Source organism: Pyrus communis, chromosome 1 (assembly GCF_041283825.1).
Source record: "Pyrus communis isolate YQ-2024b chromosome 1, ASM4128382v1, whole genome shotgun sequence".
Classification (NCBI taxonomy): Eukaryota; Viridiplantae; Streptophyta; class Magnoliopsida; order Rosales; family Rosaceae; genus Pyrus; species Pyrus communis.
The window spans coordinates 9,588,023-9,660,111 of NC_142565.1; the positions used below are offsets into that span (position 1 = coordinate 9,588,023).

The window sequence follows — 72,089 nt, forward strand, 5'->3', positions numbered from 1 at the left end:
ATTTATAGTGAATAAAATCATAACCTCAGTCTACGATTTTATTCAAGCTCAAAATAAATAATTCAACGAATTAATTATTATGATTTTCACACATATACTCAGATTTCCAACCACATTAATTGGTAGAATAAATATCAGAAATTCTAGCCATACACATTGGTAAAATAAATATCAAACATCAAGTCGCAATGCTTGTTGGCTAAATAAATACCAAATTATCCAACCATATCTACCATTTAGATAAATGCTAGCATAAGAACCACAATCATGGGTAAAACTACTTACCATGTCACATCTCGGCTCGGGCCCCCACCACATCCCAGGCTCGACTCCACTGTAGCACGATATTGTCCACTTTGGGCCCTGACCACGCCCTCACGGTTTTATTTTTGGGAACTCACATGAGAACTTCCCAGTGGGTCACCCATCTTGAGATTGCTCTCGCGTGCTACTCGCTTAACTTCGGAGTTCCAATGGAACCTGAGGCCAATGAGCTCCCAAAAGGCCTTGTGCTAGGTAGATATGGGAAATATGGGATGTTACAATCCACCTCCCTTAGGAGCCCGACGTCCTTGTCGGCACACATCCGACCAGGGATTGACTCTAATACCAAATTGTCACATCCCAGCTTGGGCCCTCACCGTATCCCGGGCTCGACTCCACCGTAGCACGATATTGTCCGTTTTTTGCCCCGACCACACCTTCATGGTTTTGTTCTGAGAACTCACACAAGAACTTCCCAGTGGGTCACCCATCCTAGGGTTGCTTTCGCGCGCTACTAGCTTAACTTCGGAGTTCCAATGGAACCCGAAGCCAGTGAGCTCCCAAAAGGCCTCATGCTAGGTAAAGATAAGAATATACATATAAGGCTTACAGGATCCACTCCCTTGGGCAATGTGGGATGTTACATACCATCATTGGCTACACATAGCCGTTACCTTGATTCTTTCTCAAAATTTCTGATCACGATCACTAGTGATACTAGACATCAGAAAATTTTTACCATATTTTTTTTTTCTCAAAACAATTATCATATATTCCATCGTAGCCATCATCGGCCAAATAAATATCAAAATTTCAAGCCATAATCATCAGTGCCTAAGTAAATATTACAATTTCAAGTCAAACCAACATAATTGGCAACCCAAATGTCAGAAATTCCAACGAAAATCATTGGAACTTCTAATCATAATCACTATATAAAAATGAACTTAAAACCAACCTGCAATTTCCATTTCTATTAAACGAACTCAAAATCTCATTCTATTATTCATGTCCACCAATAATTCAATAAATGAAGAAATCTCCCTGGTTTTCCCCCCATTCCAATTATAATGAACAATTCATAACTTCAATTTATGATTTCTTTCCCGTTCGATAAAATTCATCTTGATTTTTGTAAATATTAAAATTTTTAGCCATAAATATCGTTGGCAAAACAACGATTTCATCACCTTTTTCTTTTACCCTAAAAGGTGACTAGCAACTGGAAAAGATCGTAATATACTTGGTCGTTACACATCACATTGATAACTCGTTCTCACAACCCACACATGGAGCTTTGCTCCCGGAAACACTGGGTCTTTGTGCCCATTCAATTATTTCTCCACATTTCACAGGTCATTTCGCCCAAAATCAACATTCACTGGCCACTTTGCCCAATCAAACATCCACGGGCCAATTTGCCCAAACAAATATCCACGGGCCGTTTTGCCCAAACAAACATTCCTCCCATTCGACGGGCCATCATGACCAAATCAACATCCACGGGCCTTTTTGCCCAAATCAACATCCATGGGCCTTTTCTGCCCAACTCAACATCCACGGCCTTTTTCGCCCAATTTAACATTTCTCAATTGCACAAGTATAATGCAGCTTTCCCAACTACTTGTCACAATTAAACAATCCTCTTAACGTTAAACATTTTCATAATGCATAACATAATATCAACCAAATTCAAGATTAATCCGAAACTTTAAATCAAACGCTCATCTTCAAAGCTATAACATGAATACGATATTTTAAAATTTTCCTACTCCCATTCAATTCAATTCAATTCGTGATGATTCACAATATATGCATTCCACATAAATTCCTTCATAATCATAGAACCTATAAAATAATGCAATATGAATGCAATTCATAATTTACATCCACAACTCAATAATATCGCATATTGTAAGGTAAGATCATTTGCTTTGATACCATTTTTAACGCCCCACCAATTTATTTTGGAATTTACATTTAGTGGTAGGCCAAAAATGTCCTAGTTATCCTTTATGTTAACAACCTTTCTAACATTTCTTTCTTTGACGATTTCCCACTAAAATTTAGTCTCGTTTATTTTATGGCTACATCTAACTTCTCGTTAGACTACCTACGTACCTTTTGGAGGGATCAAGCCAATCGTAGTTCACAATCTATTTCTAATCCATTATCTAAATCATTCAAGCAACTGACAATCACAAAACTAGGTTCAAACAAATGAATCACACATGACCAGTTGAATGACCTTAGGATTCGTGACGCCGATGAACTTGTCATCGGCCATGGCAGTCCAGTCCTGGATCGTGGCAATGAGGTCGTCGATTGAGTCAAGGGGGACGTGAAACCGGCTGAGTCAGACCAGATTGGGTGGTCAGCAACTGAGTTAAGCCCATCGTCTTCTCTGATGGTGAGGTAATTTTGTGAGTCTTGACTCGTTTGGTGGGCCCGGTGGTTGCTGTGATGTCGACTCAGTCGAGGGGTGGAAGGGAAAAAAGAACGAGAACGGTGAAAGAAAGTTGGGTAATTTGGGAGTAGGGGAAGTGGACTGAAAAAGTAAAGAAATTGTTATGATAAAACGGGTCGTTTCGAGGCCCTAGGATTCTTAAATTATGAAATTGCCCCGCCCCTGTAAATACCCTCTCCCCACCCTGTTTTGTCTCTACCAAATTTGGCCCCGCCCCAAACCCACCTCAAATCGACAATACCCGCCCCGACCCGCGGGTCCTATACCCATTTGCCCAGCCCTAGTAATATGGTGGCAAGCAAAAATATGACACTCGAGAAAATAATGATGACTCAACAAGCACTCGAGATGGAATTGAGGTGTTCTTTGAGGTGGGCTCAAGTTACAAGTGGGTCTCGAGCTCATGAGCAATGTGAATTAGACAAATAATTTGTTGTAGTTACGCCAACATCATTAGGAATTAAACATAACGTTAAGATAATTATGTAACTTTGGAGTGTAACTTTGAATGACTAGGGTGTAATAACCTTATCTTAGAACTCACCACTTTTCACAATGAAGGTGCCGATGAACGTTTTTGTCGCTTAAATTGTTAGGTGACGAAAATTCTTTGTCGCTACAATGGTTCTTTTTTGTAGTGCCTTGTATGGTGATGTCATGTTGTAATATGATGAAGTACAAAAACTTACCTTTATAATGTATTAGAACCTCCACAATGTAACTACCAACATTGTTATAGTAATAATCACGTCATTCTTTGTGATTAACTTGAACCTTATCATAATTATGTAACTTTGGAGTGTAATTTTGAACCATCATAGTACATGTCAAATGATACCAACACCTTATTGTTTTTTTAAAGGTACCGTATAATCTCCGACATATTCAGTTTGGAATTCTGCTTTATGTTTTCTTTGGTATGTGGAAGGAAATACAAGTTGGCCAGCTAACAGTATATTTCTTGGGACAAATCAGACATTCAAAATTGGAATGTTCTATGGGATTGAAAAGCTTAGCTAGAAGAGGCTTCCCAGAAGGGTCTGGCCAAAGGGAAACAAAGACATAGAATTATATGAGTTCTGTTTATATTCTTAATTGGCCATTTTACAAATTGTTTGCTTGTTCCGAAGGCTAGCTAGCTAGAAGCCTAAAACAAATTTCGGATGCTTGCTAATTAAGAGAAAGAATAGGCTTTCTTAGTCGCTGAGTGCTCCTTGAAGCTGAATAATGCCTCGGATTCTTCTTAAAGCAACCTAACTCATTGGAGAAAATTTTACGTATAGTTTGGAGGGTGCGGAACAATTTGTACAACACTTGTCACGTAATACTTATCTAATCATTATGGTACAAGTGAGATTTACTGCAATGTAGACATCCAATTAAGTGAATGATATGCTTTATTTAACAACTCATAAATGTGATGGTTGGGGGATTTCGAAGACCAATGATGATTAATTTAGCACCCAAGATTCTTCACGTCACATTGGTTAAATTGTACAACCATGCAAATCCATGTATGAGTGGCCAAACCACCCACTATTTAACTATTTAACTTTTATTGGGACAACATATGAGCATCCCTTTTTTGGCACACTACCTCTTAATTACAAAGTCCTTTTCTGATCACTAAAACAATTAAAGTTGAAATTAAAGTTTTGAAAAAAAAAATGAGAGCTTACTTAATACTTTTTAAGAAAAAATTGAGAGGCAAGCAATATTTCCATGGTGCTATAAAAAAAGTTATCATTTCCACGATTAAATTTAAGTTGAACTATGAATGGTAAAATATATTTGTAGATCATATTGTTCATTATTGGAGTTTAGGGTTTTGGGTGGGGGTTACTTCTCAACCCTATCCCTTCTTTTTTCTGTTTTCCATGGATTTTTGCTTTACCAAAAATGGAAATGGCAAAATCGTTTGAGCACTACCAAAGATTGTGATAAGCTAACTAGGACCATATGATGCATCATACTGTCAAGCAGTGCCACATGCAAGTATGCAAAGACTTTACGCAGCACACAGACCCACTGCAAACATGCCATATCATGAGCAATAAATACATGAATGTATAAAGGAGCTAGTATATAACATGTTTTGACCTATTTCTATTGGATTACTTATGCCTGGAGAATTTAGTGGGATCCATGCAAGTCAATAAACGGAAAGAAAACAATGAGATATTTTTGGGAACAATGTTCTGTACAATTATACCTTATACATCTATGTGGTGCTTTGGTGGTCACTATCTACTCCCATTTTTAATGATAAAGAAATTTAAAAAGTATCTACCTATTCTGGAATTTCAGACTTCTCTTGAATGGAGACAGACATAAATGTACGGCCCAAAATCTTAACCCAGATTCAGATATTACTCAAATACAAGCACACCAAGACATGCCCAAAATGAAGTCGAACTGTTTTGCTAACTAGCTAGGCTGTGCAATGCCCAATTTCAGCTAAACCCTAATGACGTAGGGTTAAGTTCTTTGTTTACGGCCTTGGCTTCACATGCACCCCAAAAAACGACGCTTTTTGAATCCCAATTCACTAGCCCAGATGTTCAAGCCCAATTCACATTTTGTTTGAACCTTTTTTTGTCTTACAAGTTTAATCCAATCTAAATTAATAATTCAATCAAATCATATACGTCAAAGTTACTTAGTATTATGATTTAGTGATATTCATTATCACTTATAAATGAGAGGTCTTAAGTTCAATTCTTGACAAAAAGGAATTTGAGCTACTTATGACTAGCTCATTATGAGGTTAAGCCTACTCCCCCACCCCCTTCGTTTATATTATATTTTTTGTTTAAAAAAAAAAAAAAAAAAAAAAACAATCATATACCTCAAAATGAGGCTTATTTCCAAATGGTTTATAAGTTTAGTAAAGTATTACTTTTCTTTTCAATTCAATGTTAGAAAATTTTTAGTTCAAAATCTGCATCACCCGTTTATCAATAAGGTAAGGAAAAAAAAATTATTAACGTCATTGACACTGTAGCTCAATTAAAAGGAAAGTTTTATGTAATCTATCTTGCATGTACTGTAAGCATAAGAAAATTACAAGCCATCCATTTCATACTGCAAGAAGCTAAATGAGAAATAATAAACCCTAATGCGAGCTGTACTATCTTAAGGTAATGTTGTTTACATGATCGAAAAGGATAATAAATTTGTGTCTGGTAGCAAATACAATTTGTCCTCCTTTTTTTCTTTCAAGAAAATCTCTCTAATTCAACATCGAAGATCAAATAAATTACCTATGTCTATGTGCATGTCACCCGGTGCATGCGCATCCTTATATGGGTGATGAGGTTTTGTCTTTGTTTAAAAAATTTAACTATTATAATTAAATTATTTATTTGAATGAAAATGCACCACCAGAAAAATGTTAACATAGACAGAGGAAGAACGAATGAAAGAATAAGAATTCAAGAACTAGAGAGAGAGAGAAAGGTTTAGAGAGAGAAGCTGTAAAGACTTATTGTATTCATCTTTTCTTAACTTTTAAGTCATTACAATGATCTATTTATATAGAAGACTACCTTTCTAACTGACTAACTAAACATTCAGTTTCTCGTTTTAACACATGGCATAATCCTAGCCACTATCTATATCCTTACATGCCCCCTCAAACTCATGCCTTGGAGGAACCAAGCATGAGGTTGAAGCAATGAGATCGAAATAGAGAAGCACTGAGGCCTTTAGTAAGGATATCGGCAAATTGTTCCCGAGAAGAAACAAATTGAACCAGGAGTGTCTTCTTAGCAACACGTTCACTGACAAAGTGCACATCAATCTCAATATGCTTGGTCCTTTGATGCTGAACGGGATTGAAAGACAATGCAATGGCAGAAAGATTATCACAGAAGAGCACAGGAGCAGCACAGATTTGAATATGCAGAAAGTGGAACAGTTGCTGAATCCAGTCAAGCTCAGCAGTTGTAGTGGACATAGCCCTGTACTCAGCCTCTGTAGAGGACCTGGAAACCGTGTGTTGCTTCTTGGAGGACCATGAAATAGGATTATTGCCCAAAAAGACAACCATGCCAGTAGTTGACCGGCGATCATTAGGGCCCCCTGCCCAGTCCGCATCACTAAAAGCCTTTAATGACAAATCACCCCGAGTATAAGAGAGACCAACCAATAAAGTACCCTTGAGATAGTGCAGAATACGTTTCACAGCAGTGAAATGGGACATCATTGGAGACTGCATAAATTGGCAGACTTGATGAACTGAGAAGGTAATGTCAGGCCGAGTAAAAGTGAGATACTGTAACGCGCCAACAATGCTCCTATATGCAGTTGGATTGTTGTATGGAAGGCCATCATCCTTTAAGAGTCGATTAGAAGGAAGACAAGGAGTGTCACAGGCTTTGCAATCTAGCATGTCAACCTTGGTCAATAAATCTTGGATATACTTGGATTGTGACAAAAATAAGCCGTGAGCAGTTTTGGTAACCTGAATCCCCAGAAAGTAATGCAACTCTCCCAAGTCCTTGATATCGAATTCAGTGGTCAAGGATTGAATAACCTGCTGAATAACAAAAGAAGAACTCCCAGAGATAATAATGTCATCCACATAAAGTAAGAGGAGGACAATATCACTGCCAACAAATTTAACAAACAAGGAAAAATCAGAATATGTAGACTGAAATCCCAAAGATGGAAGAAACTCTGTGAACCTCTCATTCCAGGCTCGAGGAGCCTGTTTTAATCCATATAGGGACTTATGAAGTCTGCACACGAGCTCAGGATGAGAATGATCTTCAAAACCAGGAGGTTGAGCCATGTAGACCTCTTCATTCAACACTCCATGGAGGAAGGCATTTTTCACGTCCAACTGCCGCAGGGTCCAATTAAATTGGGCAGCCAAAGCTAGAACAAGACGCACGGTGGTTGGCTTGACCACTGGACTGAAGGTCTCCCCATAATCTAAGCCAGGTTCCTGATTAAACCCCTTGGCAACCAAGCGGGCCTTATGGCGAGCAATAGAACCATCAGAGTTCGTTTTGAGCTTAAACACCCATTTGCAACCCACCAGGTTCTTGTTAGGTGGCAAAGGAACTAGACTCCATGTGTTTTGATTGTGAAGTGCAGCTAGCTCTTCTGTCATAGCATTCAACCAAACAGGGGTTTTCAAAGCAGACTTATACGTAGCAAGTTCCACCTGAGCTAAATCAACCGGACTAGAATCATGGAACTGACTGAGCAACACTTTCTTTTTTACTATACCATCCTTACTTCGTGTTTGCATAGGATGTAGATTAAGCGGTGCTATAGGTAAGACCACTTGAAGGTGATCAGAATTGAACATAGGATCCACAGAGGGTAATGGGGAAGAACAGGCAGGTGCAGTAATGGACGGAGAAGCAACATTCTCTGAGGATGACAGTGTGATAGGGGATGAGACTGATACAGAAGGAGAAGTATTGGGGAAAGAAGACATGGGAACGGAGGATGAAGATACAACATCATTCAAGGACAGAGATGGTGAGGATGAGGATGTAATTGGAGGCTGAACTAAGGTGTTATTCAGATCCAGAACAGGATGTACAGGGAAAGATTGAGGGAGAGGTACTTGGACAGAGGTAGATAGAGGTTTCATAGTCAAATGAGAATATGGGAATCTAGACTCATTGAAGACAACATGGCGAGAGATATAAACTCTACCTGTTAAGACATCACAACGTAGAAAACCCTTGTACTTGGAGGCATACCCAAGGAAAACACATTATGTGGTTTTAGGTTGTAACTTGGTTGTATTGTAAGATCTCAATAGAGGAAAGCAAGAACAACCAAAGACACGAAGATGAGTTAAGAGAGGAGGGGTGCCAAAGAGAGCGTCAAAAGGTGAACAATGCTTCAAGATAGGAGTAGGCGTACGATTTATAAGATACACAGCAACATGACAGGCAAAGGACCAGAAATGAGAAGGCAATTTTGCAGATTGTAGGAGTGTGACAGTGGTCTCAATAATGTGCCTGTGTTTCCTCTCAGCCAAACTGTTTTGTTCCGGAGTATATGGGCACGACTTATGGTGTGTAATACCTTTACTATGAAGGAAAGATTGAAGTTTAACACTGGAATATTCTCCACCACCATCAGTTTGTAAAGTTTTGATAGATGCTGAGAATTGTGTTTGTACAAAAGAATAAAACCCAACAAATGTGTCAAAAAAATCGGATTTGTAGACAAGGGGAAACAACCAACAATAACGAGTGCACTCATCAATAAAAGTCACATAGTATTTATAGCCATCAATGGAAGTACATGGAGAAGGACCCCAAAGGTCACTGTGTACAGTTTCAAAAGGAATGACAGACTTATGATCACTAGACTGAAAAGGCAGTTTAGTAAACTTCCCTTCTAAGCAACCATGACACATCAATGGGACATCATCCTTTGTACAAGAAATGGAAGACTTATGAAGCATTATTTGGGCTATGTTATTAGTAGGATGACCTAACCGACTATGCCAGAGATGAGAACTGACAAGCTGACCAAGAAATGCAGAAGCTGGAGAAGAACCTGGACGATGGTATGTGTGAGGACGGAGGGGTGAAAAAATGGGATAGAGTCCATTACTGCATGGGCCTTTGTATAAGATCCGCCCTGTGACCTTGTCCTGAATCCAGAAATAATAAGCATCAAATATTAACCAACAATTGTTATCAAGACAAATTTTGTGAACGGATAACAAGTTGCTGGAAAGTCTAGGCACATAGAGAACAGAATTGAGTTTGAGGGGATGCATAAGTGTTTGAATAATGGAGCTACCAATATGAGAGATGTGCAAACCTTCACCATTTGCAGTTTGGACAGTCTCATTTGTGGGATAAGGAGAAGCCAATGACAAGTTACTGAGGTCAGCGGTCATATGATTTGTAGCACCAGAATCAGTGATCCACATCTGTGGTTGATGAGAGGATGTGGAAGCTGGAGATGATGTAGAAGTAACTGTGTGCATAGCTTGCATCTGAGACTGAGGTGAGAAAGGTGGAGCACAAAAGTTAGGAGCAGAAGAAGGATGCGCAGTCATAGGTGCTGTATAATGATGGGGACCACCAAAGTTAGGACCTTTGTCATTGAAGAAGCAATACCAGGTAGTGTGATTTGCTTTACCACAGATGTTACAACCTTGCCTATCCGTTGGTTTGGAGTTACAGAATGAAGCTGTGTGACCAAATGTATTGCACAGTTGACAAGGAACTTGTGATGGGGTATGAGAACCAAAATACTGTGGGGAAGGGCCAAGAACACCAAGAGTCGAATTAGGAAAATTAGTGTGAAACTGTTGTCGAGAATTAGGATGAGGATACCTATTCCCTTGATAAAATTTTCCTTTTCCCTTCTTGTTGATAAAAGATCGATAGCCCCCTGAAGAACCAGAATAACCACTATTAAACCCATTATTTGGGCCCGAGAAACCAAGACCTGAACCCCCAGATCAAGGAGAAATGGTAGAGGACTGAGAACCAGAATTATTAGCCATCATGGCAGTGAGAATCGAAGAGTTCACATTGCTGTCCACAATCAGCTCCTCAGCAAGCAATTGTACCCTAAACTCCTTGAGAGAAATAACATTCTCACGACCCCGAATAACACTGCGAAAGATATTATACTCAGGAGGTAAGCCATTAAGAGCAAGTATAACAATATCCTCATCGGCAAAAGTAACCCCAGCGGCTGACAAATAATCCCGAGCTTCTTTAATACGCTGCAGATATTGAGACACCGAATCTGAACCCTTTCGAATAGTCTGAAGATTCGACTTAAGTTGAAATATACTAGTACGAGATACCATCAAAAATTGTTCCTTCAACCGAGTCCACAAATCACAAGCACTGGTACTACCAATAGCACATGAAATCGCTACAGGAGACAAGGTAGTAGTGATCAACTGCATAAGAGCACGGTCGTGCATCTTCCAAACAATATAGTCTTCATTCTCGGTTAGAGCAGAGCTATCACCGAAACCATCAAAATTAGCAGAACCAGTAACATACCGAGGGGGACACACATGTGAACCATCAACGAAAGCCAAGATACCATGACCTTCAAGCAACAATTGCATTTGAAATTGTCAATTCAAGTAATTCGACTCATCAAGCTTCACATTTACAGACGTAGAGATCGTAGAGATAAGAGCAGTGATCGGAGACTGTAAAATTTGTAATTGTGATGCATTCACCATAGTTGCAAGAGTAAAAGAACACAATTTATAGTAGAGGAAAAATGACAAACACCTGGTGTGCTCAAGAAAACCAACAGGAACAGAAACCCTAGAATTTGCAGACAAAGAATACCAGATTTGCAGATGAAGAATACCAGATTTGCAGATGAAGAATACCAGATTTACAGACAAAAAAAAAATGAGCGGAAGCAGCCAGAGGATCGAAGATTACAGCGCGAGCATCATTGGCTCTTGATACCATGTTAACATAGACAGAGGAAGAACGAATGAAAGAATAAGAATTCAAGAACTAGAGAGAGAGAGAAAGGTTTAGAGAGAGAAGCTGTAAAGACTTATTGTATTTATCTTTTCTTAACCTTTAAGTCATTACAATGATCTATTTATATAGAAGACTACCTTTCTAACTGACTAACTAAACATTCAGTTTCTCGTTTTAACACATGGCATAATCCTAGCCACTATCTATATCCTTACAAAAAATACCATTTGCCTGATAAATCACATTTTGTCGGATCAAGTGATTTTACCCAACAAAAAAAAGACATTTGTCGGGCAAATTTGATTATGGTTCACGTAATGAAGCATCCATCATATGAGGCAAATGTTGTTGGGCCGGTGCATAATCATTGAATGTATCCAATTGAGAGGTAATATTGTCAATACATTTTTTAATATTCTTTATCCAGTGATTGAAATTAAAATTTCTCCTAATGTTAATATTTTTCAAGCTACTGGACGATTACAAGCGGTTCGTCCGCAATAGGGTGCAACCCTAAGGATCCATAACAGAGGCGATTGATGCGAGAATTATACGCGCATAAATTAAACCCTCTTTTCGTCAAATTGTAGTATATGTATAAGTAGGGCTGGAAAAAAATCCCAAAAATCCCAAACCAAACCGAAAAAATCCCGATCCCAAACCAAAAAAATCCCAAACCAAAATTCCCGAAATTTTCGGTATGTCATCCGGACCAAACCGAAATTTTCGGTATGGGATTCGGTATTGCATCTCCATTTTTTCGGTATTCCCATACCGAATAGAATTAAATATTATATATATATATATATTATTTTTTAATATATCAAGGAAACAAGGAAACAAAGGAGCAAAGACCATTATGCATGCATGAACATATCAGTATACATATTATATATATATACACGGACAAGGTGGGTACAGGGCATGCAATTAGTTGAGCTCAAATTTTTTTCTTTTGTTTTCGAGTACACAATATGGTTGTTCTTTCAGACATGGGCGCCGCCAAAATTTTCATTTAATTACAACTATGCGGAGGAGGAATCAAAGTTGGAATGTGGGGTGAGATGGCATTAGATTTTTTGATATGATATGCTCGTTCTGTCAAATTATTGGCATTAATCAGTATATATTATCATAATTATTGGATATGATTTGTTTGTTCAACTGACATGGCTTTTGGCATTTTTCCAGTCATTCATCTCTTAGTAAAACTGTATACGTGTTTCGTTTTCTGCATAATATGTCAAATTTTAGCCCAAAAACATAATATGTCAAATTTTAGTCCAAAAGCCCAAAAACATTTCGGGATTCCCGATTTGTCCCGAAATCCCGAAATTATTTCGGGATTCCCGAAAATTGGGATTCCCGAAAATTTGGTTTGGGATTGGTATTGAATTTGGGATTCCCAAAAATTTCGGTTTGGGAATCGGGACAAGGGTTTCGGTATGGGATCCCATACCGAACCACCCCTATGTATAAGTAGGGATCGTTCTGGACCGGGGATTAGGAGGGATTGTTAATCACTTGGATTTGACTCAAAAACGTAAAATAACAATATGAAACACTATACTAGACTCAAAGAATGCAAAACTAAACTTTAAAACACTAAAACAAACCAAAAGACTCAAACATCACCCAAAACACTCAAAACTGCCTTAAAATCACTTTCTGGGCAGTTTTGAGCACTTCGGTGAATTTGGACGAAATTGGGAAATAAAATGAATCAAGAACGTAAAAACACAATATAAATCACTAAACTAACTCAAAGAATGTAAAACTAAACACTTAAAACATTAAAACAAACCAAAAGACTCAAACATCACCCAAAACACTCAAAACTGCCTTAAAATCACTTTCTGGGCAGTTTTGAGCACTTTGGTGAATTTGGACGAAATTGGGAAATAAAATGAATCAAAACACTCATAAACACAAACTAAGATACTTTCTAACTAAATTGGACAATAAAGTAAAGGGGGATTTAGATTTTTACGAAAATTGAAATAATGAAACAAATTAATAAACTAGACAGAATGTAAATATGAAATTGAAATAGAATGAATGGAATTGAAATGAATGAATGCTAGCTAAGGGGTTCATCTTCACATATGTTACACTTGCATAATAAAATGATTTCCAATTGCATTTCAATAAACCATGAAACTCAACACCCCGGGTTAACCGTGATGCACTAATTAACCTTCAAATCTTCCTAACGTTATTGAATTGGATGGGTTAGCGCATACGACAATTCAAAACATTCCTCACAAGTCCTCAACATGAATGCATAGAAGAGGTACAAGCAAGAATCATTACGCTCTATGAAAATTATAAGTGTTGACGAGGCATTCGTTACTATGGATTGCATGAAACTTATGCCAAGAATTCGTTTAACGCGATTGTTTATAAGCAACCTCCACTACTTGTGAATATAAGTTCGTAACTATTAGGTGAAACTTACTTATATTCTAGCGTCATATTCATGCATGAAAATTAAGTGTGCACTCTCAATAAACATACATAAATAAGTTATCAATCAAACAGTTAAACGAATTGAATCCACAACTTATGAAACGCAATTAGAAGTATTCAAATCAAAATGCAAGCATAAACATATATTCGAATCACCCCCTAACCAAGGGGGATTTAGTTCCTCATGGTACAAAACAAAGAGAATCAAAGAAACACCTAAACATTCCAACAACTCAAACTTGAATTGTATGAACGTTTAGGCCCTCTTATCTTCCATTCCTCATTCGTACAAAACAAAGAGTATTGACATTAAACCTTGAAATCAAAGAAACACCTAAACATTCCAACAACTCAAACTTGAATTGTATGAACGTTTAGGCACTCTTCTCTTCCTCTTCGTTGTAGCACAAGGTCTAGGGATAGTTTGATGGTGTGAATGGTTTGGGGAGTGGTGGAAATGGATGGATGGTGTTTGGATTGTAAGGGAGAGCACGGCACAAGGGAGTTTGATGGTCTACATTTCTGCAAAATGGATGAATTTGTGACTGAAATGTGTATGAATGAGAATGAATGAATGTTGTGTGAAGTGTGTATGGTTTTTATAGGGAGATGAATGGATGGGAGAGGGAACATGACAGCTAGGTTAAGTGAATGCATGTGCAAAACAGCTAGGATGGTTGAAATTGTAAGAGGAATGCATGTGCAATGTTGGAAATCTGATGGGAGAAAGGTGGATGCATGTGTTGGCTGATTTAAAGAATGTGAGGGAATGATGAAAGGGGAAACATGACAGCTAGGATGAATGCATGTGGAGTGCATGTGCAATGTTTTAAAGGATGAAATGCATGTGAATATGCTAGAAATCTGATGGGAATGAATGATTAAATGTGAATGGCTGATTAGAATCTAGGGTGCATGTGGGTTAGAAATGCATGTGGGTGAATGTTTGAATGATTAAAGGGGAAACATGACAGCTAGGTTGGTTGGTGGCTGCCATGGAGGTGTGGAATGATGGAATTGCACAAGGGGAATGCATGTGCACGGTTTTGGTGTGGAGAAATGATTATGGATGCATGTGTTGAATGATTTCTTGGTGAGGGATGTGGAGTGGCTGGAATGATGAAAGAATAAAGGGTGCATGTGGGTTAATTAATTAAAGGGAGTGCATGTGCAATGTTGTTGTTGGTGCAATGATGGAGGAACAAGTGCATGTGGCTGAAATGTGGAAGGTGTGTGGCTACTTCAAGTAGGAATCCTTGTGACATCAACTCTTCAATTTCGTCCATTCCTTTTGCTCCAAGTATAAGTTATCCCTTCCAAGTCCAATTTTGCTCCAAAATGCTCCAAAATGCATCTTTTTGCTTCCTTAGCCACATGAACCTAAAAACACACGAAAATGGCTTAAACGCCAAAAACAACTATGAATTAACAATATAAATGCACGAAAACAAGCTAAGTAAGTCGCCTAAATATGCTCCTATCAGCGATCGGTTACAAGAATCGTTTACTTTCTATCCAAGGTACCTCCAGAATGTTGAAACTTTCTTCAACAAGCGCATGCAAAATTTTTAGGGGGTGAGCGGGTCAAAAAACTATACGTCTTTGATCAACTTGCATGTTCATTCATTGAAGGGTCTTTGTCTGAACCATTCAAAGAAGACGACTTGGAGGTGACTTATTGGTCCATATTAAACAACTATGATGAAAGTAACCATTCCACGAACAAGAAAAGGCATTGATAAAGATCCAATATGCTTCAAATTGGGTTGAAATGGACAGACAATTATTTCCGCATTGGTTTGCCCATCATGTTTTTTTTTTTTAAATTAATTTGATTTTGTCTATTGAAAAAACTTACATATACAGTGGTATTTGGAAATTACTAGATGTGACAGTTAAGAGAAGACAAATCGTGCTCCTTGGTTGAAGAAGAATTACTGCAAATGGCATGTTGTCCAGTTATAGCCGAAATGAACTCTAGTTGTCAAGTGAACTGAGTTAAAATCTTGATAGCTTAATGAGACTATAAATTGTGCACTCAAAATAGTGGTGTTTCCCAAGGGTAAATGCAAATAGTTTTTTCTTCAACAAACTTGTAAGTGTGGTTCAATTGTTATACATAAACTGCAAGGAAGTGTCATTGGTATGATACGAACTCAGGCAGCATGCAGTGTCATTTAAGATATGTACTTGTTATCTGTCAACACAAACACCCATTGTTTTGAGGATGATCCTTAAGTCATGGCCAATATTGTGAAACAAGTATTCTACCTCGATGATCCAAAGGCGAGGGGTAGTTTGAAAGTAGTTCAATTTATACAACATAAAAATAGTTGGGACTTGCCAAACCCATAGTAGGATAACGATGACCAAAATTTTTATCAAGAAAATTCAAGATGTCAATTGTTCCCCATTTGAAATATATGCAATATATATTGACCTCGGGCCCCTACCACCAATTCAGCTGAATTCCTTGCTTGATGACAGCACTGATGACTCAAATTATGAAAGCAATATCAAAGAGGATAGGAAAAGGAAGAGTATACCAATAGTGATTGAAGGTTCACTGTTATAACATTATGTGCAATCCATTGTGATGAAAATCGTGTGTTGAATAAAGGATTCTAATAATTTTATTTAAGTTCACAATGGTTCATTCATCTTCATGTTTTAAAATGAAAATTTTAAATGTTTCGTTTCACAGAACAGTGACAGTTTCGTTAGGTTAATCCTCATTGTCTGATGGATCTGTGCGAAGTATTCATCGAGCAAATCTTTATTTTATTATTTGAAGTTTAAGGTTTAGGGTTTGTCCGGCAAAGTTTATAAATTTGTCAGGCAAGGGTTTAGGACATGTTCACATATCCAATTCCTTCAAGAATTTTTGCAACCGGCGAAATTAATTTGAACAATCTAACCATCAACGTAATGCGTATATACTACGAGATTGCGTACACTAAAAATCGACAAAACAAACTTTCATATCTTTGGACTGTTAAAATAGTATAATCACAATTTAACAATTATTTTAGCTTTGATTTGATTATTTTTTACAACTACACTCCTTAACTCTAGAAGAATACAATGAATGGACCCGATCATCAATTTACAATATTTACAATTGTGGTTACCACAAAATGATACATTATACTTAATACAAGTATAAAATAAACTCCAAATGTTTGTTAAATCTATTGTTTCGACGGGATACGCAGTTTACGAAACTAAGTTCCACAATCCAGCGGTCAAACTTATTTGAATATAGAACGACATCGCATACGCCAAAAACCACCAAAAGCAAACTTTGAGGGATTAGGGAACCCTATTTTCATTTGTAGGATTTTTTTAATCAAAGACTTACCTGACTAACGGGTTCATCGGCCAAACCTTTACTATTAACATGTATAAATTAAAAGCCCTTGTCTGATGTCCAAATTCGTCAAATCCTAGAGGTAGTAAAAAATGTCTTTAATACTATTCCTGTGTTTGCATGTAGGCACCTTGCTATATCTAGCTAAAAGATTAACAGCAAATGAGATGCCTGGTGTAATGCATTGGGCCAAGTACAATAAAGCACCAATTGCTCTTAGGTATGGAAGTTTAGGCTCCAAAATCTCTTCCTCATCCTCCTGGGGACGAAAGGGATCTCGTTTAGCATCTATAGTCTAAACAACCATAAGAGTACTCGAAGGCTTCGCATTATCCTCATTAAAACGTTGCAACACCTTTTGGGTGTAGTTCAATTGATGTACTAAGATTCCATCCAAACAATGCTTAATCTCCAGGCCGAGACAATATCAAGTTTTCCTAAGATCCTTCATTTGATATTCCAATTTCAAGTGAACGACAATTTCCTCAAGCTCTAAGGCAGTTCCAATGAGGTTCATGTCGTCGACATAAACTGCAACGATCGCAAATCTGGAATGTGACTTCTTAATGAACACGCATTGGCATAGTTTGTTGTTCACGTAACCGTGACTTGTCAAATATTCACTCAAACGGTTATACCACACCCGCTCTGATTGTTTCAATCCATAGAGTGATATCCTCAATCTAATAGATAGAGTGTTCCGTGGTCTAGAACTATTTAAACCAGTCAATGGAAGTCCTTCTGAAACTTTCTTGTAGATTTCCATAACTATATCCCTATAAAGACACATAGTTACCACGTCCATAAGCTGCATATTTAGTTTTTCGGAAACTACCAAACTGATAGGGTAGAAGAACGTTATGACGTCCATTACGGGGGAATACATCTCCTCGTAATCAATCCCAAGACGTTACGAGGCATGCTTTGTATTGCACTATTTCATTCTTCCCATTACGCTTCCACACGAAAACTCACTTATAGCCTACGATATTGACATGTGATGGAGTAGGAGTTACAGGCCCAAACACCTTACATTTCGTAAGTGAATCGAGTTCGACCTGGATTGCTTGTTTCTAGTTTGATCAAACTGTTGTACATTGACATTCATCAATGAAACATGGTTTAATGTCATCGTTAAGCATGATGTTGGAAGCAACTGTATACACGAATGCATAATCGATAATCATCTCATTCTGATTCCAAACCTCATCTAATATTGCTTAATGGATCGAAATCTGACGATTCTCGGAAGGCCGGTATATCTCATCAAAGACATCAACGTAATCTATAATAACCTCATGCATTGGAACAGATGAGTAAGCAACGGTTAAATTTAGCTAGTTTGTGCAGTTTTTCGCTTCAGGGTAGAAGCAGATGATTGGATATCCGCCAGTGTACCGAGCCGCGTGGGAGGTGTTACCGCCTCACCTTCGGGGACAGTTTGGCCTTCTCTCTACAGCGTACATTGAGTACATTTATCCCTTGCAGATAGGTTTGCAGCGGGTATATGTGATCTCATCACCTTTGCTATATCAGTAAAAGCATCAAGCATGCTTTGAGCAATGCTCTGAATATCTAGAATACATCACACTTCAGTTTCAGACTGAGGGGTGCGGAATGAAACATAGTGAAGTAATCCACGATAATTCGCGACGTTCTACATGAACGTTAGTGATCTTATCTCCTCCTAACGACGGGAAGACTATCTCAGCAAAGTGACAATCCACAAAATGTGCTGTAAAGAGATCTCCTGTCAAGGGCTCTAAGTAGTGAAAAATGGATGGCGAATCATAACAGACATAGATTCCCATTTTTTTCTGAGGATCCATTTTGGTACATAATGGCGGCGCTATTGGCACAAAGACTGCGTACCCAAACACACATAAATGCGAGACATCAGGCTCGTATCTAGTAACCAACTGTAACAATGAATGAGGTTAGGTAGCGGTAGGCCTCAGGCGAACCAACATAGCTACGTGCAATATTGCATAACCTTAAGCAGGTACCGGCAAGTTGGTTCGCATAATCAAAGTTAGAGCTATCATTCGAAGGCTCTTTATGAAATCTTCTACCAGGCCATTTTGGGTGTGAACATGGGGTACATGATGTTCAACTTCAATCCTAACAGACATGCAATAATCGTAAAAGGTTTGTGACATAAATTCTCCAACATTATCCAGTCGAATCAATTTGATCGGATAATTAAGTGGTGAGGCCTAAGCTTAATAATTTATGCTAGGAGTTTTGCAAATGCATCATTGTGTGTAGATAATAAGCAAACATGTGACCATCGTATCAATGCACCAACCAACACCATGAAGTATCTAAATGGTCTGCATGTTGGTTGGATAGGTTCACAAATATTCCCTTGAATCCTCTGAAGAAACTTAGGAGGGTCGTGAATAATCTTTGTAAGGGAGGGTTGAATGTTCAACTTCCCCAGAGAGCATGCCTTGCAAAGCGAATGGCCGAGATAAGATTTTAAGCGAAGCCCATATGATACTTTGAGGATACAACGCATCATATCTCATTTGAGGTGTCCCAATCAATCATGCCAAAACAGATGAGTGCTCTGGAACCCAACCATAGGACTGGTCACATGATGGGTCTCCACAAATCGAATGGTTGTTATGTACAACCCACTCAAGAGACATTCCAGCTTCTCGTGAATACACTTCTGGCCATATTCGTAAAAAGTGATACAAAGAAATTTAAAACCATTCTCTTCAGTGGTTTCAACATGATATTGATTATCTTGACTATCTTTAAAACTCAACAACGTTCTGCCGAAACGTGGAGAATAGAGTGCCTCTTTAATGGTTAATTCAGTACCATTGGAAAACGTTATACGGGCCTTTCCGTATCCTTCTATCAGGTTGGATAGGCCTGAGAGCAATTCCACCCTTAAAAAATGCACTAACACCCAGCCCATTTAATCCACTCAAATAAATAGTAACTGACCCCAATGAACAGTAATTGGCCAAATACATCTCCACCCCTTAAAAATGCATTGGTCCAAAGTCTAGTCAATTCGTATTAAAATATTATTAAATAGTAATTGTTCAAGTGCATCTCTATCCCTAAACTGAATAGTCTATTTGTATTAAAAGATTATTATTATTTTTAAAGAATAAAAAAATTATTTTAAATTTCAGAGAGCCTTGAAGTTGTTGTAAAGACTGAGCTTTCCTCTCAGCAAATCTTCTTTTCATTCTCATCTGAAACAATGGCGGCCTCTCGATCTAGCTCCTCCTACCACCGCCACAAAACCCCACCGCAAACCCATAAGCATGCACCCCCACACCCAGCATAATTAGTTTATAAACCCAACACATTTTGTCTTACAGTGCTCTCTCTGAACTCTCTCATGGCAACGACCACTTTCTTCTTCCTTTTCCTCATAACAATTGTTATTCCAACAGTCGAGTCTAGAAACGACGCTCTCCGAGATCCAAGTGTTAACGGCGCTTAAGCGTAACCTTCACAACCTTATTGTTGCTCTCAACAGCTGGGATTCGTCCATGTTGTCATCTCCATGTGACTGGCACGGCATCGTCTATTACAAAAACCAAGTTCAAGAGCTCCATCTGCATCATCTTCACCTCGACGAAAGAATCACTTACCACTTCGCCAGCCTCTACAAGCTCAGCCTCTGCGTGCTGTAAAAAAACGTGCATGTTTCTTACACGCCAGCCGAAAAAAAAATTATATCACATGCCTGACGTCATGTTGACATCAGCCTGACGTCATGTAGGCCAATTTCTAGGTCAATCCATTTTAGGCTAAGCTCTAAGTTGGCCTCCACTTTGGGCCAGCTAATTGGATAAGGTGGAGTGGGTTTTTGGGAGGCTAGGTTGAGAAATGGGTTGTTACCCACCTCATATGTGCATTTTTAGATACGAAGTTAGTAAAATAGTGTTTCTCATGCAATATGGTGTGTATGATGGCATTATCAGTCAGACAACTAACTTCCCCACTAGTCATACCTAGAAATAAATTAATTGAATCAGTCACATGCATAAATATAATTATATTCATTCAATTAATCAATTTGAGAAATAATATCCATAAATAATAATCCATAATTCAAAACAAACCAAAACCAAACAAATAATTCCAAAAACTTAGAAAAATTGTCCAAAAATTAAACCATAAACCGAAAATTTAGGGGAGGGGTTCGGCCACTCCTAGTGGGTTCAGCCACTAGGCGTGTAAAATGCCTTAACATGCCTTAGAAAAATAAAAATTTATTCTTCCATGGGAACGGATGTCTCCTGAAAATCTAAAACCTCCAGAGTTGTAGTAGTATGTTCGGGATATTGTACCTGGGCAAAATTAGACCCACAACGGGAATGATACTTGGCAATAACCTCGGGGATAGCTCGGTATACGTGTGACCAATGATCCTTTGATCCACAATGATAGCACATGTCCAGTTCAGTGGAAGCCAATTAAACGGTAGTTTTTCCATTGTTCTTGAAGTTTAGGGCCTTACGGGCAAAAGGTTGGCACTTCTAGGTCAAATTTCCTCCTTTAGGTGGGCCTCTATTTTGTTGACCTTGGACCTAAAGTGGGGCTTGCTGCCCATTTCCACGGCCACGATGAGGTTTCCGTCGTTTATAGCTACTAGAATTAGTCACATGCACTTCAAGCGGAGCATTCGAGCCAGTGGGTAGAGCTTGATAATTCCTCATCAAAAGCTGGTTCTACTTTTCAGCAATAAGTAAAACAAATATCAAATCCAAAAATTTGGTGAACTTCTGTGCCCTATATTGTTGCTACAGGACAATATTGGTGGCATTGAAGGTCGAATAGGTTTTCTCCAAGAGATCTTGTTCGGTTGAGTCCTCTTTATAAAACTCAAGTAGTGGTCAAATTCTACAAACTTTAGAGTTGTATTCATATAAAGACTTAAAGTCTTAAAAGCGTAAATGCTGTCAGTCGTGTTTTACTTTAGGCAAGTAAATGTCTTTCTGGTGATTAAAGCGGTCGGCTAGAGTGAGCTAGAGGGTGCGTGGATCCTCCTCTAAGAGGTACTCGGTTTGCAGTGCATCATGGATGTGTCTGCGGATGAAGATCATAGTGGTAGCTTTCTGAGCTTTGTCAATGGGTTCATCGTCGGTAGATTCCTCGATAGTAGCTTTAAGACTCTTTGCAGTAATATGGAGCTTCACGTTTTGAACCCACTTTAAGTGGTTTCTTCCAGAGACTTCCAGTTTGACATGTCCCTAAAACAGAGGTTACAACAAAACGTAGTTAGTGGTATGGAAAGCCATAGATATATATCGTAGAACATGCAGGTTCTATAGACATGTGTTGGTTTAATTTAAGCATGAAAGCTACGAGTTTCATGTGGTAAGTTTTGAATGAAAACTACAGGTTTCAAAGGCACTAAATTCGAAACTACAAGTTTGATTTAGTTATGAACGTTCAGTTCATATATATGGGTGCCTACAAGAACACAGAATACAATATACAATAAAGTGTAGTGAATTTATGGATTGATTCAGAAACCCAAGTGTGAGTGCATTGGGACTACGAGAGATAGTCAACAGTTCAAAGAAACGAAATAATTTATTGAATCATTAATTGTCAAAAAGTGAACTTTAGGCCAATAATTTTGGATTAATTATCAGATTAATGGACTGCTGGTCACTTTAATTAATTCAATAGATCGTAACCATTCAGGTTTGATCGTAGAAGCAAAAAAAAATAATAACATTCAGATTAAAATTATAGAGAATGCCAAAAAAATAGCATTGGATTCGAAAAACCATAGCCCAATATAAATGGGCTTGGGTGCCGTGTGCAGGGCTAAGCCCTAAAAGCGCTTAGTGGGCCGTGTGCTGGCTACGGAGCAGCCCAATCATGGTTGCAGGCAACGGGCCGAGGTTTTAGGATAGGCCCAGTAGGTGAGGGAACACGGGCCTAGCTCAAAAACTAGCCAGGGATGTACGCGCGAAGCCTAGCCGCAGGCTGGCTTCGATTTGGGCTTGGGTGCCAGAAGCCCAGCCAAAAGGCTGGCTTTGGATCGCAGAGCAAAGCTTTGAAGGCCTGCTAGTGGACTCAAGACTTCAGGCCTGTATGGAAACCAACCCAAGTCGTGCTATGCAGTGATGTTGAAACGATGTCGTCTTAGTGATGGCGTAGCTGCAAGCCAGCCATGTTGGCTCGAGGGCGTGGCGTGGAGCCACGACTCAATTCCAAAAAAAAAAAAAAAAATTGAATTCTAAGGTTAAAAACCCTAATTGCTTCTAAATTAATTTTGATGCTTTGACTCACAAATTCCACATAGAATAATTGTGTATTGCATGAACAAATATATATATATATATATATATATATATATATATATATATATAATTGAAAGAAAAATATAAATATAGGGGTTCATGCATCATGGGGAATGTTTTCATGCTTCAAGGTTGTTTCAAATATGTTGGAGAAGAAAGCCTTATCCACGATCCTTCAGTTCCTTAGCTTCTAACAAGAGCATGTTGATAACGTGTTGTAGGCTTAATTTACTGAACTGTATTTAGGACAAGAGAGGAAGAGGGCCGACAGCAAGAGAGATAGAAAAAAGAGATGTAATTTTGAGGTGTATGTTGTAACACCCCATTATGCCTTTATTTATAGTAGTAGGATAGGTTAAATCCTTACCCTAATAGGATTACAACTCTAATAGGAATTTAACTACTAAAAGGAATATATAAAGATACTCCTAGATACACTAGGATTTACACAATCATATTCCTAATCTAATAGGACTGCAACTTAAAGTACATTTTCTCTTCTTGTAGATATGTTTTTTCAATCATAGTTTTTTTTTTTTTTTGTTTTTTGAAAACATTTAATATTATTTATTTTTCCAAATGTTTTTTTTTTTTTCAAATAGTTGGTGATTTAACATAAAAGTTTCGTGTAATTTTTTCAATTTGCTTTTTTTTTTTTGCTTTTTTATTTTTATTTTTATGTATAGTTGTTGACAAATTATTATCAGCAGTGGCGGATCCAAGATTTAAACTCAGGGGTCCCAATAATAAAGGTCAAAAAATTAATAGACAAAAATAACTTTGAAAAGTTTAATTATAACATTGAAGTTTTATTCTCGGGTCTCTTTCAAGATTATTCAAATCAATGTTGTGACAGCCCGTCCCGAATTTTTCGTACCGTAGGTGTGAAATGACGATTTTGCCCCTAGTGGTTATGTTTCATTTTGGGGTGTTTGTTTTGTGGGCTTGTTCGCTGCATCTGGACCACACACACACTCTCATCCCCATCTCCTTCCCGTATACCTTGCCTGTCCCGTCTCTCTCTCTCTCTCTTCCTCTTCTTCTTCTTCGTACGGACAAGTACCAAAACCCTTGCAAACGTTGTAGATCGAGGAGGAAAACTATATCTTTGTGTTCGAGAGGTTCATACGAGTTCAACTATACCCATTTCAGGTAGGAAATCCTTTGATTTCACGTTGAACCACGAAACCCCGATTATGGTTACTGTTCATGCACACATAAAATATTGTTTTTCAGGGAATTTGAAGTTTGTAGGAAGCTTAATAAGGTCCTTAGGAAGCTTGGGGTGGTTCGTTTGAAGGTTTTGGACATCGAAATCGTGAGTTGCAGGTTTAGCCAAATTTTGTGAAGTTTCTCCGGCGTGATTCCGTGGATTTCAGGGCTTGAAAGTGGTAAGGTTTTGTTCTACTTGTTGTAAGCTTCATTTTGGTACCAATTTCATGAATTTTGGTTGAAAAACGAGTGAGAAATGAAGGTTTGAAGTTTTTCCGGTTTTAGGGCGACGGCGACGGCATCGGAGGTGTGCCGGAGAAGATGATGGAATATTCCGTCAGTTTGGACGGAATATTCTTAACAGTGTTAGGTTAACTTTAACAGAATCTGTTAGTTTTAACAGAATATTCTTGACAGCGTTAACTGACGCCGTCAGTGTGCCTAGCACGTGGCCGCACGTGGCTGGCGCGTCTAGCCGTGCCTTAGCCGGCGTGTGGGAGGTCAGAAAACTATTTTAAAAATATAGGGATGTTCGTGAGGTTGAGTAGATCACGTTGGTGTATTCACACACCCCATTTGAGCATTATATGAGAAGTTATTACCTAGTTTTGGTTATGTGCTTTAAATTGACGTTTTTATAGCTGTTTCACATAAGGTGAGACCTATCCCGATGACGAGCGCAGTCACTCGAGACAAGGGGGTTACAACCCTTCCACATACCAATGAGTGGGCTTTTGGTTTTCTGTATATACCTATATATTGTGGTTTTCCCAGAAAATGAAATGAAATGTTTATATGTTTTAAATGCCATGCACTGCGCTTGCCTTTTATTTATGCATTAGTAGTTGCATATATGTATATTTGGTGCTGTGGACGCACAGGTAAGTGTCAGGTAAGTTATGGTTTATGATTGTGATTAGTAGTTATGTGGGATGCATAGAGAGCTCATAACCTGCACCCCCAGTGTTAGTGTTCCCACCCAGAGTGGGGCACAGTCCTTCACGTAATGTTCACCTCCCGCACCACACGCTCATCTTGGATCCAAGTTAGGTGCACAGTCCTGTCTTACAGACTACTTTAGGTGGTTCCGACTCGTAGGTGACCCACGATTATTCGCCCAGTCTTCACGTGATCATAGCACTTGAGCGTATTTATTTACACCCAGTCCTGTCGTACAGACCACTTTAGGTGGTTCCGACTCGTGTGCAGGTATAGTTAGTGAGTTGGGGATTTGAGCTCTAGATTCAACCGTACAGGTCACGTTAGGTGACTCTGGCTGACATATTATTTGTATTGTTTGACATTACCTGGGTTACTTACATTTTATGTGGAGGCATTCGACATGGCATATTTCTGAGCATGTTTTCTTTATATGTGTATATTCTATTTTTTGGGAAACTATACAGGTTTTACGGCGAGGGGTTAGAACTTTTGATAATGAAATGATTTTAAAAAGCTTTGTTTTTGCCCACTCACACTTTCTGTTTTGCACCCCTCCAGGTTCTAATTTGGATTGCTCTTTTGGTGGCTCACGAGGAATTCTCGGCATATCTAATAGATTATCACCAATATAGGACCCCCTCTGGGTGCGTTTAGTTAGTATTTGTTCCTCCGGACTGCACTAGGTTTTCTGTGCTCTGAATATTGTTTTTCACACTTACGCTTGCACATGTATGTTAACTACTCTGTGTGTAGTTTGATTTTTATTTGTTCGTACTTTTATTATTATTCTTAGCTTCCGCACTGTGCACATGGTTACGTCACCTCACGTGATGGCCAGCATGCCCTGATTTCGGTCAGGGTGTGTTAAATGTAACACTCAGTTTGTCTTGAATTTGAATTATTCGAACAAATAGAGGGTGCTATTGGTTTTGGTTTGAAAATTTTTTCCATGTTTCTTATTTCTACATTACACAATTGATAAAAAAAAACACAAAACATATACCAATTAACCAATAAACAAAAATTCCATCTAAATTCCAATAATCACATGAGTATACAAACATAAAACATATCAATAATCATATCAAATAATTGACTATACACCTCCATCAATATCTAATATAATTTAATTGAGATTAGATTAGAATACCAAAAAACTTGCATGAATTTTGAACCAAATGGTGGTGGTGTGGAGATTTGAAATAAATTGAGGAATGATATTGGAGTAAAGTTTAAATATGGGATCTGGTAGGATTTAGAATTTTAGGGTTTTGAAAATTAGGGAATTGGGGATTGGGTGAATATGTGAAAATCAAGGCAATGGGATGAGAGAATGGATGGGGAAGAGTAGGACTTGGGGGACGTGCTAGTTGGGAATTTAAAATAAAATATACACTAACAACTGCGTTTTGTATATTGTTTTAATTAAAAAAATTAAAACAGTTGGCCAAAATTAGCGTTTTGGGCCAAGCCTTAAAAAAGAAAACTTCTTCACACGGTCGTCTTCTTCAAAGATGCCGCCGCTCGGCCGCTGCAGTTTGCACACACAGGCCTTCGTCCTCGAGTGCGAGGGGTCCCTAAAAAATTTCAAGCAACGATTCAGGGTTGCCGAGGGGTCTGGGACCGACCTCCCAGGTCCCTCTATGGGTTCGCCACTGATTATTAGGTACAATACATAATGTATATATTATTTGCAGGTACGTTTGAATTTGTAAAAATCATTTATTGGTACGTTTATTTACAATTTTAGTATGTTTAAGTTGGTACATATTGTTGACATTAGTATATTATTTTTATTTTGTTACGTTTGATTTCGTTCCCCTTGTGTATTGGTATGTTTATGTTGTTATCAATCCTATTTTCTCTCAATGTACTAAAACAAAATTCTATTTTGTTACGTTTGATTTTGTGGGATTTAAAATTATTTAAAACTATTTTGAAAAGAAAAAAAAATCTTAAATCGTAATAATCATTGCTAAATTGTAGCATTATTGTCAAAATAAAATTGAAACTTACCAACTTTTTTGTTTTTTTTTTTTTTTTTTTTTGCAATTATCTCTAACGTAGTAAAGTATAATCATAAGGCTAGATTATAGGAAATTTGTTTCAATATGGTTTGCATATTTTTTGGCGTCATATTTTAGTAAAGATAGGTAATGGCATGTCGTGTAATTTTGGTAAAGAAAATGATTATTATGATACGTATAGCATCAAAATTATGACAAAAAAAGTTTAATCGAATTACTAAAAAAACATAGATGTTTAATCTAGAAAATTCAAAACCGACGCGCCTATATCAAAAGATCCCAGTGACAAAGTAATTGGAATTGATAGGAATACGAACACTAACACAACTGATAGGAATTGATAGCGTTGTGGTATTCATAAAAGGGCAACAGCCCGTTTTATTATCAAAGCAAAGGCATTGATCAACATCCTTCAGTCACACACATGCACCCACCACCAAAGAGTGGAAGGCTGACCATGACGAAGAATCAGAACCCATGCCCTCTTTTTTCCAACACTCACATCACGATTCATGGCCTCCATTTTTATTCTTATATCACTCTAAATTATATCCATATAACCCTAATATATTCAAAACACAAAAGCATAGTGTTTGACGCTTGAATTTAATAATAGTTTTTTATCACCTCTCATCATTTTCTCGCTCGGTGTCTCTAACTGTGACGGCCATTAGCATGGTGGCTCTTGGCCTCAAACCCTTCCTCAGTGGGCTTCCTGGAGAAAGTTAGGTGGACCCCAGGATCATGCTGAGTGAGAGAACCGTTGTACACCATCGAGTTGTTGATTCCTTGAACATTGCTGTTCGTGAAAGTACTAGTAGGCTTTGATGCTGCAGCTTTCCAAGCTCTGTGACTTTTATCCTTGCTTTTGTGCTTGCCTTCCTCGCCGCCACTGTCGCTGCTGCTGCTGTGGTTTCCCTGATCAGATTGAGTCCCCATTAAGGTTTTTCCATTTTCTGTCTTATGAAAGTAATGAGAATGCTCCTCACTTCCATGTTTCTTTGGGGATTTTATGAGTTCCATGAAAGCTCCTCTATTTTCCCCTGCAATGGTGATAACCCTCATGCCAGCTGCCTCATGATCGGAACTAGGTGGCGACTTCTTCCGAGATATGAGTCTCTCTTTTGTTTCTCCTTCATGCTTTGCGTTGTGGGAGTTGCTGATAGGCTTTGGGGACTCGTGAAAGTCCGCGCCTTTTGAGTTTCCGGAGGTGAAGCTGCCAAACCATGAATTGGGTTTTTGTTGATCAATGGTTTTCTGTTGGACCAGCACTGTCTTCTGCTCTGCCTCAACGGGAAACTTGGGTTGGTCAGTTTGATTATCTGAAGTGTTTGGCCTTAGCTGAGATGGTGGAAGAGTGAGAGGAGAGGGCGGTGGGGCGGTTTGTTTGAGTCTTGGTGACTGAGGTGGGGTTTGATTCAAGGCGGGCCTGATGATTTTGGGAGATTGGTGGTTGTAATTATTAGCCTCCCTAGCAATGGATGAAATGCTGGTGGGTTTTGGTGGAGAATAAGTTTGTGATGGCAGGGGTTTAGATGATGAAGGAGAAATTGTAGCGGCTAAGATGACGGGTTTTGGGGGAGAGGTGGTGGTAGTTTGTGGTTTGTAGGCTGGAGAATGTGACACTGAATCAGTAGTAGAAGTAGTGGCCTTGGTTCTACTGGGAGAAGGTGCCCCTGAATATGATGGGGCTCCAGAAACTCTGGATGCAGGAGATGATGGTACGGAAGAAGGTGCAGCTTTCTTAACTGGTGATGATGGAACTGATGCAGTAGTCACAGGAGGAGGTGATTTTGTGGCTGCAGGTGGTGGTGGTGGAGCAGTGGTGACAGGTGGTGGTGCCACCGTGGCAGGACGAGGTGGTGGTGCCACCATGACAGGACGAGGTGGTGGTGCCACCACAGCAGGAGGAAGCGGTGGTGGTGCCACCGCAGAAGGAGGAGGTGTTGGTGGTGTCACCGCGGCAGGAAGAGACGGTGGTGGTGCCACCGCGGCAGGAGGAGGTGGTGATGGCAGAGCAGTGGTGGTAGGTGGTGGAGGTGGTGGGGGAGTAGGCTCAGGAGGAGGAGCCGTTGGCCTCATTGTAGTTATAACCATTGGGGTGAGGGCGGGAGCAGGGGTTGGGGTTGGGGCTGGGGCTGGTCGGACAATGGACCCTAGCCGGAACCATGGACGAGAAGGCTGGGATGCCATAGGTGATGACAAGGAAAATCAATTGGAGGGAATTGTATTTCTAATTGTAGTTCTAGCTTAGTAATATATAACACAAAGAAAATTGAACTTAGAACAAAGGAAGAAACGTAGGAATTGGAAACGATGAGACATAGGTTGATAGGTGTGTTGCTATTTATAGTTTGGACAAGTTTTAAGTACAAGAAACTTTAGGGTTTGACACAAAATGTTAGGGGAGAAGTCTGAAATAAAAAAGAAGGAAGTCGTGAGAAACATGCCGAGAAAAGAAGGAAAAGCATCAGATGCAGAAGAGCACTTGAAGTTGAGCTATTTGGGGGAGGGACAAAGTACCAAAAATTATATTTGACAATGCAAGATTGGTATCAAATGGAGTAAATTAGAAGAGTGATATTTTTTTGTGTGGGATGACCTCCTTCTTTGCTATTGGAGGATTCTTTGAACTAAAGGCAATGTCTGCAAAAATGTTAATAGACAATTTTAATAGAGAAACTATTGTTACACTACTTGATAACAATATTAATAGACAGCTAATTGGAAACATAAATTACACCATCAATTTCTAATATGTTCTTCTGTTCTTGGGATACAGGTCTTCAGTGCTTGAGTCTTTTTCAGTCCAACCATTTTACTTTTTAATTATTTGTTTGTCTAAGGTCAGATACATTTTCATTTTTAATTTGGAATTAACACGAAGATGAATGCTAGCTACTTTTTTTTTTTTTTTTTTTTTTCCGACCTTCCCCATTTTTCTATGTAGAGACGCATAGGGGATTAAAACTAGTTTTAGTTCATCAAATTCAGGTTTTCTCATTGGAGATGTTCTAACGTGCAATATTGTTCAATAAAGTGCTATAATTGCATTCCTCAAACACCTTGTGCATTTCTCTAGGAGAATGCAAATAGCACTATTACGTGGAGTTCATGCGCTTTTCTGTTTCAATATTAGCAATGCTCATGTGAAACTCCTATTTTCACTTTAAAAAACTATCACACACTCCTGTTAAAGAATAAAAAAGTGAATCTAATTTTGAACATGATTATATTATTTTCTAAATAAAATAAAAGTAGCTTCTTAATCTGTATAACATAAATATAATCTAATATATTTATCATGTTGATCAGTACCCTAAATTTATAATCAGATACGTATTCTGACAATAGAAATCTGGCCTTCTAATGTCACCTTCAATTGTCATTTTCATAGACGTAGCTTGTCGAATTTACAAATTGGCGGCTCACTTTGTTGCTTATACTGTAAAATTGGCTGGCGAGCAATTGAAGTAGCATATGATCTACGCGGTTCTTTCGAGTTTAATATGTTAGCTAACAGTATAAAGAAATACTAGGTGCTGGTTGTTGGGATTCTTCCACATTCTTAACGATCACAAAACAAACTAATTCTCACCTCTCACTGTAATTCGATTCTTCAAATCGTCTGAGGATTTAATGTCCCATGCATTAATTAACGTACGTCTGCGGCTTGCTCTTGACTTTGCTTGTCATGCTATTGTTAGTTGCTTTTACTTTCACTTTTCATCCAGCTTCAGGTCCATCAGATTCTTCAACTCATCAAGGGGCCTTCATCACTGTATGGATGGTCGCTTTGGTTAATTTCCTTGAGCGGAAAGTAAGAGGCATCTTATTTTCTTGTTTAGAACCATTTTTGCTTACCTACAAATTATAGTTTAACACGTGTGTTAAACTTTTAGTTTCGTATTTTTAATTAGTCATTTTTACACACGTATTAGGCTGTTATTTGGATATAAGCAAAATTGACTCATTAACTGTAAGGACCTCCACAATTTTCTTTTTTAACTATAGACTGTGTAGCATGGGGGAAGATGAAGAAAGGCAGCAATCTTGTTGTTCCAAAAGCAAAAATCAATGAGTGACTGATTCTCAAGAGTAATGTTAGGGAAACTAAATTTTGGAAACTAAAGGACATGGATGTTGATGATTGGTTTATTACTTAAGCGTTGATATACATACTCATTTCTATTTGTGACACATCACTTAGTCTGCAATTTTAGTCTTTAAATTTAGTCTCCTTAGCGTTACTCGATTTCAATATTGAAAAAGTAGGGAGCAACAAATAAAGGTTGAGATGTGGCCCTAAGAATATCTACCTTTTCCTTCCTTTTTCTTTTAACTGGTACTTTGGAAGACAATTCTATCAAGCTCCATTGTCTAATTAGATGAGGAAAATACTCAGTGAGACAATCACAATGCAATGCACCATGCTCTTCATATGAGATAATCACAATGCAATGCACTCTGCCCTTCATAGAAATGGAATACAAGACCTACAAATTCGAACTGATACTGTGGCTAAACTTTGATCAAATAATAAGAGTATTTTAAGCCAATATTCGTTAGGAACTTCTCAGATACTGCATTGTTTTGGAAATTCGGAATATGACATCATATCCTTGCCTTTGATCTGAGGGAAAGCACAAACTTCATGTCCATGCTAGGAATACCTTATACGTTATACCCCAATACCTTTAGCCTACTCATTTATGTATCCGGTAAACCTACTTGAAGAAACGCCGAAGTTCAGATGTCATATTTCCATATCTCTAGTTATTTGTTGCTCTTACGTTGCAAGATTTTAAACTCTCGTTCATAAACATTCACAGCCTAGTTATTGAAGGTAGAAAAATAGATGTAAATATGCTCATAATTGAAAACTATTTCAGACAATAAGAGTAAAACTGATTACCAATATGCTACTACGGAATCAGTTTGGACTCGATTGATAGCAGATTCAGCTGTGCCGGCTTTTGTGACTTATGAGGATTGATGTGCATTGATATTATCTTATGTGATTTAGCTAGAACAAGAAGCGTGTCTGGAGGAAATGAAGTGAACTATGAACATCAATGCAGAAAATTATATTGGTTCCGGAATTCTTTGGATACTAGGAAGAAAGAAGGACGTAAACAATTGCATGACAAAGACCAACTTTAAGTCTTTAAGCCATTCCCAATGCTGCAGATATTAAAGGAAACACACTACACGTTCATTTGATCATTGATGATTTCGAATGAGGGTTGAACATAAATAAATCGAAAAGAAGAATAATGTTGTTACGGTAGTCAGCCAATGCTCTCCAACATAAATCGGTACTAGGCAAAGGAAATATATCTTAGTATGTATTTTCTGGCACTGTACAGCATAGAATTAAATTCTCTTTAACATATGCAAATATTTAACTGGAATGGACACAGCATCCGACGCTTAAAAGTAATTCTTAGCGCTTAACGAAGATAATTTTGGGTACAAGGCTATCAAAATTAGCAGAAGAAAAAAGGGAAAGAACATAGGTTTGCAATTGCAGATGGTAGCTAAACTAATATCCTCACCCTTTGGAATGTCTGCAATTCAGGGCCATTTAGTGAACTTGAACACGTTCAGAACTATCTCCAATCCAGTAGGTATTTGCCACACGAAAAGAAGAACGTTTATCACATTCAGCGTAATGTGAAGGTTTCTGGCTGTCTCACTTCCCTTTTGCATTGCAGGCGTAAGAGCTGCCGCTGCTGCCCATAGCACCGTGATAGCTGCTCAGAAGAAGAAAAATCAACTCAATTCAATTAAGCCTTCACTAGCATCTATTTTATGTTATTTTGTTTTAATTTCTAACTGAAATCCAAACTTTACCTGCCCCAGCAAACAAATGGGGGCCTGGAAATAGCTTTCCTGTCCTCAACCATGTGTTAAGTCCTCCACCAACCGACTCAAAAACTCCGAAAGCTAACAATATTGATCCTGCATTGTAATGTTTATCCCGGTAAGATCCTTTCACCAACTCCTTCCTTTCCTGATAAGGAAACACTGATACGTCAGAAACTAAACACTGATACATCAGAAACTTTAATGGAGTATAACATTTCATGACATGTAGCACTAAATTTTGTAGAAATACCAATTTTGCTTTACACAAAAATGAATGCCACACACATAATAGTTGAAGTTAATTTACAATTATATATTAAGTATTATACTCAGTTTTCTTCAACTTTGATCTCATTTGTTGACTGGTTGATTGATTTAGGGTAAAACAATCACTTAGAGCATATCCTGTATGTTCTTGTCTCTAGCTGGTTCATTGCTTAGATTTAGGCCCTAATTTGATACTTTCAAATCTAAAATTGAAGCCCTATGGGTCCATTTTGTACACTAAATTATCAAACTATGACACTAAATGGGAGCAAAGTTGAAGAAAATTGAGCGGAAGTGAGATTATCTCAAAGCATCCCAATTATAAAAAAGACAAGACGTCCTACACCAAGAATTTATGCGTGACCTAAACAAGTATAACAATAGTGTATCTTTTCCAATCCACAAGAAGGAGGCCAATTTCATTCATGAAATACTTAAAGGAAGCATACATTGCATTCAGCACACATATAGGGTTAGAAGACAACCTCAGTGAGCTGCTGAATTTTGAGTGCAAAAGGGGATGGGGGAGCTTCGACTGGAGTCCCCTCAGGTGTGACAGGGGTAGGCTTCACCTGCTTCTTGAGCTCATTAATTTCTTCCTGGATTGTCCTCACTCTCCTCCATTGCCAACCCAAGTAACCTGCCCACAATGTGTACACAAACAGCCCTCCCATCACAATTGGGTGTATAAGAGCAAATGTCCTTCCCTCAAATATCCCAAACTCCCCATCTGCAGCAAGTGCATCCTAATCCACACACACAAAATTCAGAAGAAAAAAGAATAGTAAATTGGAAAAAAATCATTCCAACAACTATAAGTTTTATACAAAAGCACCGCAAGAGTTCACTATGGGAAAAAACTCTTCCGTCTATCCACGTGACATGCTCTAATTGATTCTTAGTTGTATATATTTTGGTGTACATCTAAAGTCGGGTTTATATCTAGTATTGGATTTGAAGTGTTTTTCTTTTAGATACAATGTTATCATCCGTTTACATGTGAAACAGTGGAAAAGAAAAACCCAAAATCTATACTTTATATATGATCAAACATTGGTAAAGTAATGATTCTCGATATGAACGCTGCAGAAAATAGACAGTGAGATTAATGAAATTAATTACTAAATTGTACTTGCCTTGGTGTCCAGCAAAAATGGCAATGTGAGAGCTGTGAGAGGGAGAGAAGTTGACTTAAGGCGGTCAATGGTGGTTATGAGGACTTTTGTTGAGCCCTTGCCATTGCTGGGTTTTGTTGGGATTGATGAACTTTGTTGGATTTTTGAGAGACAATGAGTGGGCTTTGGGGGAAGCATGGGGAGTCTGAGGAGGCTGAGTGTGGCTGCCATGCTTCTTCTCTGATTACTGGGCAGAGTGAGGACGGCAGGGTTCTAAAGTGTCGTGCGGTGGGAAGATAAGGAAGTGAGATTGCATGATGGGATTGTGTCCATTTGGTTTGCTGTGCTTTGCTGATTGTGTATAATGGGGCCCTCTTTCACTTTTATAGAAGGAACGAGTATGATCGATCCACAGCCTAAGGAAGAAAAATTTATCTGGTGATGTGTTATCCACAAATCCCATTTTACTTCTCATATACCTTTTTAATTTTCGGCCGTCGTATCAGATGAATTGAAGAAAATCAACAGATATAAATTAACAAGGGATGTGTGAGATGTAATTTGAGATGTGTGAATAGCACATCCCATTTAACTGGGATTTGTTCTTGGCATTCTTAACTCTGAAGTTCCTATTTTGTTTACTTTTTACATGTGTGGTTATAACCGATTCTCATCTCCATCTTCTTGGCTACAAATTTTGAGCTATGACAGGTTGGTCTAACAGCATTTGGTCTTGACTGTTAGAAAAAGTTTCAAGTTCGACTAATACGTTTGTTGTGAGTAACTTAAGGTTTAGAACAGTAACAGTATTGTAATTATATTTCAGTTTGATAACATCGACAACTGTTGCTTCATAAAATCATACTTATCTATTCATAGGTCGCAAAATATGTCAGAGGACAGAATCAAGAACCCAATGAAATTGAACAAGGCTATTTTGGGCCACCTTGATGGGTTGAAAAGCCTATGGACCAGGACCAAGCAGTGTGAGGCTTGAAAATGTGATTGCTACAGCGCGCAACCTTAAGCCACCAAATTGTGTGTTCCTTGTTACATATACGTGGTAGGTATATATACAACCTAAAACCTAATATACAAGAAATAAAATCATCTTTGATTTGTATTTATATGTTGTTTCTTTCTTGTTTCTGTTTCTTTGTTCCTAAATTCTAATGGTTAGATGGTAGGTGATCATTCCACAGCCACAGCCACTGGAAAGCGACAAGCTTACTCTCTCCATCTCCACCCTTTCACTCCCCTTCAGCATATATTATAACAAGATGCCAAGTTCAGAATATATGATTTGTATTTCGTGGAGTATGTGATTAACTGACTACACTAATATCGGCTTAATTAATTAATTTTCATGAATACGTCCAATAATGCAAGTGTTCAAGACGCTTCGAAAGTCCATCTCCAACCTAACACTCAAGACTAAATCACACTATCTATAGTACCCGCTAATTTAATAGATCTCTTATACAACATTGTATGTAAGAGTTTTGTATTGGCGTGTACCGGAAGTTATATATACCGTGAAGGTGGAGAAAATTCATTGCATTTGCATAACTTATCATGCGGACCTATATTACCCTATAAGATAAATTTTCTCAAGAAATTATAGGACAAACTGTCACGTGAAAGTGACTTACGTATCACGCACAGTACTGTTGTCTGTATTAACACTAACAATCACAAAAAATAAGTCAATAATTCTATAACTAAAGTAGGAGAACAGTTGGGTTTGAAAAATAAGGTAAAAACAAAAAAAAGTATAGTTTACCAAAAAAAAAAAAGGGAACTGTAACGAAAATTTCCGGTACTGTTCACTTTAACGAAAAACTATATTTTTACACTAAAAAGTCAATCCTGATACTATTCACTTTACCCTTTATTTTATTCTTATCGTTAAAATTCAAACTTTTCAAGTCATTTTCATCAATTTTCCTAAAAAAAATAGCAAAAGTATAGGAAGTTGACAAACAAGGAGTATTGATATTGAAATTACATTCAAAACCAAATGCCGTAAAGATATAGGTGTTTGCAATTTTTTGCGCAGAAAGCTTGTGCCTTGTTTGTACCCCATGAACAACGTCTTGACTGTTCTTAAGGGAGAGCCAAACAAATATCTGCTTAACCTAAACCCGTGTCTAATCCGCGTCTAATTAAGATAATCAATGAAATGTACTAATCAACGCTCTATCAAGTCGGGCCCTACTCCTAGCTTTGTAAAATAGAGCTCATGCTTAGTTGTTTAAGCATACGTCGGTCTAAATAATATATCTCCTTAATCATATGTCATGTCGGTTTAAATTACACAAAATTATCTCAACTATAGATCAAACTACAATATCATACCTTATATTTTAAAATTTATAATATCATACATTATCTTACGAATTTGTTACAATATTATACCTCATATTTTAAAAATTATAATATCATACCTCATCTTATGAATTTGTTATAATATCATACCTCATCTTAAGGCAGAGCCCAATCCCTAATCCAACTGGATTAAAAAAAATTAAAAATACAATTATTTAAATATTTTTATTTTAAAAATGTGGGACTCACCCCTACAAACCCCCACCTTCTTCCTATCCTACCCGTCTCCCCCCACCCTTCCTCCCTTCACTCCAAACCCAGAACCCATCTCCACCTCCCACCCAATAGCGCTCCTTCTCTTCTCCAGCAACCTTATAACAGGTGCTGCTCCACCACGACATGGGCCTTTTTATAGGCATCTCAATTCCCAAGGTTCTCTACTTTCAAAAGGAAAGCTTTGAAATTGGTTTCTGATTTTGAAAAAATAAAAGAAAAATTGGTTTTTGATTAAAAGGGGTTTACCATTGATTGCAATAATATGCATTTCAATTTGGGGAATTTCAAATGTGGATTTTTGCCCAGATTTTCTTGAACGAAATCAGTTTTTCGGGTCCAAGATCTTGACTCGAATTGTACCTCTTCTTGCCGTCCTCGGATTTTATATTCTTCCCTTGCCCCTCCTCACTTTCCACAAGCCTCGAGAAGGTCCTTGAAATACCCAAATCCTACAAATGGTTTCAAATTGCAGGCGAGGGTTTTTGGGGTGGTGCTCACGAAGGTCCTTGAAGGAATTGACGTGTGCAGCTTGCTTGAGAAGAAGGATGTGCCCCTTTTTAATATTTTAACTTGGGCGGGTTGATGATAAGTTGGTGGTGAAGGAGGGAGGTAGGGGGACGAGTAGGCTGGGGAAGAAGGTGAGGGGAATGAGTTTGTAAGGGTGGGTCCCACTTTTTCTTTTATAAAATGTTTAAATAAATTTTTTTTTCATATTTAATTAATTTTTTAATCCAGTTGGATTAGGAAGTGGACTCCGCCTTTAGCCACATCAGCATTTAACAAAGAAATTGACCGCCTTGTTTGTACCCCATGAACAACGTCTTGACTGTTCTTAAGGGAGAGCCAAACAAATATCTGCTTAACCTAAACCCGTGTCTAATCCGCGTCTAATTAAGATAATCAATGAAATGTACTAATCAACGCTCTATCAAGTCGGGCCCTACTCCTAGCTTTGTAAAATAGAGCTCATGCTTAGTTGTTTAAGCATACGTCGGTCTAAATAATATATCTCCTTAATCATATGTCATGTCGGTTTAAATTACACAAAATTATCTCAACTGTAGATCGAACTATAATCTCATATCTCATATTTTAAAAATTATAATATCATATCTTATCTTATGAACTTGTTACAATATTATACCTCATATTTTAAAAATTATAATATCATACCTCATCTTATGAATTTGTTACAATATCATATCTCATGTTAAGGCAAAGCCCAGTCCCTAATCCAACTGATTAAAAAAAATTAAAGATACAATTATTTAAATATTTTTATTTTTAAAATGTGGGACCCACCCCTACAAACCCTCACCTTCTTCCCATCCTACCCGTCTCCCCCCACCCTTCCTCTCTTCACTCCAAACCCAGAACCCATCTCCACCTCCCTCGCCTTCTCTTCTCCAGCAACCTTATAACAGGTGCTGCTCCACCGCGACGTGGGCCTTTTTATAGGCATCTCAATTCCGAAGGTTCTCTGCTTTCAAAAGGAAAGCTTTGAAATTGGTTTTTGATTTTGAAAAAAAAAAAAAAAATTGGTTTTTGATTAAATGGGGTTTACCATTGATTGCAATAATATGCATTTCAATTTGGGGAATTTCAAAAGTGGATTTTTTACCAGATTTTCTTGAACGAAATCAATTTTTCGGGTCCAAGATCTTGACTCGAATTCTACCTCTTCTTGCCGTCGTCGGATTTTATATTCTTCCTCTGCCCCTCCTCACTTTCCACAAGCCTCGAGAAGGTCCTTGAAATACCCAAATCCCACAAATGGTTTCAGATTGCAGGCGAGGGTTTTTGGGGTGGTGCTCACGAAGGTCCTTGAAGGAATTGACGTGTGCAGCTTGCTTGAGAAGAAGGATGTGCCCCTTTTTAATATTTTAACTTGGGCGGGTTGATGATAACTTGGTGGTGGAGATGGAGGAGGAGAGGATGGCGGTGGGGGAGTGGTTCTGATTTTGGTGGTGAAGGAGGGGTAGGGGGACGGGTAGGTTGGGGAAGAAGGTGAGGGGGATGGGTTTGTGAGGGTGGGTCCCACTTTTTCTCTTATAAAATGTTTAAATAATTTTTTTTTTCATATTTAATTAATTTTTTTAATCCAGTTGGATTAGGAAGTGGACTCTACCTTTAGCCACATCAGTATTTAACAAAAAAATTGACGGAGGTACCCAAAAAAGTAATACACTGTAGAAAATTATTTTACTATATGGTGTCAAATTTGTGTAGTTATGTAAATAGTTTCTTTTTTTTCTTTAAAAAAAAAAAAAAAGAGAAAAACTAATGTTTCACCACGACAGTCTATTTTTTTGGGGGTCGAAAAGATTCACAGAGATATTTCAACCTCTCCTGACCACTATCGTGTGATTCATAAGCATCAAGAATCGAGCCGAAGATATGCCGTGTGGAATACCAGCCTAAAATTTGTTCTCAAACTTTCATAAAACAAACAAGGTAGAGTCAAATTTATGTCTTTGTTTTTCCAGTGTAATTTTATTAGTGTAAAATGACAAGAGGGACGTGATCAAATAACTCAATTAAAAATATTAATCCTTGAACATTTTCACGCATAAAAAGTTCAAGGCGGAGTTTTTCTTTACGTAAGGAGAAATGAGAACACCATACCAGCAAGTACTTCAACAGCTTCACGCCAATAGAAGAGAGTTCTCTTAGGGTTTGATGTCATAATAATTTTCACGAGTCGTAAAACTTGCACTGGCTTTTGATTTTGGTCATGTTGGGGTCAAATATATACATAAAATTATGGGAAAATTGTGTTAAAGTATCCTTAAGAAAAAAAAAGTAAGCCAGACAAAACCTATATCTAATAGAATATACTGGAACAATACTTTATTTTGCTACTCAAAAGAATGAGTAAGACGTTCTACTCAAAACTCTTCACATCAATTCACAGAATGAGTAAGACGTTCTACTCAAAACTCTTCACATCAATTCACAAAACTTTATATTTATGATTCTATGATTCTAACATAATATGACACAATATCTTTGTCTTACTGAATTAGGGTTCCAATAAATTAGTTGTAGAGAGTTAGGATTCGAAGATATATTCTTACTCTATTAGGATAAAACAATAACATGCATGCAAAGTAACTTGAGAAGCAAGATCTAAAAGGTAAGCAAATTGATATTCACAATGAGTTTTACATTATCTACTTACTATAATTGATTAACTAAACAATTTTAGTTTGAATTGATTGTTTTGCAATGATTATCCTTATAGTATTTATAAAATGATTAGTTCCGATCATATGCAAATGTGTTGTGAATCAGCCACGAAGAGTAGTACCAACACCTGTTCATCATTGTATGGCTAAGTCCCTGACCATTTTATAAATCACTTTACAAAAATCATTTCCTTGATTTTTGAGTTAGGTGATTTTTAAAGACAATATTTTAGAGAATACTTAAAAGAGAGACCGATAGATCGTTAAAATACAATTGAAATAGTCCCCGCAAAGGTGCCTCTCAAATAAGATTGTGAGATTCTTCAACTGAAGCTCAATATATATATAAGAAGAAGAAGAAAAATTAGGCAAAATGAAAAGGTAAGTTGGGCTAAATTGGCTTTTGGAACGCTTCAAAGTGGGTTAAGTGCTGACGGTCGTTCGACTCTGAAAGCTGAAATTGCAAGAGTAGGGAGGTGCGTAGAACTTAAAAGAAGATACCTTTTTGTGTGCCTTTGTTTTGTTTGAATCTGTCACTTAGACAACGTACACGTAAGAACTTCAAAGCTGATGGAATTTTTTGGCGTTGAAAATAATAAAATCATCAAATCGAAAAAAAAACTCGTGCAGGCAAGCGAGCCGGCTAATTGGTTTGCCCTTCCATATGGGGAGAAAAGTAGGGCCAATTGACGGCCATAAGCAGTTAGACACTTGTTCGTTTGTCGGTGACTTGGCACGTCACATACACATTACAAGCAGCTATCGACGGACACTTGGCTGATGCTTTGCATGGTATGAATCGATTAACCCAAAAAAAAAAAAATTCGAGGGTGGCATAAGTATGTTAGATAATGTGGTTAGCTGGTAAAAAGAACAAGAAAAGAATATACGAATATATATACATATATGTATATGTATATATATGTACCATAAATTTGAATGCACTTTGGGTTTGGGGCGTGGTTTTAGTACCAGGCAACACTAATTGCTACATGTGATTTAACTGTTAGATTTTATTTTTACAAAAAATAAAAAATAAAAAAAAGTTGTGAACTTTGTAGTACTAAAATATCTTTAGCCGTTAAATTTTTTTTTTTTTTTTTTTTTGTTTATGTAGATAAAAAGTAGCGTGATATATTGCTCGTTACTATGGAGTACTAAAATATCTCTCTTATCGTTTTATGTTGAACAACGAGGATTGCCCTGTTATTACCCACTAAGAGTTTGCGTCGCATGGCTAGGGTTGTGGGTGCAAATTGGAATGCAGTTCGATTTCACCATTAAAATTTTCAATCGAAACCTGAGAATTTTTTAATCCAAATACATTTGAAAAATTAGAATGAAACTGGCATGCATTTATAGATTACAAATTTCCGTTTCAAAATTTTCCGAACTTATTCCAATAAAAATATATTCCGAAATGTTTCGATTTTTATAGTTATTTACTAAAATTACCATTTATTAATTGAATGCATTGTTGGTTGAAAACTTGGGTAAGTAGCAATAATGTCTCTCTTTTTCAAGTAAAGATGAGTATGAAATGAGACATAAGAAAGGAAAGAAGTGAGAAAGAGATATGCGACAATTATACACAAATCAAAATTAAAAATAAAGACTAATTACTAATTATTCCAATCAATTTTCCTAGAAGATGAGAAAAATCATAACTAATGATTCCAATCAATTTTCCTAGAAGATGAGAAAAATCATTATATTATCGTTAACACTTTTTCTTTAGGGGTGATTAGCATCTCAAATCATTTTTTTTAATTACAAATCGAATCCAAATAAGATGTTGTATTATTCAGTACATAGTCTGAGTTGGAATTTATTAAATTTGTGGACTAATAAAAGTTATTCTCTATATCTATATATATAAAGGAAGAAGGTACAAAGGATAAAGCTTCCCAAATTATCCATCTCCCATTAAAATTTCAAAAAAAATAATAAAAATAAAAACATGTTGTAAAATCGACGATGTGTGTACAGTGGAATAAATAAAACAAGACACAAAATTTTACGAGGTTCCTCTACAGTCAGTGTGACTGGAGTACGTCCTCGGGCAGTAGTGGTGCTTTCATTATAATTGGAATAATAAGAGTACAAAGATAACTCTATTTATTCTCTCCTCTCCTCTTCCTCTCTTTTCTCTTCCCTCTTCTCTTTTTCTCTGAGCTCTCTTATAACTTACAAACATGCGGAGTGCTCTATTTATAGAGCAACTCCAAGCACACAATATAAACTCCACATATCAATATTCTGCCAAGGTTTTCAACCCTTTGGCAATGTTTTCAATGTTGTGGCAGGTATTCAATACTGTGGGCATTCATTACCCACTAGTATTTTCAACACTCCCCCTTGAATGCTCACACATCACATCAGTTGCCTCGTTAAAATCTTGATCTATTTTTGGATGCTCCCCTTTGATGAGTTTCTCCCCCTGATTTCAAATTATTTAGGCTGATCATTGATCCTGCTGCTTTAGTCTTTTAGCGGTGATAGTTGCCGAATGAGGTGTTTCACTTGTTGTTAACTTTCCACATGCTTGTTCTTGAACTGGGTTAGAGGGTCTTCTGCTAGACTTCCTCCAAATGTCTGAATTTACCCATTTTATCTGGAGCTGAATTTGATTCAAGGGTGGTGGACACTTGATCTTGAATCGGACTTGTGATTTCTTCAAAGACCGTCTAGGCTTGATCTTGAATGAAATTGGACCATGAAGAGCTTCATGTGATAAGTGATCTTAGACTTTGTCGGGGATGAACTGACATGTGCTTGTTGTGGTTGTCTCCACATGCTTCAATGTATCATTTTCACTTGCCTTACTTGCTCCCCTTGCAGAAATGGTATTTTCCTTATGCAGGTTTGGCATCTTCTCGTGTAGTATTTGTCCTCTGATACAGGAGTGGGATGCAAACCTGGTATTTGAATGGACCATCACTTCTTGGTGGCAATGCAAGTTTGAGTGGAGGTTCCGACATATTGCTTTCTCTATCCTTGTCTTGGCAGGTAAGAACAAGGACAAAGGAAAGGACAGGGAGATTACATGATATGAGATACTCTTGCTCTCGTCCCTGATGATATGAGATACTCTTACTCTGGTGTGACTTGTTTGTAGATGTATTTTCGGAGAGGAAGAAAACTGAGTATTTCGAGATACTTTGTGAAATATGCATTCTCGGAGATGAGGAAGAGTTAGATATTTTTCAGTTCTGCCTTGCCATGGAGGACAAAGGTTGAATATATATGGATTTCCCAATAGCAGGTGGTAGTGTTGTGCCTTTACTCTTGTCAGCAACTGTGGTGTAATTAGAACAGTAAGATTCACGCGTTTTCAACTTTATCAGAGATCTTTGACAAAGTTGCACGTGATATCCAAGAGCTGAGATTGCGTCTGAGAAAATGTTGACAGACATCATGCAGAGAAATCCGGCTTTTGAAATTTGAAAATCGGTGTCTCTTCGATTTTTTGAATAAGTGGTCCTGTTGCCCATTCTTTTATAGAGAAATCAATTTTGTTCAGAAACACTCAGAAAATTGTTGTCTGCAGAAATTTCCCTTTCTTGCACTTCTGAGATTTTATCTGACTTCCTTCATCATTTCTGAAAATGGCTTGCCCATCTAACATTTGCTTAGATTTGAGTCTCAGGATTGATACAGACGAGCAGCGTCAGGATAACATATGGCGCCCGTCCTTCTCATCTTCTAATGGTCCTCTTACGGTTGGGGACTCTGTGATGAAGGATAACATAACTGCTACAGTGGTAGCCAGGAATCTTCTCACTCCAAAGGACAACAGAATCCTTTCAAACCGGTCTGATGAGGCGGCCGTTCAAGACTCATTGGCTCTCAGTGTTCAATGTGCGGGCTCTGTATCCAATATGGGCCAGCGCTTACTTGCTCGAACTCACCAAGTTGAATCATTAATGGCTGAGGTGGCAAGTCTTAAACAAGAGATTAGAGGGCTTAAGCATGAGAATAAAGTGTTACACATGCTTGCAAATAATTACTCTACGAGCATGAAAAGAAAGCTCGACCAGCTACTGGAATCCGAAGGTCGGACTCAAAATGACAATCGGGGGTTCGAGTCTTTATTCCAAAGACATCCATTGTCTTAGCTGTCTGGAGTTTCACCAAGTATTAAGACTCCAAATAATCAACTTCTGGTGTCTTCCCCTTCTGGGGTACTTCCGAGTACTGAGGCTTCACATGAGTAACCTTTGTGAAGGTTCCTTTCTATTTGTTTGTTTTAACTCATGTGTATGTAATTTCTCGGAAATATTAATATAAGCTTTATTTCATTCAGTGTATTGTGTTAAATACAATAAAGCAAATATTTCACTAAGATGTGGTACTTCTGGACCAAATATCAATTTATCTTTACCCCTCGCGAAGATAAATGATTATTCTCAGTATCTAAATCATTTGAGTATTCAACTCATAATCTTTAATCCATATGATTTTTTTAATGTCATAAACATCATGGATAAGATTCGTGTTGGCATATTGTTCGATTCTGCAGTTCGAGACAATATTTCTCTCAACACTTTATAATCTTTCTTGACTCTTCAGGAGTCCCAATTTAATATCATCAACTCTTGCAAGAGATTTTAGTATGTTGCAACAATACCATAATGGAAGTACTCACTAAGGCAATTTATACCATTCATTGGTATTGAGTACATATTTCATGCTTTACCCTTCCGGGGCTTTCTTCAAGCAATTTGAATCCTTCAGGGATTTTCTACATTTCATGACACATTTTCCTCTAGAATTTATACAGAGCAATTTGCTTCCATGTATATTTGAAGGATTTATTTATGGAGATATGATGTGGGCGGCTCATAACCCTTCGTATATAATTCTCCATTTATATGAACTTGTTTCCAACCCTGTGTCTTATCATATGAGTGTATTTCACGGTATTACAAATGCCCATATGTAACCTTCTAGGTTCAACATCTTTTGGCTATTTGTATTGTATCCAAGTATATAGGTCTATTTTTCCACGTTCTTACAAAATTATAATGGATTTGCCTTTATCCATTTTTAGCCCATAATTTTGTTGATGGAAAAAAAAACGGGACTCAATATCACCACAGCTCATTGATGAATTTAGTAGCTACTGGTAAAAACCAAAATTACCATTGGTTATCATCAATCTGTGATCCCACATTCTCATGTGCATGCGCATGCATAAAAGTTTTTCATTTCTTTTGGGATATCCATTGCCTCTTCAAGGGCATTACACTATCTCTTCCAGGATAGTTATAATTTAGAGAATGCGGATCATAACCTCCTTTTGAGCGTTATAGAGCTTGGATTTTAATCTCCACTACGGGAGTTGAGTCATTAGAACCTATACGTCTATCATGCTTCATGCATGAGACATCAATACTCTCATGTCTGCGGATTGACCTTTCCGGGACAAGTATCCTTGCAACAACTGTCATGCGTCTGACATGCGACAGTTATGCAATAGTTCAGTAGTGCCATTTTTTTTTTTCTTTCGAATGACTGAACCTTTTGAGTCTGAGGGTCTGCCACGCTTCAGGCGTGCAACAGATAAATCATTTGCTGCCATATTATTTTGTCCAACAGGGACATTAATTCTTGTAGGCACATTTGCAGCAAGTATATGTGATTTCATCACTTTCGTTGCATCATTAAATGCATCATTCAATTATTCTCACTTCGTTTGTATATTGATTGCTTCATGAATCAAAATAAGACAAATTCTCTTCGTTCTTCTGGAACGGTTTTTTCTTATCATTCTTCTGGAATGATATTTGTTCATCGTTCTTCTAAAACGAAGTTATTTTCTCCCCCTAACGGCGGGAAAATTGTCTTATCAAAATGACAGTCCGCAAACCACGCGGTAAATATATCCCCAGTCAAGGGTTTTAAATATTGAATGATAGATGATGTCCAACATCAATGCCTAATCCGCAATGATGCTTCATTTCAGTATGTTGTGGCAGTGCAATAGGCACATAGATAACACAACCAAAAACTCGTAAATGTATAATGTTTGGCTGGTTCCCAAACACGAGTTGTACTAAGAAGTATTGATGGTTATCAACAGGTCTCAACCAAATCAATAATGTATCATGTAAAATGACATGTACCCATGTAAAAAACTGGCAATTTTATTTTCATCAGCAGAACGCGGGTAATCAATTTCATCCGCTTAATAAATGCTTCTGCTAAACCATTTTTGAGGATGGACATAAGGAACTTCTGGTCCTTATTTAATAGTCTGCAGACTGAGACTCTTATGACTTTTATTGCAATTAAGTTGAGGCACTGCGGCACTTCAAACTTAAGGTACTTATCAAGGAACTTCATGTCCTGATCTTTTTGTTTGATGGAACTTCAGGTCCAATCATTTTTATTTTATGAGGATCAAGAAACTGCAGGTTCTGATCTGATCAAGGAACTTTGGGTCCAGTATGTACTCATCGTAACAAAAAGAAGTACAATAAATAAATTAAAGCAATAGGCGGTAATTCCAGCCATAATGAATAAATTGCATTTAAGTAAATAAAGTTTGTGACAATGGCTTTAATTTAGCACCATTCACATAAATCAAAACTTAAAGCAGTAGGCGGTAAAACCGTCCATGATAAATAAATTGCTTTAAAGGAAATAGAACTTGTGAAAGGGTTTTAAACCAACACCAATTCACATAAATAACAAGAAGTATCATACCTCTTTTTATTTATTATTTTTCTTTCTTTTGTCAGCACTTATTCAAACCTGCAACATGGTGCTATGCACCAACAGAAACCTATTTATGTTATTTTGACTAAATGGTGTTATGCACCATTCTGCACCATTCAAAACCTTTATATATATATATATATATATATTTTGTTAGGTTGCAGTCAACATCTCCCTTTTTTTTTCTTCTATGTCTCTGCCAATCTCGAAACGCAGGACCTGCTGGGTAGTTATGGAGGTTGCTCAAAATTCAATTCACTCCAAAAAACGCTACCAGAGGCTGGCGTGGTTCTTGCATGACCCAGGGAACATGTCATCGTTAAGCAAGAACCTCCTTACAGAGACATAGATGACAGTGGGGTTGACGAAGGCACAAGAGAGGGAGGCCTGTGTGGATTCATTCTTGCCATCACCATCTCAAACAACCAAGTATTCATGGGAGTTCTCAAGATCCGTCGAAAACAACGTGATCTGGGTTTCCAAGTCTGATGAGATTCTTCTGGATCTCTGGAAACCAGTTGTCAAGTACGAGTTTTCTCATCTCGTGACGACTTCAGGTCGTAAATTTCAATTTTTTCACCGGAATTCGGTGGGGCGCTTCTGGCGCAGTGGGAGAGACGAAAAATGGACATACCTTTTATTCTGTGAGATTTTAGATTACTGAGGTGAGAGGTGGATAGTGCTTTACCGGATTTATGGCGTTATGCTTTCCACTGACATGAGAGCTTTTCGTGCTGATAACGTGTTGTAAAATCGACGATGTGTGTACAGTGGAATAAATAAAACAAGACACAAAATTTTACGAGGTTCCTCTACAGTCAGTGTGACTGGAGTACGTCCTCGGGCAGTAGTGGTGCTTTCATTATAATTGGAATAATAAGAGTACAAAGATAACTCTATTTATTCTCTCCTCTCCTCTTCCTCTCTTTTCTCTTCCCTCTTCTCTTTTTCTCTGAGCTCTCTTGTAACTTACAAACATGCGGAGTGCTCTATTTATAGAGCAACTCCAAGCACACAATATAAACTCCACATATCAATATTCTGCCAAGGTTTTCAACCCTTTGGCAATGTTTTCAATGTTGTGGCAGGTATTCAATACTGTGGGCATTCATTACCCACTAGTATTTTCAACAAAACAAACATATAAGGTGGTTAGTAAGTTCATTATTTTCAAAATATATTTTAATAAAAAAAAATCTAAAATAAATAAAATTAAAACAATATAAAAATACACGTGTGACAATAGGCTATTATAATAGAGAGAGATTATGGTTTCATTACTGGTACTAAATACATGGTAGAGAGACGAGAGAGATCCACACCCGCACATTATTACAAAAATGAAAATTTTAAATCAAATTTGTATTAAAAAATAAATAAACAAAAAAGTCACATTAAGCTAATAAAGAAAGGGCCATAAAACGCATCAGCAATGGGATGGACAGCAGCTAACAAACGACGGAGAAATAAAATAAAATTAAAATCTCAATATTCCATCTTTATTATTTTTAGTGAAAATTTATATTTTATAAAATCCAGAATTCAAACATAACACAGCCTTTGCCTTTAACTTGGCTTAATTTGCTTCGCTCTTGGCTTTTGCCCCATCGAAACTTGCCGGCAAGTAGCCGTCTCCTAATTAAGTACTCACTTCAAAATTCAATCCTCGTAGGCTCCTCCTCCCTCTGATTTCTCTCTTATCTATAAATCATTTTCTCAATTTTTTCAATTTTCTCATCTGCTTCTTCTTCTTGTTATTTTCCAACATCCGACGCTCTGCACTCGTACCCAACCCGCCATGATTTTCCCTTCGAAAAGAAGTAAGAGACCCATCAAAATCCCCTTTCCACCTAAAAAATCCCATCTCTAATCACCAAATTCCACGACCTTTTGGGGAAATCGAATTGGGTTTTTTCCCCAAATATCCAAATTATGATTCTTTCCAATCCATTCTTTCTTGCAGTTGTAACAATCTGTATATTTGTAGCAATCCGCGTGGCGCTGTACAGAACTGGGCTGGTTTACATCGTGAAAAAATGGTGGCGGCGGTTCGAGGATTGCTTCCATGTCTACCAATCGTTCAAAGTCCCCGAATACAACGAGAGCATGCAGGAGAATCAGCTCTACGGCCGAGTCACCGACTATCTCAACTCGCTCACCTCTGTTGAAGATTCGGACTTCACCAATCTCGTCACCGGAAAAAAACCCAACGAAATTGTTCTCCAGCTCGACCCCAATCAGATCATCGAGGACAATTTCCTCGGTGCTAAGGTGATTTGGCAAGCAGAGGGCGGCGGCGGCGGGAGTAGGAACTTAGTGTTGAAGGTTCGGAAAGCTGATAAGCGGCGGATTCTGCGGCCGTATTTGCAGCACATCCACGTCGTCGCCGACGAGCTCGAGCAGAAGAAACGGGGGTTGAAGCTTTACATGAACGTCGACGCGCCGGACAGAGCGTGGAAGCCAGTCCCCTTCACTCACCCGTCGACCTTCGAGACCATATCAATGGAGTCCGATCTCAAATCGAAAGTCAAATCAGATTTAGAGTCATTTCTCAAGGCGAAACAGTACTATCACCGACTAGGTCGGGTCTGGAAACGGAGCTTTCTGCTATACGGGCCGTCGGGTACAGGAAAATCGAGCTTCGTCGCCGCCATGGCCAATTTCCTCGGTTACGACGTGTACGATCTGGACCTCTCGCGGGTCAAAGACGATTCGGAGCTGAAGATTCTTCTGTTGCAGACGACGAAAAAATCGGTCATTGTAATCGAGGATTTGGACCGATATTTAGCCGAGAAACCCGCGGGTCTGAGCTTTTCGGGTATATCGAATTTCATGGACGGGCTGCTGAATTCGTGCTGCGCCGAGGAGAGAGTCATGGTGTTCACGATGAATTCGAAGGACCACGTTGACCCGGCCTTCCTCCGACCGGGTCGGATCGACGTCCACATCCACTTTCCGCTCTGCGATTTCGGAGCATTCAAACATCTCGCGACGAGTTGTCTCGGGGTGAAGGAGCACAAGCTCTTCTCGCAGGTGGAGGAGATTTTCCTGAGCGGGTCGAGTTTGAGTCCGGCAGAGATCGGCGAGTTGATGATCGCGAACCGGAACTCGCCGAGTCGGGCGATAAAATCGGTCATCACGGCTCTCAAGACGGACGGCGATAGGAGGGGCGCGGGAGTGTGGCGGGTTGGGTTTGATGTCGGGTCGACAAAGTCCGAATCGGGTGAACCCGGCGGGATGTTTTGCAGGGAAGGTGGTGTCCCTGCGGTTAGGGATATTAGGAAGTTGTACGGGTTCTTGAGGATGAAAAGCAGCAGGCACTCCTCTCATTCTCAGTCGTTCGATGCGGGTTCGCCGCACACCGAAGGTTGATCGAACGGCTGGGAAAAGTGAAATGTACGGGGGGCATTACGTGGTGAAATGTGATTGGGGGACATTGTCGTTTTTCTTTTGCTCCAAAAGAAAACACTGTCGTTTTAGTCTCTGGAAAAACAGAGAAAATGCATTGGCATACAGCATATAATTGAATAGGGAAAACAATTTGTAATTTGATTTGATAATTTAGATATATTTGTTAGTTGGGATTGGATGCTTTGTGGATAGATTGATTGAAAATTGGGAATGTGATTCCTTCTTTTATTCCCTTTTTATGCTCTGATTTTTTGTTAATACACAATTTGGAAATGCACATGACATATTCATAGGTTAATTCTTTGCTATACCTCCCCTAACTCAAGTTTAACTTCGTTTTTTCCTTGAAACAAAATTATCACTATTTTACACATCGGAACTCAATATTTGCTTTGTTTTGTTGAGTTCGGTCTATCGATCATGTTAAATTTGCTTATTTGGCATGAACTGAACCCACTTCACTCGATAGGCAATTTGAAGGCATTGATGGAGGTCATTGGGCCTGCGGCAGCTCGAGGGGGCTGACAAGCATGTTCGAATTGCATACTTGACCCTTGATGAGTGGATAAATGATACTCTTAACTATTTGAACTATAAGTTTCTTACAGTAAATAAAGTTTCTAATATATTAATTATATATTATTTTTTTATATGACTGATGTGGAATCATATTCTTCAACATTCGATCTCAAAGATTATAAAATGAATCGGCTATTATTTTCTCTAATTCTAATTATAGGTTAGTAAACGCACTTCGATGCTTTCGAAATAGTAACACTAGAATCTTATTCTGCAAATAGAAAAGAAATAAAGGATTCACAGAAAAATATACATGGATCTACTGCAAGTGACCAAACAAAGTGACAAACCCATAAACCTCAATCCGTGTGTATGATGTCACACTGTATTTACTGTTTGGTATCTAACCAAATCGATATTCCAAATTTTTGTGTGGCTAATTTACAAATCTGTGCAACCGCGGCGCCCACATTGTCCTGCTGTCATCATCGGTCATGATTTTTTCAGCCTGCCTTCCTTTTCATGTCGTTTTTGTCATTAACCGCGGGATGAGCCAAAATTAATTGGCTGCGTTTTTTCCTCCTTAAATAATCGTAGCTAATACGCGTTTGCGTGTCAATTCTTGAAGATATGATGCTTCAAATCATCGTTAAGTGGCTGAAAATTTGTAATGTTGGAAATTCTGAATTTATTGGGGGAATGTTTTGTCTGGACAAATGGTTATTTTGAGTGGTTTTTATATATTCTACCCCAGCCATATGATTTTAGACACACAAATGTGTCTGATAAATATGAGTAGTAGTAGATTAGATCTTTGAAGTTCAAAAGTTCGAAACTCTGTATTGCAACTAAAAAATTGTGTGCCATATGTGCTATCAAAAACGCTAACTTCTGATTCTTGTGAAGGAGTCGTTGCAAGTTTACCAATTTTTCATTGCACAGATGGACATTATATGTTATGTATCAATTATCTTTAGAGGAATCAAACATTATTCATCTATCCTAATTTTAACTTAGTACTCACTTTTTTATTGTCACTCGGACGAACATCAACGAAGTGTCATGACATATATTAAGATTATTTCTGAATGTGTAATTATGTATATAGTCATGATTTTTCGTTTCTTAAAAACCTAGGTTAGTAGGAAGAAAGTCCTTCCCTCCGTGAATGGCTCTAGGGTTAATTTAGAGAGTTGGAGGTCTTTTCGTCCCTGAGGTTTTGCTCCAGGGTTTTGGCTCTCTCCATTGCTCTCGTTTTCAATTTCTTAGTTTACCTACAAATCTTCTTGCATACTACCTTAACCTCAATTCTAACCCACCATTCTACATATCTTTCCAGATTTTTGGGTCTCTTCCTTTGGGGGTAAGATATTTGTGTTTATCTAATTCATTTGATTTAGCATCACGTACGTAGTTTATAGTTGTTAGAAGAAGAAGTCTCAAGTTTAAAGCTTATAAACGACACTTGCATAGTTACAAATAAAAATAAAGTCCTACGACTTACTATGACCATTTCCATCAATGCATGACCATTATAATTTGCAGCAACGTGAATTTCAAACCAGTAGTTACTTACTATTCTCTTTACAAAAGTTCTCCCGATTGATTTGTTTTTTTTTTTCTCAGAATTGATTTGTTTTTGTTATACTTTGCAAAAAAAAAAAAAAAAATATATATATATATATATATATATATATATATTGCAATTGTAGCTGGCATGTTGAGTCAGTCCAGCTGGTTGCTTTATCATGAATTAATTTTTTTTTGAGTTGGGTGCCTCCTTGGGGTTATGTCTGATATGGACGTGGATCAAACCGCCTATTCCCCAGCATGATTAACCCAATTCCTTTTGCCACCAAGACACTGTCTCACAACACCCAATTAAAAGAGCTTTTTGAAATTATTTAGATATAATCATGTAAGTATATGGTAATAATTTCTGTTAGGAATCAATAAAAGTTGTAGGATGATCTATGCACACTTTTTTTTTTTTTTTTTTTTTTTTTTACTTTTCACATCTCTTTTTTATCTCTCACATCTCCTATTATTGGATTTGGATCCTTTCCAGATCCCCTCCCTGGGGATCCAGGGGATCAAGACACAAGGACCGTATATTAAAGATCGTGCGGTCATAATTAAATTTTTTTTACGCAAAACGAGAGTGTTTTACTTTTAAAAATATAAAAAGTATTTAATTGTGGCCGCACGATCTTTGATAAACGGTCATTGTGCCTTATTCCCCAGGATCCTCAGGGAGGAGATCCGGAGAGGATCCAAATCCCCTGTTATTCTCTATAATTTGAACATATAATTTATTCGATCTAACAACAAAAAAATTAAAATGTGTATGTAAAAGGTGAAAAGGAGTGTTTCACCTAGGAATGGGCAATGGTTATGGCGCGCGGGTAACCGCGGTTATTTACCCATAACCATGTATGCACATACCTGCATAACCGTTTACCCATTAGGTAATTGCCTAAATGGTTATACCCATACCCATAACCGTTTATAAACGGTTAACCATACCCATAACCGCATACTCATTTAACCGTAACCATTTAATACCCGTTTACCCATTTACCCTTTTTAACCTGTTCATTTTTTTTTTTTTACCATTATCCTTTTTTCACCAGTCTACATGTATTTTAACAACTTGAAAATTAAAAAAAATTGTCATAATTTTTTTTTTTTTAACAATTAAACACCGTTATAGGTACATTTATCATACATTTCCGTATTTTAATTTTTTAAGTCCTTATACCATTCCAATAATTGAAATAATAGTTTGCGGATGATATTTTTAACTGTTACCAATGAAGGTAAATATAATATTTGCTAAGTATTATTGGATTACAAAAATTATTTAGAAGACATTTCTGTCAATTTCACGGTTACCCGCAAGGAATTTAAATTAATTTGATGAATTCCTTGATGATAAAAATCATCATTCCTGTAGCAGTGTTATTGAGAGAAGGACCGATGAATTCCTTGCTAATTTATTGGGTGCTAAGTATTATTGGATTGAGAACATGGTTTGTGTTAATTTTACATATATAAAATAAATAGGTAAACAGTTACCCGTTTATAACCGCGGTTAATACCTATAACCGCCCATTTAAATTTTGCCGGTAAACGATTATATCCATAATCGTTTATTTATCTAAATGGAAAGTTTGTTTGTGCTATTCTAATCAACAAGATATAAAGTAACAGGCAAACAGAATTTTAGCTTTAACGATTCTCATTCATAACCTAATAACATAAATTTGAAGTTGTTTGATAAATTTTACGATGGTATTGTTAAATGAAAGTTCTGTAGCAGTAGACAAATAAAAAGTTATGATTAAGTATCGATCATAAACTATTTGCACAAGCTTTTCCATTCAGCTCTTACCTTATGATTGATAATCATATAACTCTTAGAACGATATATGCTACTATTTTTTTAATGTCGAGAGAGCTTTTAAATTTGAATCTCTCTTTTTCATTGACAAAAGAAAACTAAACTCTTACGATTATAAGTAAAAATTGATAATTATTGTTGAAGCATGGGCGGTAGTTGGGATATAATGAAGGGCAAAGCTAAGCAAGGGTTATATGATATATGTTAGGCATGATACTTCAAAAGAGAAATGATTTCCTTCCAATTTATATTATTAGTTGTATGTTAAATTGCTATATATATATATATATTTTTTTTTTTTTTTTTTAAGAGTTGCTACCCGCAACCTAACTCATGATTGTGTCCGACGCTGTTTTGGAACAGACGGATAGATGGGGCTAGTCCAACAAACTTCTTCTACTTTGCCAGCATAAAGAAAGAAACAAAGAGAAGTTTTTGATAGAAAGGATGTTTGATGGGGAGCAGTTCCTATACCAACACTGGTATATTAGTTTTTGATAGAAAGGATGTTTTATGAGAAAAATATTAGTTTCGTAACACTGATTTTATATTTTATTTTAAAAAGAGATAAGCTTGGCTTGATTCCTCCTCAAACTGCTTCGTGTTCGATTCACAAAACTTCATTTTAATGGTTGGAATTGCTTATAATATAGAGCACTTTGTAGAGATCATCTCTATAAAAAATTAATCGAAACTAAGATCGTTTAGTCAATCAATAGTAACAAATATATAGACGGTTCATAATGATTTTTCCAAAGTCGTTCATCTATTTTTGCACAGTTTGATGACTAAATGATCTCATATTTTGTTAGTTTTTTGTAGAGGTGACCTTTATAGTGCGAATTATAACTGTTCCAATCATAAACCCTAAGTTTCGTGAATCAATCATGAAATGAATTGAGGAGAAACATTGAGGAGGCAAGTTAATTCCAAAAACAAATTAAACAGTAATGTCAAATTCACCTCAACATTGCTATCACACGAAGACATCGTGAATATATTGATCAACACAAAATAAAATAAAAAGCTACAATAAGTTAGGGTACATGGAAACATAAAATGAAATGGAAGAGGTAGAAAGGATGACCTCTACTCAAACCAACAAGGCAACAACGAAACTTAGATCTATAAGGTGAGAAATTCATTAAAGCAACTCTTAAAAGAAGTGAACGTTCGGTAGCCCTAAAAGATCATTGTAGATGCAAATTTCGTACGTAGTTGAATTGATGAAATTCCACCTACAAACAAGAAACATTATTAGCCTAATTGATGAACACCTAGAAAAGAAGGGAGGGTGTCCGCCAAAGGGTCTCTAATGCCTAGGTCAGAAAAGTGGTTCAAGAGAAATAAGAACTTGAGAGAGTTATGAGCAGTGGCAATTATCGTTTTTCTTATTTAACTTGGCTATATATAACATAAACCCTAACAGGCGGCTAGGTTGAGAGGTTGCAGGCCATACTAGGTAGACCTTAACGTTTTGCTAGTGATGGTGTAGACCATTCTTCGCAATTTTTCTAGTACGTAGTCCTAAAGGTTCATGCTGGTAAGAGCGAAGGTGCGCCAGACACTCAAAGATGAGACTCTGAATAGTCGGTTTCTTGCCACCATTTAGCCAAGTATGGTCCGATAACAAGAGATACCATGGGCCTGAAACACTCTTAATACGTTGATGACCCAAAAGTCCAATACTCACAAGACAAACAGGTGACACGGTTTGCACACTGAGACCCAAAGTCAGTAGAAACCTCAAGAACAAAAGCTACAAATTAAAAAAAATAAAAAATTGAAAGGGGATGGAAATAAAATTATTCTTATATATAAAAAAAATATTAAAAAAAAACTCATAATTCTTTACAAGGCTTAAAAAATAAATTAATAAACTGCTAGCTTTGTATCTAATCTGATCTCATCCCGCTTACCCCTTTGATTGTTTAGTTCGTAAACCTGCATAAGCAATGAGGTTAGCTTCAATAGCTCAGTATAGACATATCCTTTACCACAATAAATTGACAATACTAAATTAAGTGTCATCTAATCATATATTTCATTCATGATCAATTAGAAACAATGGTTCCATGATGATGCATGAATGTTCCCTCATTCCCACCTCTGTACTCATTAATACATACTCTAAAACACATAAGCTTTACTGTGCTTTGGCCTCGAGTATCTTGTTATATGAATTACCACCCATAACATATTCGTGTACCTATCATTGTTATCTCAAATGACAATGTACATCTTTTGGTCGTCAAGCCATACCTCACATAAAGACCGCCTTTACAGCCGATCAATTATGCTTACTAGAAAGCCTGGTCTCTGGGTTGGATCCAATATTTCTAGTACACCAAACTATTCCAATTTCATCATGACACAAACCCATGTAACTCACACGACTCATGCCTCTCATTATTGCAATGCATGACATGAATTTCACCTGATATATGCATGCCATAATCAATAACCAATAAACATCCAACTGAAGCAATAATTAATACAATAACATCCAACCACATTTACCAATCATTGAGACCAACAATTATATAGCATCAATCACGAATTCCCTTGAACATTGCTCTGAATTACAAACTCAAGAATCCACTTTGAGCAACTCCTATTCACAAGAGTAAGATATCACTAAATGCATGACGTCAGTTCTAATCCTAATTTAATTAGAATCACTAATTTAACACCACTCAATCAAAAAGTCACTTGGGTTGATCTAAAATAACCTGGTCATTATAAGAAACCTCTTGAATATAAATAGCTTTGGTAGCTAAGTGAAGATATCCTTTTACACTTGTATAAAAGCTTTGTATAATATTCGATACCAACATGCTGCTTTCTTTGGGGTAAGGATGCTCTCTGGATCCTCCAGATCCTTGGGCTTTCTACTCGTCAACGCCGATTTTGTAACCTTCGTCCTCATGGCCAGCAGGCCCGTCTTACTCTCGCTGCCACCGGCGATGACGGTGGCAGGGATCTGATCGGCCACCAGCAGGCCCGTCTTTGTCCGTTTGTTCGGAGTGGAACGGTGGTGGTGGTTTTCCTTTGAGTCGACTCGGATGCTTCGATGAATTCCCAATGCGTGAGACCTAGGAATCCTTCTCTCTTTTCAATTTCCAAGAGAAAGCGAAAGGGAAATTTTTTTTTCTGACCGCATGATTTGTATCAAACGACCAAGATAACTTGGTCCACAGAACCCAGAGGAGACAGATTCGAAGAGGATCCTTACCCCTCTTTGACAGAGTCAAAACAATATATAAATATAATAGCTGTACAACATATACAATAGTGTAAACTGCTAATTTAATCTATAAATTATCATCTCAGTGAAAATTAGGTTCTTAAATTATTTTTTCAAGAAAAATCAGTCCTTAAATTATAAAAATCTGTCAATGACATCCCTAATATTATATTCAAAACTATTATATTCAATTTTCCATCAATTTAAGTCATGTTATCTCCATGCGATACACATTGGAGGGTAGATTGATAGTTTTTCATATAAAGAAATAGTGTATAAAGTTAACTTTGGAGGGTAAATTGATAGTTTTTCATAAGAAATGGTGTAAGTTATACTTCGGATGGTAAATTAGACGTTAGATTCGCAACCATATGAAGCGTTAAAGGCTTATATGCGAGAAAATAACGGTATAACACTCTAAAGTATGTCAAGTGACTTAAGTTGACGAAAAATTGGATAAAATAGCTTTGAAAATAATAGTAGGAATGAAATTGGCAATTTTTAATGAATTTAGGGACTTATTTTACCGAAAAAATAATTCATTGACCTAATTTTCACTGAGGTGATAGTTCAAGGACTAAATCGACACTTCATCCTATACAATATATATAGTTTGAAAAACAGCTTGGCTTAGATCAAGTATATACAAACCTGTTTATACATATATAAATAGGATGGTCATTAAAAATTAATTCCATATTTTTATCAAAGCAACATAATTTGGATACTATAAAATAGTTTGAGAAAATATCAAACTCTCATGTATTAGTTATCAAACCGTTTAAAATATGAGATATGAGATTGTAGTTCAACCCATAGTTGAAATAGTTTCGTGTTATTTACTCTTAATAATATGTAATATAAGACCAAATAAAAAGTAAAAATACTACTACCGTATAAATCATTTGACCTAATTGGATCCCAATGATCAATTAATTGGAGTAGGAAATTAAATAAAAATAATTGACAAATTATCAATTGAAAAGATTAAATGGATAATAATACAAAGCTAAATGAAATTAATTGTGCCATTTAACATATAAGTATTATATAAGTATTTTTGAAAATACAGGTCTTTCATACCTTCCATCATGATGCTAAGGGCAAAATTGTCATAACGAGCATACAATCCACGTGTCATTATTCTATTTGATGAAGTTAGTTTATGTTTCCCACAGCCATAAGCAAAAGTTGCACTAGCACGTGGAGGACAAAAATTTCACCAATGAACCTCAACATGTTGAATTTCGAAGTTTGCTAAACAATCAATCATCTTATTATCTTTGTGATAGATATGAGAAATCTAAATTTGCATAAAAGATAGAATGGTGTAAGAGTTATACCAATCAACCGATAAACATCAATCCACTTGACACGATCTATTAGAAAGTAAAATGCACTGTCAAAGCAATCACACGATCAAAAGAATGTAAACCCATCTCCCAAGCCATACTTACAACATGAATAATGCCTTAAGCCATGCCTTAGAGGCAGGGCCCAAATATGGTCCATGCTACCTACTGCCAAAGATCCACATTTGATGATCTGGCTGCATAGGGACTTTCTCTTTAATGATCCAACCAACCTAACCAAGTATAGACTTTTTGTTCATATATCACGCCACCAGGATCGTCTTTGAGATTTCAGAAGTCCTATGTTAAAAGAGGGCCCCTTCTTAAGATATATATATATATATATATATATTAACAATGTATTGATGTTAGAAAACAGTTACTTAAATCAAAACAAATTTTAACACTCATTGAATGCTAGTTTACAAATGTCATTAATTATAGTAAAAAGAGTTACAATGACACACCCCGACCTAAATCGAGGCATGCTGGCCGTCACGTGAGGGTGACATAGCCATGTGCGTAGTGCGGAAAAGATAGTGATACGAAATATGTGGGTAAATAAAAACCAAACTAATTACTTTACACTATGTAAGTATATAAGTACGAGTGAAGGTGTTTAAAATAGTAATGCAAGTGCTTAGAGCGTAGGTAACCAATCCATGCTAAGAACAACGTCGAAGTCAACAATATCTAATGGAACCAGATTAGTTGGCTTACGATGTTCTCCACCAGAACAGGACATCCTTGATATACCCAGCTAATATAACATTTCTCACCTGACCCTCCTGGGATTGCTCGTGAGTTTCTAGAAACAAAACCATGAGGGTGTGGTTGGGGCCCAAAGCGGACAATATTGTGCTACGGTAGAATCGAACCTGGGATGTGGTGGGGGACCGGGCCGAGATGTGACATACAAACATAACCTTTATTAAATAATCAAAAGCAGTTCATTCTTAATTAAACAACCAAACATGAAAAACATAAAACTCTAACTTTGAAGTTTCACTTGAACATATAATATTATTATATATATCGTTTTTCAGGTGTTATTACTGACATACAAAATATATCATTGTACTCCAAGTGTTTATATTTAGAAAGGAAAAAAAAAATTACTCTTATAAGAGTTGCACAAAGAGATTTTAAAGTACTAACAAAATCAATTTTTTTTTTATTAAATATAGAACTTATTACATAATATTAGATGACAAAAATTTTGGGAGCCCCTTCAAATTTGGGGACCTATGTGACCGCACCTTTCGCTCCCACTCAACACCCCCTCTGTATCACGCAAAGTAGTGATAACAACTTACGTAAAATGAGTTCACGATTATTATAATTTTTCAGTCCAATAATATAATGTTATATAAAGAAATTATTACATATAAAATTATATGATTAAACAGTAGCGTCACGATCTTTGTGAAGTTATTCTATATAAGTTCTTTCATCCAAAGATGCGATTAAGGAGCCGACGTCCACATTGGATTGTCTTTTCGCATTACATTAGGAACGGGAAGAGATCCCATCCATATCTCTCCCACCAAATTCTAGGGATCCGGAGATCCGGATTCTTGAAATTTGATCTAATGGTTACAATTATTATAAGGGTCCAGACATCCGGATTCCTAGGATTTGGTGGGATAGATCCGGAGAGGATCTCTTCCCATTAGGAACAAACCAAAACCTACCCTACAATTTTCGGTGGTAAAGTCGTACACCATATGTCGTTGCAATAATGTTTGACATTTCTGCCTTGGGACATATTTGCTTTTGGACTCTTAGTTTTAGCGGTGTGATTTGTGTGGTAGCTCAATACGGGTTTAAAATTATTTGTGTTTTATGCAAATTATTTCCAGATCAAGAAATTAGTCATTGGATAATATGTACCCATCTATCACTCTTGTAATTAGTTATTCTTGGTAATGAAACTCTATCACTTATGTTAAAAAAATTAAAAAAAATTAAAAAAAAAACTTGATATTTGTTAAGCTCTTATAACATTTGGGTTCAATACTCACATCATAGTAACTATAATCACAACGCCAATCGTAAATACTTACATAGCTCAAGTGATAAAGTACTTACCTCGTCCAAGAGAACTTCCCTCCTTTACTTTTACACATTTTCCTTAGCTACCCAAAACAAAACAAATAAAAGAAACATAAACACCAATGGCTTGCAAACCCAAAAGAATAACGAGACCTCTGCATTTGCTTCTTACAATTGGAATTTAACAAGAGCAAGCAGACAATTTCTTCATCTCACTAATTTCCAATTCCGAACCAGAAATAACATCAATTTTTGCCCCTTTAAGATCAACCCCATTGGATTTTATCTCATTGCCACATTCCAATGCCTTCTTAGACACCACACCATATATTTCCTCAAGAACCCTAAAGAATGCAGAGTCCACATTGTCACCACTGAAAGCTGATGTCTCTGAGAAGAACAGCCCCTGCTCCTCAGCAAACTCAACTGCATCTTCCGTCGGCACGGCCCTCTGGTCCCCGAGATCAGCCTTGTTCCCGATCAGCATGATCACGATCGAACTGTCAGCATGGGCCCGGAGCTCCTCAACCCATCTAGCTACATGATCGAAGGTCTGCCTCTTGGTGATGTCGTACACCAGCATTGCCCCTAATGCACCTCTGTAGTATGCACTTGTAACTGCCCTATACCTACAAGGAAAAACAACAAATGCATCTTCAATTTTTCACAATTCTTGTCCAAATTTAATTCAAAAAAAAAAAAAAAAAAACCATGGATTTTGTCCAATAGAAGTTATATTTCTGTTGGGAATATTATCTTTTTCGGAAATTAAATCTATCAGTAAAATTTTGAATGTATTGTTGCAGTTCATTAATGGTGCAGGTGATACATAAATACAGCATCAGCATAAAATCAGGATTCTTTAATATTTATGCAGATGCCTTTGCTGCTTTCCACATGCACGTCTGTCATGCAGGGCAAAAACAGAACGAGAAGAAGTGAAGAACCTGTATTTCTGTAAACACTGGGTAATATTAATTGTCTATTTTTAGCATGTTTCTAAATTAACCTGGTCTCCTTCATTTGGCACAGTTCCACTAGCTAGATCCCAAATCTCAAATGGTTAAGGCTTCTTGTTAAGTTATTGCACATTTGAGTACCACTACATACCCTAATTTTATTAGTCAAATAATGTGACAGTGTTTAATTATTTCAAATTTAAGTTTATTCTGTCCTATTTATTGTATTTTTTTTCTTCTTAGTACATCGATATTTTTACACTAGGGAGATGGAGAGTTCGGTTAAGCCACACAATAGGCAGCTTAATTTGGTATCGAATTTGCCATCCATCAGATTCGTAAAGAGGAATATCACGGGACCGTATTACATTGTCGTATTTATTGTTAAAAATAAAGTAATCACCCTAAATCATGATTACAGTGAACATGTATTCAAGTTTCAAATTCTTTATACCTTATGCATCTATTAGTCACATTGGAAGGAATTGAATCATACACCTATCTAAAACCTAACAAATACTCCATCGGTCATCCTCCCTCGCTACTTGAACTAAAAGATTTCAACTTATTTGTGATAAAACCATTCACGTGCTGTTATAGCAGGAAGTAAGTGGTTAAGTTAAGAACAATATTGATCGGTACTGAATCAATTAGTAGTGGACTGTTAAACCCTCTCTGAAATCTTTACAAATGGTTCTTAAGCCTCCATTACCATTTGAGTTCAAGACGTACATAAACATGAAAAAAAGGAGAAAATTAATTCCTAGAGTTTAAAAAAAAACAAAAACAAAAACAAAAGGTAAGAGAGAATGATAAAAACTAGCCAACCTTTCTTGGCCAGCAGTATCCCAGATCTGAGCCTTGATGAGTTTTCCTTGAATGGTGAGAGTCCTGGTCTGGAACTCAACCCCAATTGTGGACTTGGAGTCAAGGCAGAACTCGTTCTTTGTGAACCTCGACAGAATCTGAGTCTTCCCAACTGCCGAGTCTCCAATTACCACCACCTTGAACACATAATCAATCTTTTCATGTCCAGTCATAACACTAATCTCCCTCCTCACCCTCTCTCTCTCCGCCCTCTCCGCCACCGTCGCCTCCGCATCCACCCCATTCATTTCTTGGTTCATTTTCTTCTGAAAAAAGGGAGCTCAGAACTTGGTCTTTGTTTTGGTTTAGTTTAGGAAGTCAGTGGGAGTAAGTGAAAACAACAGAAAAAAGAAAGATCGAGAAAATAATGGTGCAGTCCTTGTCGGTCTCTTAAAAGCAGCAATAGTGGACGTACCCAGCTGCATTATTAAATCATATGGTATAATGATCTGTGAGATGCATAATTTGGGCTAATACTGTTACTCATAAGCTGTACAAGTTTGGTTCAGTAGGTTTTTAATTGGGATTTGGTTCCTATCAATCATACTGATCCAGTAAAGCAGCATATAAACTCTCTTCTTCGGACAAAACGACATTTTAAACGACTCTAACTTGTAGAATTTAGATTTGAGTTTGGGTGCAACAGAAGCTTCGTTTGTACTTTTGAATTTGTTTATTCCATAATGTTGGTGTTAATTTCTTATCCCAAAAAAAAAACAAAAAAAAACCAGCTAGTATCTTCGCCTCGTCGGCTCAACTTTCGGGAGTAATAATAACAGCCTGACAGGGTTTCATAATTATAAAAGTTGATTTCGTCATGAAAACACAAAGCAACCAACTCATTTGAGGCCATCATGCAGTCAGTGTACTAATTGACTCTAAACAGATATATTGGGTTGGGTTAGTTATAAAGTTAGATTCCATCATTTCAATTTTCTAGCAAAAATGAAGGGAGAAATGTAGTCAAATCTTAGACATGTTAACGACTATTAATGTGTTTATTTATTTATTTTATTTTCAGATTTTAACTACCCAAGTGGATTCAGATTTGGACAGGACTCAAGCGACTATATTTCTAAATCTTCAATGACAAAAATAAAATTCGACAAATAGTGTTACTATATAATCACTACGAAGTATGAACCATTAGTTTGAAACATTATTCACACACACACACACATATATATATATATATATTGCAAAAATATAACGTATCAGACATCTAATAATATAACTTTTTTTAAGGATATCTACTAATTGAATTATAGACAAAGATATTGAGAAAATTAATATCCCATAGGGAGGTTGGGCAGTTAAGCGAGCTCTACGTCTACCAAATTACTTGAGTTTCATGCACCATTCATAAATAAATATCTCATAGCCAAAATCTCACAAAATTATTGTATGCACTTCTTAACATAGCGAAAACATATAAGTTATTTAATTTAAGGAACTTTAACGAAAAGTTCTCGGTATTATTCACTTTAACGAAAAATTACATTTTCATACTAAAAAGTCAATTCTAGTACTATTCATTTTACCTTTTATTTTGTCCTTATCTTTAAAACTCAATGTTTTCAAGTTATTTTCATTAGTTTTCCTTTTAATTTATACCCAAAACTTTTTTTATAGTATCAGAGCATGTTGTTTTACGAGTCAAGCTCAACGGCCACATACGCTTCACGTCATCCTGTTTGTGTTGTCCATTTGAAAACTCGTCACACGTGAGAGGGCGTTGAAAATGAATCTCACATTAATAGGAGGATGGACCTTACATAGATTGATAAGTATAAAATTTTCTAACTTGTCGCATACATACTTAAAACAACAGTGTATAAACTATACTGTATTGTCATTTGTCATATACTTTTGTTCGCACATTTCATATTTGTGACCTATTGAAATTCCAACATACGAAAATCTTCTTTATCATTTTCTGGCCGCACAGCAACTACTATACTGTGAGTGACCTTAATTTGTGATGTTTGCACCGACAAAATGTTTGGTGCACCTACATTTTGTAAGAAATAATAATGATGACATTGAAGGGAAATTTTTTTGAGGAATGAGAAATGTAAGGGCGCTTTTTTAAAAATGAGATTATCTTCATATTTTGAGTATAATATTTTTTTAATATTAACATAAAATTTAATATTAAATTATAAAATAATAAAAAATTCATGAAGAATCTTACTTTAAAAAAAATTCCTCTTACTATTTATCATGAGAAATATACAAAAGCGTAGGAGGAAACATAAACCAATGCTTAAAGTTATTGCTGCATGGTCAGTACTTAAAAAGTTATTGCTTTACGTATAATTTGGGAAGGCCTACAAGGCAAACAAGGTGGACCCCGATACATATGTATGACAATAATTCGTTAAGGACACGGTGGAATTCACTCGTACGTTTATTTAGAATTAGAAAAGTCATGATACGATAAACAAATAATAGAGGAAGAAGTAATGAGTATGATCAAATATTCTCTCAAATCAATTTAATTTCTAGTTTTTCAAAACCCCACACCGCATATGCAGACGTCGGTTTCTAGCTTGGTAAAAAAGGGACTTTGAGTGGTTTATTCTTAACTGGACTACATTCACTTTGTATGTAGTTGTATTTGATTATATGAGGGTTGTATACTCTTTTACATACAAAGCTTTTAGGCTTAGGAGCATTTTACAAGAAGAATGAAGAACTGGAGAGAGATGGAGAGAGTGATTCTATGACGAGCTTCTCTCTTCTTGTTGTTTGTCGTAGTAAATAAGACAATGAGGTCAGCTCAAATCGGCGATGATATGACTAGTAAATAATAAATATGACAGTTAATGGTCAATAATAAAACAGAAATTACGACCATATTACCATTTTCTATTGATTTTTATTATTATTTATAAATAGTGTTTGGCACAAAAAAAAATTAAAGCGTTTATACACTCATAATGCTTAAATGGAGAAGCACTAATCAAGTGCTTCCTTCTAAAATGTGTTCTATTGCATTTTAAGAAAACACTAGAATTCTACTTAATTTGTTGTGCTTATAACAAAACGTCTATATATTAAAAGCGCTGACGAACAGAATCGTTTTTTACAAAAGCATGTCCCAAACGGACACATCGATGGATGGTGGGAAAAATGATTTATGAGCTGGGCTATGTTTAATAACCCCGTGTGTCCTATTCAAACCTACTTGTAGTGGGCTTTTCGGCTAGAAATTTGCAGTGGACTGGCCGCCATTTTTCTTAACATAACTCCTGGTTATTACTCTTGCAACGTATGCATTTCCAAGTGAATTTTGAATCACAAATAAAATTCAGACCAAAAAAAGGGAGCTGCTTTCATAGATATTACCCAATATTCATTTACTGACATTTATCCTCATCATCTCCTTCTCCTCCATGGATACCCTCTCAAGCTCTGTGTCAACCCTCAATGTCTCCACTCTCTATTCCACCACATCGTCTCGCGAGCTCCACCACTTCAATCCTCAAAGTCCCCGAAAAACTCACAAACTACCGCAACCACAGCCGCCCAACCTCCTCCACAGCCTCCACTCCACCACCACCAAACCCAGCAGCTTTATCGCCACCAAGACCCCATCTTTTCTTCAAAAGCCTCCCCCTTTATCTTCCACCCGTTCCTTCTCCAACCCCATCCGCCTCTCCTCTCCGCCGTCTCCGAACGTCCACAGAAACCCGGCAGCTGGGTACGCGGCGGCTCTCCTGGACATATCCCAATGCTACAGTTCTGTGCATTTGGTGGAGCAGGACATCCGGAGGTTCTTAAAATTACTCCACAACCGGAAGGTGGAAGCTGTTTTGGCCAATCCCTTTGTGGGTTTGGAAGAGAAGGGACAGGCGGTGAAGTTGGTGGCCGAAAAAGGCGGATTCAGCAAGCATTTGGTGAGCTTGGTGAAGATGTTGGTGGGGAAGAAGAAGGTGGGGATTGTGAGGGAAGTTTTGGAGGAGTTTCAGAGGATTTACAGTGATTTGTGTGGGGCTGTGAAGGTGAAGAAGGTGAGGAATTCCTTTGCTGTATGATTTCTGTAAGAAATGTAAAGATTGCAAATGCTGCAAAAACGACTGTTTGTAGTTTTTTTTATATTTTAATTTGAATGCAGAAATCCCAATTCGGGATTTTCATGGTTGCTGCTGAAACGATCATCATCTTCTTCTTCCTCAATCTCTCTCTTTGCTGGTGATTCTCTTCTTCCACCATAGCAGGTAATAAAGCTCTATAGAGGAGGCACCAAAAACCATGCTCAACCTAATTCTCAATCCACTGAAACATGTCATCTTAATTTTCTCGGGACCCATGCTTAATCGGTTACATACAAAATTAGGTCATTACTCAAACGATATAAAACTTTTATATGAAAGATAAAAAGAAATGCGAAAAAATAAAAAAGACATGCGAAAATCATTTCATGTATTAGTGTCAAGAACAGCTGTTGACACCAAATAGCTTTTTGAGGACAAAAAACACAAGAATGACGACCCTCTTCAGATCTTTTTTGTAAGAATCTTGGAAATCCTTCAATCGTATATCGTGCAGTTAGTTTTCGTCAGGTACTATTTATGTTCAATTTTAAATTAAAAAATTTAGGATAAATCTCAGTTTACTATCCTCATTTTTCGTGGTTTTCAACATTTAGTACATCAAGTTTTTTTTTATCCCAGAGTTATACGTAAAGTGTAAGTTTTGGGACAGTCTCATACATCCATTAGTCAAACTGTTAAGTCTCCCGTTAACTGATGACGTGACGCCCATGTGGACAACGATTGGGCACCACGTGTCATTAAGGGGTCCACGTGGATTTTTTTTTTCTTCAGAGAAGGGGTTCAGTTAAAAACAAAAAATAAAAATAAAAATTTCAAAATTCAAAATTCACAGAAGGGGAACAGTTAAAAGTGAAAAAGTGAAAACCACTTTTCACTCCCCCAGAAATCGCGATCCCCCATCTCCGTCCGAAACCATACCAACGTGCAGTCGTTCCACCTCGCCATCGCTCCGCCTCGCACGTTATCGTACGTTGCGCACACCTTTGCACATCAAAGAAGGGGCATCGTTTCTGGGCAAGGTTGTCGTGAAGCCATCGTTGGCAATGAGGTGGGAAAAAATGAGGTTTGAAGTAGCTGAAACAACAGTTTATTGTAAGCGACCTACCTTTTTCAAAGTGTAGATCATATGGGTTTATGTTTTCCGATTTTTCAATTTTGAATTTTAAGGATTAGGGATTTGTGAGTTCCAATCCCATTTTGTTTTCTATGGTTTCTGGAATTGTTTTTTGTAGTGGGTTCGCTACATTGTTAATTGTTTTCAATGTGCATGTGGTTTTGTCTTCATTTGTGGTCCCAATTGCAGCCTTTAAAAAACTATGTATTCATGGTCGCCATGGTTTTATTTTCACCTTTTTTTCCTCATGGTCCTACTAGTGTTTCGGGTTTTAAAACCTTTTTCCTTGACTTTGTAGGCATGCCTGAATTATTTAGCCTTAAAATTAACCATGGTGGGAAGTGGTCTGAAAATGCTATGGGAGGGTTTAAGGCTTGGTTTGATTACGTAGACAAAGACTTCATGTCTTTTTTCGAGATTGATGAAATGGTTAAGGAGTTAGGATATTATGGGTTTATATTGAATCACTATATGATTCTTGGGATGCCTTATATGGAGGGATTAAGGCTTATTGAACAGTACCAAGGTGTGGGTGAAATGTGCAAGTATGTTCCAGGGACTAGGGAAATAGAAATGTACCTAGAACATCTGAGTCCGAAGCAAGCTGCATTGAAACATAAGCTTTTGATGAATCTAAATGAGAGTGGCATATTAAAAAAAGGTGTCATGATAAAAGATATTGAGGAATCAAGGGTGGCGATTTCGATTACAAAGGGAAGTAGAACAAAAATGAAGAAGGGTAGAGCAAAAGGGGGTGCTGATCACTTAGAAAAGCGACTGTCTTTTGAATGACATAGCCTACAATGGTGATGATGAACATAAGGCTGAAGCAATTAAGGGAGAACAAGGAAGTAGAGATGAGGCTGAAGATGGTCTTTATAATGTTGATAATGAAGGTGATGAGGATGATGAAGGTGATGCAACTGAAGAAGGTCACGAAACTGAAGAAGTTAATGAAGGGGCCGAAGTAGAAGTTAATGAAGGTAAAATTTTTAAAACATTTATTTTTGCAATTTTAATTTTAGTAGTCAATTATTTTTGCAAAGTTTAGGTTTTTAACAAATATACATTATTTGTGGCAGTAAATGCAGAGGATGACACTACAGATAGTGAGTTTGTGGACAGTGACTACAGTTTGGAAGATGATGATCGTCGTGCAATAGATGATACGGTTGTAAAAAGTGTCATTGGAGATGCTGAAATGGGTGAAGGGTTGGGAACCAACATCCAAAATAAGTTATTGATGCAAGGGAGGTAGAAGACGTTCCCCTTGATGATGAGAGACAAGACTCAGATGACATGCACAGTGTTGACAATTCAGGTTTAGAATGTGATGAGAATATCATCTACACTGAGTTCAATGAAGAAGCCGACAGGTATGATCCAAATTTTGAAAAGGGATTGAAGTTCATAGATGCTGCACAGTTGAGAGAAGCAGTGTGATCTCACTTCATTAAGCATGGTGCACCTTTTATTATACTAAAAAGGAATGAGAAATGGAATATTAGTGCAAGGTGTGAGAAAAACTATCCATGGAGATTGTATGCTTCTAGGATGTATAATGAAGATTCAATGCAAGTGAAAACCTATGTTGGGAAATATGAATGTTCGAGGATTTGGAGGGAAAATCCTAACTGCAAAGTGGCATGGCTTGTGAAGAGGTATGTGGACAAGTTCAGACTCAACCCAAGCATGCCCATCACTGCATTTATGGAGACAATGAAGGAGGAAAGAATGGTTAAGATACACCTCAAGACAGCCTACAAAGTAAGAGCACAGTGTTTGAAAATCCTTGAAGGGATGAGTAACGTGGATTGGTACAAAAAGTTGTGGGAGTACTATGATGAGCTTAGGAGGACAAACCCGGGTAGTACATTTCAAACAAAGGTGCTGCCCTATGATGATGCTCATCTGATATTTCAAAGGATTTATATTTGTTTGGGGGCTTGCAAAAATGGATTTAAGAATAGATGTAGGCAGCTTGTAGAGTTGGATGATTGCTACTTGAAGGGAGTGTTCAAGGGCCAGTTATTGTCTGCAATGGGAATGGATGCAAATAACCAAACTTGGGTTATTGCATATGCCATAGTAGAGCTTGAGAACAAAGACAATTGGGTTTGCTTTCTGGAACTGCTAGCTACTGACTTGGGAATTGTGAACCAGCGTACTTGGACTTTCATTTCTAACAAACAACATGGTTTAATACCTGCTTTTGAGAAGGTGCTACCTAGTTGTAATCATCGGTTCTGTGTTAGGCACTTATACACCAACTATAAGGCATATGGGTTTAAAGGGAAATGGTTAAATGATGCCTTGTGGAATGCTACCAAGGCAACAACCATCATTGATTTTAGAGAGAGTATGGCTGAGGTGAATAGGCTGAATGTCGAAGCTTATAAATGGTTGGTGAAGAGACTAGCCTTGCATTAGAGTAGGTCACACTTTGAGACACACACTTAATGTGACATTCTCTTAAACAACCTCTGTGAGAACTTCAATTTTTTTATCCTAAGGTCTAGGGACAAGCCTATTATTACCATGCTGGAAACTGTAAGAGTTTTATTGATGAAGAAGATATGGTTGAAAAGATATGCAATGAGGAAGGGTAAAAGAGATATCTGCCCAAAAATCCAGAAGAAGTTGGAGGAGTCTAAACTGAAAAGCTCACACACTATAACAACATGGTCTGGAAGATAAAAATTTGAAATGGATGAAGGCAGAGGTAATATATTTGTGGTGGATATGAATGGATGCACTTGCTCATGCAGAAGATGGGATTTGACAGGCTTTCCTTGCATACAGGTTGCTAGGCCATCTATTATCCAAGGAGACAGCCTGAGGAATTTGTTTCCTCTTGGTACAAGAAGGAAAAGTACTTTCAAGCTTATGAAAACTTGATTAAACCCGTTCAAGGCTTGAAATTTTGGGAACCATCTGAAAACAAATGCATTATTCCTCCAACTTTTAAAAGGCAGTCTGGGAGACCAAAAAAGAGGAAACATAGGGAGGTTGATGAAAATGAATTCAAGTTAAGCATGAGAGGGCAAAAAAGTGTGAAGTGTAGTGTTTGCAAGGCCTCAGGACACAACAAGGCCAGATGCCCAACCACTCATCCTCCTTCAACTGCTAGAAAAAAAGAAGGAAAAGCAAGAAAAATAAGGTAAAATTTTGATATTTTTTGATGATTTTTCATTTCTTAAGTGAATTTGTTATTTGTGAAGTGTAGTATCTATCAGTGCTAATGTTATATGGGTTCATTACTTAGGCCTCAACATCTAAGGCATCACAACCCTCTCAGTCATCGCAGCCATGCACTCAGGAAGCTCCACAACCTTCATCTCAGCCAACTCAAGCCTCTCAAACTACTGCAAAGTCTACTGCAAGAGGTCAGACAAGGAGAAGGAATGTTCCATGATGTTGCTTTAATGCTTTAGGTTGTTTAAGAGTTCATTTTGTTATAGTTGAATATGCCCTTAGTTTTTTTGGAAACAACTTTCCGATATATCTTTAGTATTTTGGACAAATCTTTGGCGTTTTTGGTACTCTTATTTTGGTTATTGGAAGAACACCTTGACTCATTAGTTGTTAAAGTTGTGGTCTTTTGATACTTTTGTGTGAATTGGAGGGTGTATATTGAACTTTATTGTGAATTGAAAGTTGTTAACGATTGAACTTTGTTGGTAGTTGGTAGCTAAAACGATGAATTTGCAGATTTGGAATAGAAAGTTGTGGTTTTTTTCCCTATTTAATTTGATTTTTTTTTTTCAAAAAATTTTGGTAGGAAAAATGTAAGGTGCACGGTTATAGGTTAAAAAATTTTGAGCGGGAAT

The 72,089-nt window shown here is 37.3% G+C and overlaps 5 protein-coding genes across 5 annotated transcripts; 2 read left to right on the top strand and 3 right to left on the bottom strand.

The window, feature by feature from the left end:
- Positions 1-27,857: 27,857 nt before the first annotated feature.
- LOC137719770 (uncharacterized) lies at positions 27,858-29,871 on the bottom strand. Its single transcript, XM_068458793.2, has one exon. It carries the CDS (start codon positions 29,694-29,696, stop codon positions 28,158-28,160), a length of 1,539 nt encoding a protein of 512 aa, XP_068314894.2. The 5' UTR covers positions 29,697-29,871; the 3' UTR covers positions 27,858-28,157.
- Positions 29,872-32,874: 3,003 nt separating this feature from the next.
- LOC137719392 (uncharacterized) lies at positions 32,875-35,108 on the bottom strand. The gene is made up of 4 exons (XM_068458433.2): positions 34,778-35,108; positions 34,127-34,387; positions 33,360-33,519; positions 32,875-33,259 (listed from the first exon to the last, which is right to left on the bottom strand). The coding sequence occupies exons 1-4, from the start codon at positions 34,985-34,987 to the stop codon at positions 33,081-33,083; spliced, it is 810 nt and encodes a 269-aa protein (XP_068314534.2). The 5' UTR covers positions 34,988-35,108; the 3' UTR covers positions 32,875-33,080.
- A 13,686-nt stretch (positions 35,109-48,794) lies between these two features.
- On the top strand, positions 48,795-50,980 carry LOC137720200 (AAA-ATPase At2g46620). The gene has a single exon (XM_068459237.2). It carries the CDS (start codon positions 49,204-49,206, stop codon positions 50,641-50,643), a length of 1,440 nt encoding a protein of 479 aa, XP_068315338.2. The 5' UTR covers positions 48,795-49,203; the 3' UTR covers positions 50,644-50,980.
- Positions 50,981-61,170: 10,190 nt separating this feature from the next.
- On the bottom strand, positions 61,171-63,485 carry LOC137720537 (ras-related protein RABA3). The gene is made up of 2 exons (XM_068459621.2): positions 63,046-63,485; positions 61,171-61,887 (listed from the first exon to the last, which is right to left on the bottom strand). Exons 1-2 carry the CDS (start codon positions 63,342-63,344, stop codon positions 61,440-61,442), a joined length of 747 nt encoding a protein of 248 aa, XP_068315722.2. The 5' UTR covers positions 63,345-63,485; the 3' UTR covers positions 61,171-61,439.
- Positions 63,486-66,325: 2,840 nt separating this feature from the next.
- On the top strand, positions 66,326-67,241 carry LOC137721380 (ATPase, F1 complex, OSCP/delta subunit protein). Its single transcript, XM_068460475.2, has one exon. It carries the CDS (start codon positions 66,483-66,485, stop codon positions 67,122-67,124), a length of 642 nt encoding a protein of 213 aa, XP_068316576.2. The 5' UTR covers positions 66,326-66,482; the 3' UTR covers positions 67,125-67,241.
- Positions 67,242-72,089: the final 4,848 nt, after the last annotated feature.

Coding starts and splice junctions, on each gene's coding strand:
- LOC137719392 (XM_068458433.2), bottom strand. CDS start 34,987: ATGGCAGCCACACTCAGCCTCCTCAGACTCCCCATGCTTCCCCCAAAG. Junction 34,388..34,777: donor CATTTTTGCTGGACACCAAG/GCAAGTACAATT, acceptor TGTGTGGATTAG/GATGCACTTGCTGCAGATGG. Junction 33,260..33,359: donor CCATTTGTTTGCTGGGGCAG/GTAAAGTTTGGA, acceptor TCTTCTGAGCAG/CTATCACGGTGCTATGGGCA.
- LOC137720200 (XM_068459237.2), top strand. CDS start 49,204: ATGATTCTTTCCAATCCATTCTTTCTTGCAGTTGTAACAATCTGTATA.
- LOC137721380 (XM_068460475.2), top strand. CDS start 66,483: ATGGATACCCTCTCAAGCTCTGTGTCAACCCTCAATGTCTCCACTCTC.
- LOC137720537 (XM_068459621.2), bottom strand. CDS start 63,344: ATGAACCAAGAAATGAATGGGGTGGATGCGGAGGCGACGGTGGCGGAG. Junction 61,888..63,045: donor GATACTGCTGGCCAAGAAAG/GTTGGCTAGTTT, acceptor TTTTCCTTGTAG/GTATAGGGCAGTTACAAGTG.
- LOC137719770 (XM_068458793.2), bottom strand. CDS start 29,696: ATGGCATCCCAGCCTTCTCGTCCATGGTTCCGGCTAGGGTCCATTGTC.